Source organism: Drosophila willistoni, chromosome 3R (genome assembly GCF_018902025.1).
Source record: "Drosophila willistoni isolate 14030-0811.24 chromosome 3R, UCI_dwil_1.1, whole genome shotgun sequence".
In the NCBI taxonomy this organism is placed as follows: domain Eukaryota; kingdom Metazoa; phylum Arthropoda; class Insecta; order Diptera; family Drosophilidae; genus Drosophila; species Drosophila willistoni.
The window spans coordinates 31980889-32035641 of NC_061086.1; the positions used below are offsets into that span (position 1 = coordinate 31980889).

Sequence of the window (54753 nt, forward strand, 5' to 3'; positions counted from 1 at the left end):
ATCTGACTGAATGACATGCTGATGCAACAGCAAAGCCAATATGAATTTCTCTCTCACTTTTGGTATGTGCCTATTAGTCAGGCATCGATTCAATTCCTTTTGTCTCTAAATACCCTGTACATATACAAAGGGTATGTTAAGTCCACAAAATTGGAGACAAAAGAAATAAAAGTTGAAAATTCATTTAAACTTTTTCCTATTGATGCTAAGAAAAGTGTAAAGTAAACTTCAATTTTAATTCTTTATACGGTATTTATGAGTTATGTACTTATCTAAACGCCCTCATTTATTCTGTGAAATTTTTTGGTCTATTTTCTGTGTGGGTATAAAGTGAATACTTTGTAATTTATTTCGTGTGGGTTCTCTGGATTATAAGTTAGTTGCCTTTATGTGCACATGAAATTATTCAACTGGCTAATGTCCAAAAACTAACCAAAGGCTTTCCCATCGAGACGAAATTGCCAAAAGAAAAGGCAAGAGAGAACTCAAATAGAAATTAAATTTTGCTGCTTGACAATCTATACAATCTATAGAACTCGTCGTGTGGCACACTTGTTGACCCCAAATTGGTCGGGGGAGGAGTCCGTATATCGGTTACCAGGCAAACTGTACCCAAAGTCTACTTACAACCAACAATGTTACCTTGGCTGACTTGCCAGCCTGTTGACACATTTGGCCACTGCATTTTCAGTGCGATGCTCTTGCGTTTCGGTTTGTTTGCCTGTTTCTAGGTGGGGGCCCAGACCTTTTTGCAATTTTTCGTGAGCCACAAATGGAAATTTTGTGAAATTATTTCAAGTTGAATGGCCATAGACGTTGCCATCGTCATCGCTATTGAGGGTCGCATAATAGATGTTTGCTTAGCTGAAACTTTCTACAGACAGAGAGAGGGGTTGGGGGGGCAGCTCATGCATTTCTATGAGCCTTTTTGTGAGTGTGAAAAGTGTGTGCTTAGGTAAGGTGTAGCACGGGTTCAAGGAGAGAGATTCCTGTTCAACAGAAAATGTGAAACGAAAAATGTGAGAAACCAAAAACGCGTAAATTGAAATTGAAAGAGATTCCATCAAATTCACAGCCGTTCATTGCTTTTGAAATGAGCTACAATGTTCGTTACTTTCGAAATCAAAAAATTCAACCAAGGATTGGCCCAAGGATTCGCACACGATGACGAAAAAACAAACGAAACGAAACGAAACGAAAATGCTGTAGCAAATCTAACGCCTGTAATGTTGATACATGCCATGCCCATAGCCCATGGGTGTGCTGCCCATGGCACGTTCGGTAGCCTTCTCGATGCTCGCATAAACGCACCTGTAACAGCACACGTAGGCCAAACATCACTTGAACAGGATGCGGCGAAAGGCTCGTCGGAAGTCCTTGTTGAAGATGGTATAGATGGCCGGATTGAGGGCCGAATTCATATAGCCCAACCAGAAGGCAATTGCAAATGCCGATTCCGGTATATTGCAATAACTGCTACATGCTGGCACCAGAATATATAGAAAGAAGAATGGCAGCCAACAGGCAATGAAACTGCCCATGATTAGCCCAAGGATTAGGGTGGCTCGTTTCTCCTTTTTGCGGGCTATCCGTCTCTTTTCCTTTTCGGGATCCCGCGGCTTTGGTGTCTTAGGAATGGCTGGTTCGAGTTCAGCTTTAATGGCCTGCTGTTGCTGCTGCTGTTGATGCTGTTGTTGCTGCTGCTGCTGCTGCTGCTGATGATGATTCTTGCCCTTGGCTGCTGCTGCCGCTGTTTTGGATTCGTTGCGCCTCTGTTGGTTCGATTTGCGTCCAAAAATGGGCTGGCAAAGGCGAAATTTGAGCGGCTTCACAGCTACTGCACATCTGCTAACCACGCCCGAGTCCGAGCTGGAGGGATCGAATTCACTCACCATGTCCGTGTCGATGCCCACAGAGAGAGCACGACATCGTTGTCCGGTTGTGGGCGATACACGCAGTTCATTGCCAGATGCTGTTGCCGCCGATGATGATGTTGTTGCTGCTCCTGGTGCAGTCAATGTTGCAGCATTGCCTCCAGGTGCTGTTGTTGTCCCCGTTGTGTCGGTAGTAGTTGTAGTGCCATTGTTGTTGTTCAGCACATTGATGGAATTGTTGCTGCCCATGGACGGCGGCACGGGTACATTGAGACCAACACGTCCTGTTGCTATGGTGCTCACCTGCAAAGTCTCTTTGGGTGAGCTGGGCGAACTGGGACACGGTTGGACTGATGCATTAGCCATGGCATTGGATCCACCATTGGGATTGGAATTGGCATTGGCATTGGCATATGCCAGAACTGTTTGAGCGGCCACCGCTTCCAATTCGCCCGCCTCTGATGTGGATATATCCGAGGCTAGGTCCATGGTCACCGTTGGTATTTGCATGGGGAGCGTGGCACTATTCGGTGGCGTCTCAATTGTGGCTATCTGGCGTTGCTGATGCAATTGCAAGGCAGTTGCACCGCTCGAGGATGGCATCGGTATGGTTCCTTTCTTGTTATTCGCGGTGGTGAAGCTCGTTACCTGCGGGGGTCGACAAAAACAAAAAAAAAGAGTGAGAGAGAGAGTGTGTGAATGTTAACCAAAGGCAGTTGCGATGATTCGCAAATGTTCACGCATTCCAAATGAGTTTCCACCTGGCCGAGGATGGGCAAACATTTGCGACAACAGTTTTCCATTTCGAAAATCGCCCCAAAAAATACCTTCAACTCCCAACTCCCAATCCCCGTTTCCCATTTCCCACACATGCTTAACCCAGTTGGGTGGCAAATGGTCTGGCATGAGCGGCAGAGCGCATGGATTACACAAACATTGCCTGAAATGGCTGGGGAGAGACTGGGACAATTATCAAGGGCAATTAACGGAGAAAAAGGGCACTAAAAACAAAAAACGAAAAATGGAAAACTACATTTACAGATACGAGACCTGCATGTCTGCCACACCCACACCCACACACCCACACACACACAGCACGCCTTTTGCTATGCCTTACACTTTGGTTCGTTAATCGTCAGCCTTTGTTTGCAGAAAATGATGGCCAAGTGTCGTTGATATTGGCAGCACTGGCATTTTGTGTGTGTGTGTGTGTGTTTGGATTTTTTCCGTGTTTCGTCCCTGTTAATTGAAAATGCAAATTGAGAATGTGTTGGCCTTAAGGGGAGGGGGGGGAGGGGAAAATGTGTGTTTGCTAGCGCTTAATTTTTGAGAATTTTCGAGGTAATTGAGGCCACGTTCAAAGCTCATTAGAGATTTTTGGCCACCCCCCCCTTTGAACTCCCGCCAATCAGTTTCGATTAAGTTTGCGCCAATCCATTGAATTGGGGTCTGCATCAGCAGACGTGGCCAGAAATTTGCTGCGTTGCAACGAAAAAGCCAACACGTAGCCTGATGAGAAATTGATCGAATGCATGCCCAGTTTGTTGAAATTGACAGCTCTTTAATCAGGGATTTCCGACTCTTTAAGCCACACACCAGCTCACGTGTTTTGCCGCAGCCTGTCTACATGCCACACACATCAGTAATATGCTCATTCGAATGTAAAAATTTCCATTTACAACCTCATGGACCAACAACATGGGGTCTGTTCTATCTTTCGTTTCAGATTCATCCACATGGGCGTAATTTTGATTCTTTTTTTGCCTTTTTGACTAAGCCCCAATGTGTTGTGTTGGCTGGGAAAGGGGCTAAAGGGATGTCTGCGACATGTAATTGCGGCGCTTTCATCAAAGTTCATTAGGCATCGTTACCTAAAAATAACACTTACCTGTTCGTTGTTTGTTTTGCGCGGATGCTTTTTAATGCCCCGTCTCGCCCGCGCCTTGGCAGCAAAGTAAATTCGTATGTACACAAAGACCATAATGCAGCTGGGTATATAGAAGGATCCCAATGCCGAGTACAGCACGTAGCCAATGTCCTCGCTTAGCTGCAGGAACGTTGGGGAATAGAATGAGAGAGAAAGAGAAATTATTAGTTTGCTTCTCCATGCATCAGTGCAAAATACATATATTTTAGAGATTTTAAGTTGATTTTGCTTTTTAAATTGATTAACTGCCAATACTCATTTATATTTTGTATTTTAAATTTAAATCCTACTATAAGCAAGAGTATTAAAATATTGTTAAAATTTATGAAAATCTTGTACTTATTTGCAACTTGAACAACTTTGGGACCATGATGTATGTACAATGAAACGACCAAATTAGATTATTTTTGTTAAACTTAACTTAGTGGCTGTCCATAAATTACGTAACGCATTCAAGGGGGGGGGAGGGGGTCTCTGTGTGTGTGACAATTTGTGACATTGGGGGGGGGAGGGGATCGGAAAGATTGGGACGTAACATATATTTTTATAACCTTTCAAGACAAAAAAAGTAAATTTTTTAATATTATGCCAGAAAGATTTCTTCCTCCATCTCTTCCATTGAAACAAAGTGAACATGGACTGATTATTTCATTGGGTGTAGAAAATACAGAATCATCTAGGGGTAAATTTGTTTCAGTTTTTGTTTCCGAAAATCTGAAGTTACAAAATAAGTGTTCGAGTACTTTGCCGGAAATTCTGGCGTACGATTATTTTTGTCCATCTGTGCACGAAGACATAAACGAAAAAATTTGTAAGTCATGCCACATCTATTTTGCATCGAAGGTCATGCTTAAAAAGCATCAAATTGTGCACAAAAAATATAAAGACGTCGAAATCTCTGAAAAGAAAGTTCGACCAATACGCATCGCAGCAAAACGACAAAGAGAATTTATGGCAATCTTGAAACATGAACAAGTTGAATGGATAGAGGATTGTTTTCTAGACCTAGACCTTTAATCGAATTTATGGACAGCTCCTTATAGATATTGTTGGATCAGTGTTTAGGTGACAATTAGAAGAAATACTTTCACATTAACAAATTTATTGTACCAGAAAATGGCTTCAACATCCTGGATTTTGGTTCTCTTCTCCTTTTGCAAACAATCTTATCCTTTATGTAAGGCTTGAGGCTTTTTTTGGGTTCTATTAAGTGTACATTAGCTTGATTTAGTATGTAAAATGCATTGAAGATTTTGCTGGTCGGGAAAAATGTTTTTTTTTTAGTTGCTTACAGCTTCGAGATATTTTTTATGGCCAAAAAATGCAAAGTTTAGGGAACAAAACCAACATTTCACAAAGTTGCTTAAATGAAGTAAAAATATTATAGCACACAAAATAGACTGCTCTCTTCCCCGCTCTCTCCCTCTCTTCTACTGTCAGTCTGTACCTGTATAATGGAAATAAAGGTGGAAGTGAAGGTGGAACTAAAGATGCAGGAAGAGCAAAGGGAATGGAACTCAAAGTCTATGGAAAAGTTTGTGCTGAAATATGTGCGCCATATTTTGTGGCAGTTGCATTTCATTTATTTAAAGCTGGCGGAATTAAATTGCCTTTTTTTCTGCTTTGCCGGCTTTTGAGCCATCATACCGCCCTTCCACTCCCACCATTCACCATCCACCGTCAGTCCAGGAGCAGCAGCAGCAACAGCGGCAACAACAAACTCTTCACAAAATTATGCAAATTAAGTGTTTTGATGAAAAGCACACTCAAGACCAAGAGCTGGTGCATTTTTGCCCTTTTTTGGTCATTGTTGTTGGCGGTTATAATGAGAATAATGAAAAGAAAAGGAAAATAAAACCCTTTGTGCATATCTTTTGTTTAAATCACCTCAACGAGCGACTAGACTAGGGAGTGAGTGTATGTATGTATGTATTGTAAATCAGTTGGTCCACAATTTAAGTTCTACTAGTCACACAGTTGCTGGCAAAAGAAATCGGCAAGCACTATACATATATATGACGAAATTTATTTAACTTTTAAGCTGCTTACATGAAATCAGGATGGGCAGACAAATTGAATTTTCAGTAAAGCTACCCACAGTATATAGTAGTAAGACCGCTTAAGTGCAACTCAGTTTATCATAAGCCACAGTGGATTCTTCAAATTGTAGTCAGAGTTCGGAGGGATTGGGGGATGAGTTGATAGAAAACTTTATCGCAACGCCCCAAGTAGAATATAAATTGTAATGCTTCCTCTCCGTTACATGTTGCGGCAACAAAATAAGCATAAACTATTAAGTGTTGAGTGTAATGTTGCCAAAATATATATATATAGAGAGATGCATACATAGATATATTATGTATGTATTTGCAGTATATTGGTAAGTACCTAAGGCAACCAGCAAATGTGGGTCAACAGCCACTGCAACTACTTTGGGAAAATTGTCTGGGATATCCAACTTATTGCTGCTGCATTTTGGTTGCCGTATTATGCATAATCTCATCACTTATGATCCTCCTCTTGGATATAATACATTGGCAGCTATTTCACTTGAATTTCTGACTAGATTTAAAGGGTGCTCTGCCTCTTGTGTTAAAGTTCCTTTGCATAAACTTTTGCTAAAGCCTAAAAGTTACATTCAGGCACGTAAACTGAACACACCTGTGGAAAAACACACTCACACACACACACACATGAGTTGCTATGCCAGATAATGATGAAAATCTAGACTAGCTTTATATATTTTATTAACGCATTTGGACAAAGGTCTTAAACAGACATTTGTGCAAAAGTCGTGACGAGGCGAACCAAGAACAACAGCAACTACCAGAACTAACAATAAATTGTCAACTGTGCGTGCCGACAACTTTTCCAACAAGGATTTAATGTAATTGAAAACTTTATTTTCCTGCTTTATTTTCTCTACTTTCAGCTTGCTTTCGGCTCTGTCTTGCTTGTCCCCTAACGATTTTCTTGCTCTTTTTCCTCATCCTCCTCCTTGCTCCTTGCTCCTTCTTCGGCAGCTGCATTTGTGCTAATTTGCAGATTTTCAAATTGCAGAGGGCGCTTTTGTTTATTGAAAACTTTTTAGTTTTTTTTTTTATTCCTCTCCTGCTGCACGTAAAGAATAAAAAGAGAATCAGGCAGAGAATGGAAAAAAGCGTAAAAGAAAAGAAAAATTATTCTGCAATTTTTAATTAAATGGCAATGGTAATTATTATTGTTGTTGTTGCTGCTATTGTTGCTATATATTGCAGAACTTAAGCTGCTGGAAACGAAAACTCATTAAGCGCAACCAAAATCATTAGCAAAAGTGTTGATAATGACAAGTGCCCAAGACGAAGGGCGAAGAGACGTTGGCAAAGACTGAAAATTGAGAAGAACCTGAAGAAATTTATTGAAATATAAACATGGAAAAGCAAACAGAAACGAAAGTAATTAAAAACGCAACAAAAATAAAGGTAAAAAGAATGAAAACCCCAACAAGAATATACATACATACATATAAGCTTGCTGGGCCACGTGGCGTATGAGTGATGATTAAAGACTTACATCAGTGTAAAGGGAAATTAAATGGCTGCATGCCTCATCTTTTTTTCGATTTTTTTTAGGGTTCTCTTTGTGGGGCAAAGAAAGAGACAGAGAGAGATAGAGAGAGAATGAGATTCTGCAATAGCTGGCAGCAAACAAACATAAAATAAAGAAGAAATTCCGTTGTAAACACAAAAGAATTTCAATCCGAATTGCTGCAAAAAGTTTTCAGCACCAAAACGCAGAACAACAAAAAAAATTGTACGAAAAGAGTGTTGTAAGTTTATGTGTACAGACGTATGTATAATACATACAATATATACGTGTATATATAACTATATATATATAAGTATGTATTGTATAAGGAAAAGAGTGCGTTTTACACTCGAATGTAGCCAGGGTGAGCTGCTCCTGCTGCTGTCATCATCAGCATTGTGTTGTCGTCTTTGTTTTTGGTGCCGCTACTACTGCAACTTTTTTCAACAGCAATAAGCTAAGACTTGATGTTGACTGAGGCAAAGACTGACTGCACAAGGACAACAACAGCAAAAACAACAACAACACATTGAGACAATCAATAAATCTAAAGTGCGACTACCAGCAAAAAAGGAAAAAAAAAGTCCAAAAACGAAAATAAAAAGGGAAAAGAAAATGTTCTGCCTTTGGTCTTTCTCGTTTTCTCATTTTTTTTTCTTCTTCTTATTTTTATTTGTTATTCCTCCTTTCAATACTTGAAAGAGAATGAAGCTCTCGTACCCTTCAGTTGAGTTTAGTTTCTTGTTTGGCGTTGCTTACTGAAGCAGCCATTTTGCAGTTTGCATAGCCAATTTGCCTGGCAGTTTCTTTTCGTTTCCGTTTTGACTTCCACATCTTCTTGGACCTTACATTTCAATTGACTGCACTTTGCATTTTGAGCCATTACGATTCGTTGTTGACGATGTCGCCTGGCTGTTGAGTTGAGTTTCTTTTTCAACAACTTAACGCTTTCTCGCACACGTCATAAATAATTTTTAAGTGGTCTCATAAGAAAAAAAAAAAATAAAAATAACACAAAGAAGTTGAAATCGAATTGGCATTTTTCAATTGTGAAGTCTACCAAAAAATATATATATATTTGCGGTATTATCATTTAATTAAGGCCAAAAAACGAAAACAAAGCCAATGGCATGGTTAATTAAATTGCAATTATTTGCCCATTTTGTTGGCTAAGCCTTAAAAATGCATTGAAATGCCTAGCAGCCCGAAAAAGTAGGCAACGAAAAAAAATCACACACACACAGAAGGGCAGCGAATAAAAAACTGCGGAATTATGCTAGAGGCTCTTTTAATTGTTGCGGCGAGTTTTATGGCTTTATTACTATTTGATTGCGTTACAACAGCAACAACAATAACAATCGGCCTACTCTCCTCCTCCTCCCGCTCTCTACCTTTTCCGGTCTATACTCGCGGCTTGACACTTCCGCTGCGAAACGGCGTTTTTATTATGCGGCCTGATATTTTTAATAGCAAGCACTTTATGCTGATTGCCTGCCCAACATCTAAACCATCTAACCGCCAATTCGCCAGTTCAGCTTAATATTATCGTAAAAATAATAACAACTGTTGCTGTCTTTTTGTTGTTGTTGCCGTATTTGCCTATTGCAGCAGAATAAAAACGAGTGTGAGTTAGATTTTGTTGCTGTTGCTCCGTAGTAAAACGGAAATTGCTTGTTGACACGCAGCATGGTCGAGTCCGTTGTTTTTTTTTTCTTTTTGTGGCTGTTGTACCTGACCTATTCCACAACCAATTTATTTTCTCACATGGGTCAAGCCATAGCCATTTTCCGCTTTCATTTTTATAGAGTATACATATATAGGGTGTCTGTAGTTTTTATATGTCGAATAAGCTTTAAGATCCAAAAGAAATTAGTTCAAAAAGTTGGTCTAAAGTTTGCCTATTGAAGTTTTTTCCCTGGTTATTCCGGCAGGGTATCTTAAAAACTACTTTAGAAAAACTGTAGATGGAAATGTTTGTTTATTTGTGAATATTCGTGATTGATGTTTGGTTTTTGGACGATAGTAATTATGGAAAACATGATTCAAATTACGTTTAGTTTTGATTACGGGTTGTATGGTCCCATGATGGCTCTATTAGAGCGTTCACCAAGCAAATCAGGCATCGGTATAATGTGCTTGCTATTGATTTTATGTCATTTGCTGGTTTTGTTTTCGAAAAATAAATGAGTTATGTAATTAATACGGGTTCTGTTCTGTTCTGTTCTGTTCTCTTCTAATGACAGTCACATAAATAGCACAATAAGCCAATGTATTAGGGGTAAGAGATAGCAAAATACCAGAAAATTAATTTTCATATGGCTTTTCCATTCTGTGTAATATACATATACGTGTGTGTGTGTGTGTGCATGTGTGAGTATGGTACGGGTCATGCCTAAATGTATGCTAATATTATGCTTTTAACCACAATGTCGTCTGCATTGTTAATCATTTGCCGTGGCCATTGCTGCAAATTGTTGCCAAATTGTTGTTTTGGCTTGCCATTTAGTTCCCTTTTCTCTTTTCCCTCTCAACACACACACACACACACACACACACACATACATACCCATATGCTGGCTTCCGGCAATGGCCTCGTTAATTTTAACAGTAAATTAAATACAAGCATCCTCGAATTGAGCCAAAAACAAACCAACTAGCTGAGGCTACCGTACAATTTTAAGGCCTGGCTAGGCAGTTAACCAACCAAAACTGAAAACTATCTGGCCATGCTTTAGCTCTTCTCTCTCTCTCTCTCTCTCTTTATCTCTATGTGTGTGTTAGTTGAGTGAGTGACTCTGGCTAGCCAATTGGAAATTTTAAATGATTTAACAGACGAACTCGGTTTGACACTTCAATAGTGGGAAACACAACCTGCTCAACATTTGCTAACCAAATTTCCAACTTGTCTCCCAAACGGGGCTGACAAGGAGCAGCAGCATAAAATAATTACTCGGCTCTGACTGCCGAACAAATCTTGTTGCTTGACATGACCCATCCATGCAGGCACTCACCAAAAATGCGAACGTGTAGACAGCAACAAGCCAATGCAGAAACAACAACAGTGCCACACAAATTGTAACGCTTAATGGTTATTGGCGAACAAACAAAACCCAACACAGAACCAAACAGCGTGACATTCGTTGCCCCTTTTGCTGGACAAATGAACAACTGCAACTGCAAGAGCAACTGCAATTGCAATTGCATTTGCAAGTGCAAGCCATGGCCAAGTTGCCATAGGGGATTCTGATCGTCGACACGGGCAATGCAACCGCAACCGACAGCCGGACTGAAACAGCAGCAACGACAACAACAACAACAACAACAACAATGACAACTACAAGAACGCATTGCTGTTTGGGGCCACACCCACAGCTTTTAACAAGCAAAACAGTTTTCCACAGCTCACGCAAACCTCGTTATATGTAGTTGTTGTTGTTGTTCTTTTGGTTTTTGCGTGTAGCACAACCCTCACTTACTTTGGTTATTTATGGTTTAAAATACGCTAAGAGAGAACAAAAAAAAAATATTACAACCAACCCACTACACACATATGCCACTACTACATACATACATATATAAAAACACATAGACCCAATCTTTGGTTTAACAGAAGAGAAAAAAATTATGATAAAAACGTATTTTATTTTTTCCTAGCTTCAATTATTTTAAAGAGATTTATCTTTTTATGAGCTGATTGCTACTTCAACATTTACATTTACATTTACAATTACAAATCTGTGTTTTATCATTGAACGCTTAAGGGGAGAAAAAAGAAAGTACGATAAAAACGTTTCCATTTTTTATACCATACACCCATAGGGTGAAATGGTATATTAAAGTCGCCAAAATGTATGTAACAGGCAGAAGGAAGCATCTCCGACTCCACAAAGTATATATATTCTTGATCAGGATCAACAACCGAGTCGATCTAGCCATGTCCGTCTGTCCGTCCGTCTGTCCGTCCGTCCGTCTGTCCGTCTGTCCGTCTGTCCGTATGAACACCTAGATCTCGGAGACTATAAGAGCTAGAGCCACCAAATTTTTTATGTAGACTCGTGTAGTATGTAGAGTGATCAAGTTTATTTCAAATTTTTGCCACGCCCCTTTCCGCCCCCGAAATTTAATAAAAGCGTTTATCTCAAAAACTATTCTAGCTAGAGACACCATATTTGGTATGTATATACGCTTAGTAAATGCACACATTTTGTATGTATAAAAATTTTGCCACGCCCTTTTGCGCCCCCGTAATTTGAAAAACTTGATTATCTCCCGTATTTTTTTACCTCATGCAATCAAATTTGGCACACTTAAATTTAATACTAATATCTATCAAAATACCAAATTTGATCAAAATCGGATAAAAAACAGTCGAGTTATGCATATAAACGTTTTTCTATAAGGCCGGAGTTGGCCGTTGGCTGGTGGGGGCGCTAGGGTGCTCGTATGATTGAGTGAGCGAGATACTCAGATATGCTTGTAAGAAGCATGTGAAAATGCTTGAAATATTTGCTTTACTGGTGTATGGTATACCAAAGTCGGCGAGACGACTTACTTACTTCATTTTTTATAGTCCTCTTAACCTTTTATGTGGCTATTATAATTATCGGAAATAAGTAACGACGACTTATCTTTTTCATGAGCTGATTAACTGTGAATGTAATTTCATAGGATTAACCTATCAAAGATATGAATAGTGAGTACACGGTGCGTAAAAGTTTTGAATGTCAAAAGTAGGTAACTGAAGTATTAATGAAGAAAAACTATGGAGAACTGTATACACTACACTTTTATTTAAGACTTTAGCTATTACTTGAAAATCCCTTTTATTATTATTTTGTTTTAATTGAATTGACAAGAAATTGTTTTCTCAATAAGAGAATTCGAATTGGGCCACTCAAGTCTTTGTCACTAGATTGGCAAACTCGAGCCATTACTTTATTAGCTTCCAGAAATACTCATTAAGGCCTCAATCCATGTCAAAATTTTGCTAAAACGTTAAGGAAAATATCACAGACTTCTGATGGACAGCAATTATAACTCCTGTTCAAACTACTTTAAGAACAAATTCGTATTACCTTAAATGAGAATTCATATTTTTAAGTCCTGTTGTTTGTATTTACAAAAAGTGGCAAAGACCCCCAATTTTCTAATATAAGCTTAAAGGAACTCATATCAACAATAAATTGAATAATAGGAATGGGAAATTAAAGTCAAATTTTTAAATCATGTTATCTTTGTATTGTAAGTTGCGTATCAAAATGATTGGTTTTTCTTGAATATTTTTAAAATTAAGGCACCTACTGGACTAAAAAACTAATGGAAATATTTAATAATGGAACACAAAAGCGTTTTAACACATTTTATTCAAAAATTTTAACAACAAATGGTTTTTTTTCAAAAAAATAGAAAATGCAGTATTTTCAGTTTTATCAAAATTATAAGACACCTTCGGCTGTAGCACTTAAATAAAAAAAAAAAAATTATGAAATTAATAAGAAACGATATTTTATAGATTTATTGTTGATCCTTGGCATCTACCAACTTCAAAAATTCTTTTTTTCATAGAATCTGACAATTTTTGAAGTAACTCTGGCTCTAAAGAACGCAACTCCCTAAAAATCTAAATTTTCAGGTCCTGTATGTTCTCATAGGTCCTGTTGTTGCTATATACACGTCGTGCCATTATACCCCAGATATTTTCTATTGGGTTTAAGTCCGGTGAGCAAGCCGGCCAGTCCAATGAAGCCACCGAACGACGATAGCATCCACTTTAGCTATAATTCTGTTTTTTTGGTCGAATTCTTAATTAGCTTTAATGTTTCGCATAATGTTTAAAAATACGCCAAATAGAGACAATAATCTATATACCTAAATTATATTTTCTATCCTTCAATTATAAATTTAATAAAAGAGATTATTTATGTCGTTTTTTTTTTAAAATAATAATTCACTATTTAAATTAGTATCTTGTCGCTAAATTCAATAAAACTTAATAGGCTTGTTATATAAATAATTATTATTATTTATAACCATTAGCCAAAACTAGGTAATTTCGTTCAAATATTATTTTTGATGCAGGCAATAAAAATGAGAAAAAAAACTGGTTCAATTAGTTTTAGAGCCTAGAGTGTTTTAGTGATTTAAATAAAATAGAAAATATAGAAAAATTAAAGTATACAATATTTAGCCATGCCCATTAAGGGTAAAAAACTGAGGAAATTCATAAAATATGAAACTTTAATGCAAAACATCTGAGTATAATAAGAAGATCAAAATTTATAGGGGAAAACTTATGCATACACAATGAGAAAATTAAAATTTTCATTTGTTTCCTTTTGTTTTAACACAAGTGACCACAGTTTGCAATTGGTAAATGGGTTTAATGCCATTGTGTTTATGTTGGCGTCTGTTGTTGATGAATCGTGAAGGGCATAGTGGTCAATGGTTGCGACCACATCAACCAATAACAATTGCAACAGCAGCAGAGGCAACGGAAAATGCAACAGCAACAACATTGGCAGTTTTCATTACACACAAGTCAACGTCAGTGGCAATATGTCCGCATAATGTATAATGGCTAATTAATAGCAACTTTTATCGTGGTCAACCTTTTTGTGTGTTTGGGCCCCATAAAATGTGCGGAATGCACGCAAAAAAGCTCAAAAAAACCGTCCCGCCCCTCGTTTTGTTATGTAAAAATTCCTGTAATAACTTTATTTTAATTTGTATTAATATTTTAAGCTTCACTCCTTTTCACATTCGCATGTGCACGGCAATAACAAACGATGAACTGGCCTCTGGCTCTGTTCCCGAGTACCACTTAACATTAAACGTTTAAACATGTGTGTGTGTGTGTGTGTGCGAGTCTTATGCGTGTTTTTAAAACGTTAAACATGTGCACACTAAAGGCGAAGGCGAACACTAACTAAAGCAACAGCAACAACAACAACAACAACAACTAATTAGAACGCTAATTAGCGTTATTAAAATACGGCAACGACGTCGTCAGCGGTGACGGTAAACGCAGTTGAAACGACTGTCCTACTGCCATAGTATACCATATTATAGCCATGCTATACAAGGGCGAGTACTATATAGTACATTAAAGGTATAAGAGAGTGGAGGGAGTAGAGGGGAACTGGGCGGACAGAAACATGTGTAAAGTAAGGCAGATGGCTGCCTTGTCTAGCTTGACTGCCATTCTGGGGAAGCTGCTCATTAAAAGCACATTTAAGATGTTTACAAACGTATTCTAAGACACTGCACAAACACACTCACTATATAACACCCACACACACACACACACACCCACCATTACACACTCACACTCATTCGCACTCTTCATTCACGTGTACATTGAAACACGCATTTGCTGTCAGGTTTTGAGCGGGCAAAACTAGAACATCGCGGAAGCAGTAACTGCGCCAGAGCGTAAGCGGATATGTGCCACAACAACAACAACAACACCAAAAAGAGGCGGGACATTGGAATGGATAAAGGGCCATATATGTATGTAAGCGAAATTAGAGACTGAAATGACTACACTTTACAGCCAATATTACCCACAAAAATCTCAACCTCAACTGCTCAGGCGACCTATACACCACGCCTTTGATTGGCCCCAAAACGAGGGCACTGCCAACGACGACGACGTCGACGACGAAGACGATGAGAATGGCGGGCGAAAAACTTTACTTTAATTGACAGCAAAAAGCAATTTGCCTCATTACAAGCAACACGAGCGTAATTAAATGCTGCCCTGGGGCGGTATGGCGTGCCAAATGGGCAGAAGTTGGAACTGCGACCCCAATGGTATCATTCAGAGCGACGCTTTAAATTTCAAATACCACCAAAAAAAACCAAAACCAAAAAAAGAAAGGAAGGAGATAAAAATACAACAACAACAAACGACAGAAAGGGTCCGGCAGCCGTCAGCAGAGAGAAGACAGCAGACGACATGCGATTTAGTTTCTTATTTGACACTTTTCCGCTTAGATTTTTGCTTTCCCTTTTTTTGCCCCACTCACCTCACCCCGACCTCACATACTTTTTATGTATTTCATACAATTTCGGCATCTGCCAAGCCATCCGCTGCAGTACCCCAGTCCTGGTAAATGTCATTTAAAGGACATTAATGACGGTCGTTGTCGTTGTCGCTGCTGCCACCACTAGAGCAAAAACTTTTCTTTTTTTTTCGCTTGCTTTCCACATTTAAAGTCAAGTTAAAGTTCAAGACACTGTGAAAAAATGCGTGTTTCAGCTATATATCGATTTACCCCAAAAAAAAAAATGTGACATAATTATTGCTCTGTTAGTGTCCTTAGTTGAGCAATTGTGTGAATCTGATACTGAAGCATAGACAGACAAGGCAATTTGTTAGATAATTGGTGGCTGTCAGTCAACTAGTTTAACCTCAAATTTAATCATTTCTTGCTCGAATGGCAACAACAACAACAACCCCTTAAGCTGATAATTCTGCTATACGCCTATGTTTCTGTGAGTGTGTGGGTGGCTACCGGACTCGAGGCAAGTGCCTCATCCAAGTCTGGTTTATGGCAGTCGTGTGGCTTTGATTGCCCCCTCTGGGCCCCCATCCAAAGGCCCTGACCACGATTTATGGTACATTGGGAGTCGAAAAGTTTTCATTAATTGTACTCGCATGTCAGCAGTGCGCACAATGAATGAAGGAAAATGAAAAAGAAAATGAACAAAAAATGCCAAGATGGTGGCATCTTTTCATATTTAATTTAACCCAGAAATGAAATTCTCCTTCTGCATACAACTTTAAGACATCTTTAAGCTGGATTTGCCTTGAAACTTTTTCTTCTTGGTGATGTGAGCTGGCAAAGTAAATATTGAAATCTCTAACCTCTGACCCACATAAGAATAACAACAACAACACCAACGACAACAATAAGGATAACAATGCCCCGCATACAACAAAAAAACAACAAAAATTGTGGGCGTTGCTGAAGAGATTTGTAAACAATATTTTGTGGCACACACACACACACACACACACACACACACACAATTTAGGTGGCAGCCGCTTTTGCTGGCAACTTTTACTTTGCCCTGCCTTGTCACATCTCGATTTCGGTTTCGGTTACAGCATAGCAGAAGTTGCTGTCTGCTTTCACAACGTTTGAATTATTCGTTTCAGTTTTTCCTTATTATATAGGTAACTTTTAAGGGGCGTACCGGAGGCTGGTTTTAGATTACCGCATTGTCAGGCTCATGATTTTCTCGGTACAGATTTGTTTAAGGTGCAAATAATTCTACATTTTATTCGCATAAAACAAAATTCTTGAAAATATTCAAGTAAATTACCTTGTTTTTTAGATCTGCCTATAAACTTAGCTAGATTTTGATTATTCGAAACTTTTATTAAACTCTGTGTATTAACTCAGTTGAACTCAGTTTTCCTTTGGTCCAGCTTAGTTAGTCTTTCAAACTCTACTGATAAAACTTGAAGGTTCTTTAAATAGCTCTACAGGAAATCTGTGTAATTATCTTATTTGTAAACCCGCCCAAATTTGGGACTCAAGTTTGATATTTTAATATAATATGTTATATATTTTAGAAGTTATTAACTGATTACATTGAACTCTAAATTCTTTGTTGGCTAAAACCTTTGATTCCAATAAATTGCCTTTGCACCTGACTAAGTTGACCCTCTTCCAATTAAAATCCAGCCCTGTTTGTGACAGAAAAGGTTTAGCCAGATGATTGGGAATAATAATAATAAAGCGTATAATATAAAAATGAACAAATGAGATTAAAAAATCAAAGACTTTGGTCGGCCATGTCACATATGTATGTAAGTATAGATGTCTAATATATAAAGAGGGGACGTGTCTGGCTGGAAATAAATTTATTCGTTCATTAAAAACAAAAAAAAAAAAACAAAAAAAACAACGACAACAAATGTGAATTTTTCCAGACGCCTTGAACCTTGACACTTTAGAGATGCAATCAAGTGAATTCATAAATATTTATGGTTGACATTTTTGGGCTCCAATCAATTTTGCATTAAAAAACATATTCACAGAAACCACAGAAGATACAGTAGAAGATACTCGTCCAATAGCAACAGCAACAACAACAAAAGTAAAAGCAAATGTTTCGGCATAATTTCACAAATATAAAGGCCGGCAACAAAATGAAAAAAAAAGAGAAAAGAAGATAGAACAAAAACAAAAAGACAAAAAAAAAAGCAAAAAGAATTTATTACAACTGTCAAATGTATGGGGATCCGGCAGATACTTTACGGCTGTCGCCAGTCAGCAGGCAGATGGACGACGGACGAAACGGAGGAGGAGCCGCAGCCAGAAGGAGGCCATCGATGGGCTGCGATTGCTCGCTTTTATACAATTTTCCCTCTGAGTGTGTGTGTGTGTGTGTGTGTGTGTGTGTGTGTGTGTGTGTGTGTGTGTGTGTGTGTGTGTGTGTGTGTGTGTGTGCCTGACACAGAGACACCACTCGTGATTGCTTTGCAGTTTTTGAAATGTGTCCCTGCCCCGGCCTGCCCCTTGAATGCTCATCTATTCCTCTATGCGTAGTTATTTCTGATCATAAAATCAATATGCGCATACTACAATTTTATTTCTTTACAATTTGTGTACGAATTTGGTGCGCATTTTCCCATCGAGCTGATTTTTCCACCAAAAAACATTTTTCTGCTGTTGCGATTGTTCGTCTGTTCGTCTGTTTGTTTGTTTGTTTTCAGTTTTTTGTTCGCCTTTGTTGTTTTGTAGTCCATTTAATTCATGGTATTTAAGGAATCCGCTCCATTCTAACCATCCTAACGGGCAGGCGGGAACATGTTTTCTTCATTTCGTCCAAATGGCCAATGCTCGGCTTTGACATATTTTCTTTTCTATTTTTATACTCTTGCAAAAAGGGTATATTAATTTTGGTCAAAAGTGTGCAACGCATAGAATGAAGCATCTCCGACCATATAAAGTATATATATTCTTGATCAGCACGACGAGACGAGTTCAAATAGCCATGTCCGTCCGTCCGTCCGTCCGTCCGTCCGTCCGTCCGTCCGTCCGTCCGTCCGTCTGGATCAACGCAAACTCCTAGACCGTTAAGGCTACAGAGCTGAAATTTTGCATGTAGGCTTGTATATACTGCAGGCGTTGTATATCTCGGATTCAGCCGGATCGGATCACTATATCATATAGCTCCCATACAAATGGCAAAGTCACGAACAGTGACTTTTCTTAATAACTTCGTTATTTTTTGAGCTATTGTCGTGAAATTTAATATTGGTGAGTTAAATTCACATATAAACGACTGTGCCAAATTTGATCAAGATCGGGTGACTATATCATATAGCTCCCATAGGAACGATCTTTCGAAAACAGTGACTTTTGTCAATAACTTCGTTACTTTTGCCGCGATTGCTTACAAATTAAACATTTGTTAGTTTAATATATCTGTTAATGGCTGTGCCAAATTTGATAAGGATCGGGTAACTATATCATATAGCTCCCATAGGAACAATCGGTGGAAAACAGTGACTTTGATCAATATCTTCGTTATTTCCTATGTAGGCCGTTCTTTCGGAAACATTAGCCTTTTTAGCTTAAACGTTTTTCCACTTTGATGGCTATAGGTAAGGAAAGAGTTACCAAAAAAATTGCAAGGGTATACAAACTTTGACTCGGTCGAAGTTAGCCCCGGCCCTCTGGTTTTTGTTCGTCTTTGTGTTGTGTCATATGCTTAATAATTACTTTGCCATTTGCTATGCCTATCGACACGCCAGTTAATGACTTGCGAGTATTTGCCTAGGTGGTCTGCCATTTAATTGTGTTTACACAGCAACAACAACAATAACAACAACAACAACCAACCATAAGAGGAACAAAAACAAGAACTACAAACATCAGGATAAACAGTCATGTAAAGGCCACTCCATTATGCCATTTAAGGTATTCAATACAAATTGGTAATATCTCATTTATTCCCATTTTAGTGGTCGTCTAGTTTGTTGTATGTATGTGTGTGTGTGTCGTGTTCTTATTAAATTGACGCATGTGTTTGTGACACATACGGTACGTGCTATTGACCACACACCCACACGCATACACACTCACAATCTCTAAGAGAGCCAACAGAATAAACAAACAAACTCAAAAGAGTCCTGGAGCAGGGGCATAGTCAATATTCTATTTAGTAGGGGTAAACCTTAGCTCAAATATTAATTTAGCTTTGCTTTGTTTTTACTTTTCTTTTTTCTGCTAATTGGTAGAACTAACTAGACACATTCATTTGTCCAGAGATCAAGTCCCAGATGGTGTTAACCGTGTTACGTACGTAACAATTAGGGAGTGTCCCAACTACCTTTTGCCACCTTGTGACCTTTAGGTTTTTGACACAAAACACAACTAAATTGTTAATACCTGACATTTTGCCGGCAAGTTATGACAAGAAACATGGAAACAACAAAATTGTAGAATACTCAAGAGTCTATAATTACCGAATGTTAAGCAATTTGACATTTCTCTCATATATAAATTATACAAAAATGCATTTAAAAAGTAATCAATAGTAACTAAATACATTCTTTTTAAAACAAATTACACCTAGACCTCGCTTTGCGTTGGGGATACGTTCCAAAAAAACATGACGCAAAGTGAATTAAGATTTTCTATAGGCAACCATGGAAAGATCAAAGATAGGTTCCCGGGCCATGAAAATAATAATTTTTAGAAAGAAAAATTGAACAAAGTAAACATTTAAAAACAAAAATATTATTGCATTCATTCATTAAAAAATAAACTGCTTCCATTAAATCAAAATAACCTATTCAATTATTTTATCTTTAAGAGTTTTTAGTGGCTTCGTTCACCAAAAATTTGTCCAGAGTTTGGTGAATAGCTTTTTTTTGTAAATTTAAATAAATTTCTTGGTATCAGTTGATGTATGCAGCTACCGCCTGGGATACCTTAAAACTTCTGTCATTGTCAGGAAATTTCTCCATTGCTTCGTCAATCAAGGCCATCGCTTTTAAGATTTGTTTGGAGGTTAAACACTGTTCTACGAACATTTCTACTAAACCTTCCCCGAGTTTTGATAGCAAGACGCAATTATAAACAGAAGTAGGTAAGCTAGATGTCAATGTTGAAAAACGTAAAACTGACAAAAATTCAAAGGCAATGTTGGTAAAAGTTGATTTGGCGTTGCCACAATGGCTGATTAAGAAAAAAAATGTTAAACACTCGTACTTAAAACAACTCAACAACGAGAATTTACCGACGCACAGTGAAAATTAGTACTAATAAAGCAGCGACGCAACTTCGAAAAAACGCTAAACGAAACGACGCAAAGCGAGGTCTAGGTGTAATAATGAATTTACAAATATTTAAGATTGTCTACAGTTAATGCTTTGAAGTAAAAATTCAACTACATTAATATGGATATATATTTTTGTCAATTCCTTTTTTAAATTTTAGCAATTCTCTGCTGCCAAATTATGGAAATATTTTGGATTATTTGAACCTAAAATACATTTGGCTGCAAATTCAGCAGTTTATAAATATTAGTTTTATCTGATATTTTGAAAAATTTGGAAAATTTGTTATCCCATTTGTTTGGGTTAAAAGTGTTTGATGTTTCCTAACAAAACTTTCTAAATTATCATAGAATTTCCCTAGAGTTATTCCAAAGTGACTACGCCCTTGCCACTAGAATACGAAGAGGTATGTATGAGCAACAGAGACAAAAGATGGACGTGTGACGAGTGTGAGTGACCAAATGTCAAATATTGTATACAACACAGAGGGAGTGTAGTCTTTTTTGAGATTTCCAGATTTATGGCTGGCAATTGTATTCCGCCAAGCGTTGAGCTTGAGCTGGAATCCCTGCACTTGGCACTCGGAGCTTGTAGCTAGGAGTTTCCAGCTCACAATGACAGCAATTTCCGTTGACAGTCGTTGAAACCAGACGCCAGTGCCGTGTTTTTTTTTGTTACGTTCTCTGCGTTTTGGCCTTCTGTTGCCTCCTTTTTTCTTTATTTTTTGTGTGTGTCTTTGCAGCAGGAAAGACTTCACTTGCACTCGCGTAAAATGTCAGCTGAGTGACTGGAGAAGTGCGGATTGCTGATGCATTTTCCATTTGATTGCTTGCCCCTAGCAGCAGCAGCACCAGCAGCAGCCAGGCAAACGATGCCACAGCCAGGCAAACTCTGGCAAAAATAAGACAATGTAATATGCTTATCTGGTTGGCATGTGACAGAGATCCTTTTGTTGCGCTTTCATCAATTTCAAGACACAATCCATTTATGTGACTTCCAATTACAATGTATGGATGCCACGCACGTATTCTCGTTCGCTGTTTATGTCGGTGTAAAGAGTTTAACATGTGCCACAAGGGCCACATCCCCTCAGTCGCCCCTTCGGCTTCAGCACGTACAAAATTCAGTTATTATAGGTTGCCACAAATAGAATTTATCTGTAAGTTGTGTGGCTGTATTTTGTTATTGAAGAAGCATGGAAATTTCTGTGGTCAGATTATGTAGGTAGTTCAGTAATTATAGACGACATATGTAGGAGATAATGTTAAGTAAGGTGAGGGCTCTAGTCGTTTACTTTGTCTAAGACACTTCTTACCTATGTACATATACATAAATCACTATTTGGGAGTAAAGTTGTCCCTTTTTGAAATGCGTAGCATGCATAATTTAGCTTCTTTAAATCCTAGATCATAAAATGTTTGTTTCTAGTTAAGCAACTCATTTTCCCTTTCATACCTCACACATCTCAGCCTGGTTGGGTATGCTAAGATTGTTAAGCCTTAAGATGAAGAGGAGAACTACATAGAGCAAGAAAATTTAGTCCAGGGTATTCTAATGTCGAGTCAGTGCCCAAAGCTGAGTATAGCAAACGTTTGCTATTAAATGTGTGTGCGTGTGTGGTGGCTTATTTCGGCTTAATTTTCTGGCCAAATGAGCCGCTCTATAGTAGGCTTGATTAAAGTGGTTTTAGTGAACGAAACATAAATAAATAAATTAAACAAAAAGAGCTGGAAAACAAAAATATAGGAAGAAAAATCATTATAAATATAAAAATAAACGAAAGAATGGGGGAAAAAAATAATAATAATAATGCAAAAGTTGGATAGAACTCAAATTGAAACTGGGTTCGTTCTTGCTTGCCAACCAGAAACAGAAATTCGGAGCGATAAATTATGATCACAGCTAAACTTTATGGCATAGTCCGTACACACGCAGTGCCATGTAATGGTGTAAAGGCGGGGGTGGGGGGGGGGGGAGTTGAGGGGATGGAGGACCTGTCAGGGACTGGTACACATGTGGCCAGTTTAATATTTTATGTTAAACCACAAGACCAACTCAACTCAAGTCAACTCAAATCTCTCGAAGTGAGCATAAAACATGCAAATTAAAAGGTCCAAACACTACACCACACACACACACACACACACACAAACAACACACACACACACACACACATACACGCAAAGTGAACTAATTTACACAAAAACAATACAATTTGCGAACCCTTGTTCCATTTACTTTACCCTCCACGCCCCTTCCCCCCCTCTGAAAGTTGGCTCTTGGCCCACTCTCAATAACCCTCTGGTTGTGGCATTGCTTTAACCCTATTTCAGTTTGCTTAGCTTACAGTCAAATGGCGCCACCTAGACATTTATAACCCTCCTGCTTTTTCTGGTCTGTTCCTGGATACGCACACACACACACACACACACAGCTACACACTTCAGGCACACTCACATTCGTGTATGTGGCCACATTGTAAATCTTACTGTCACGACTCCCAGACACTGGGCAAGTGAGAGAGAGAGAGAGCAAAGGAGGCAAATGGGACAGAGAAAAATGTGAAGAGCCTCTCTATGTCTCTACGAGTGTGAATATCCAAGTATTTGGTGTATTTTTCACGCACACACCCACCCACCGACACACACACACACACAATCAATGTTGGAAATTTATGCCAAAAGTCATTCATGTTGGACGAACTGTATGCTTACAGATACCTTTTATTTCTTTAGCTCCTTTTGGCTTTTGCCGCATGTATGTATTAAGTTTTACCATACTAATTTGCCAGATAGTTCTCTATGCATGTGTGTGTGTGTGTGTGTGTGGTGCTCTTAATTACATTGCCTTTTTTGTGTGTCCTTTGGCTGTTAGTCCTTTGCCAAGCTGAGAAATAAAGACGCCAACATTGAAGATGCTGTGGCACAAAAAAGGATGAACAAAGTAAGAAGTTAAGTGGAAATTATTTAATCAAATAAGACAAAAGTTGTATGGCAACCACATCATCTCCCAGTTTTCCCTAGGCCTAGACACGCCCACAGAGTCTGTTAGCTGCTTTACTAACGCCCCTTTCCTTCGTCTTTTCATTTTGGGTATTTGTTTTTGCTGTTTTGACTTTCTTCACTTTTGGCTTCAAAAATTGGAAAACTAATTTATTTGATTCATTTTTATGTAGATTGTTATTTCGCTTTACCCTACACACACACACTTATCTACACATACATGTGTATTATTTATATATATGTAGACATCCTTGTATATGTGAGTTCAAACATTATTTAGTTATTGTCCAGTTTTTAGGTTTCTCCTGACTTTATACATTTTCTCTAAGGACATTAAACAACATTAGGAACCTAAAGTTCCTTGAAGAAAGAGTATGTAGAGTATGGTATTGATGACAGTGAGATAGAAAAGTTCTCAACAAGGATTAGTAATAAACTTCTAAGGGGAACTCCCTTACGTGATACAAAAATATCTGAGCCCATGTTTATAAACAGTTACTGTAAGTCACCTAAAAAACTTTAGGAAGAATACAATAAATAGAATATTTATTTATGTGAAATAGAAATAGAATATTTATTTATTGTATTCTTTCTTTTAATTAGTTTATATACTCTCCGATGTGAGCCTTAAACTCTTAGTTTTTGAGTCTTTAAAAGTGATAAATTTTAAGAGTATATGATAGTTAATTTATGCATTTTCACTTGTGATTTCGTTTCTTTACTTTGTTGGCTTTTCATTTAGTATTTGGTCAAAGGATAAATTGTCTATTTGCCTATGCTTTAATGCATAAATCTCGGTTATTAGCAAATTTATTTATGTTTCTGTGATATTTATATGCATTATGTGCAAATTCATTTCGGTTTGTTTAATGAAGAGCATTTGCTTAGTTTATTTGGTTTATTTTTAAACATTGGGGAGAGAGGTTTGAATGTGTATGGTATACACTTCTTCAAATTCCATAGACTGTAATGACTGCCTTAATGACTGGGCGGGGCTTTCAGCATTCATCGAAGCAGCCAGGCATCAAAAATGGTTCACGTTCACTTCAAAAATCCTTTGAGAATGGCTCTCAAAAATGAAATTAATGACTTAAAAGCTTTTTTGCGGTACCCGTCACTCAAAACACAATCAATGTGCGTAACGACAGCGAACAATAAAAACAACAACAACAACAACAACGGCAACAAGAGCATCATCAAGAGCAACAAAATGAGGCAACATCAGGTTGAAAAGAGGAAAAAAAAAATTACTGCTCTGTAATACTCGGGCATCAGTTAAAGTAATTTTCAAAAAGTTTTCAACGATCAAAATGTTTTTTTCTTCTTCTTGTTTTTTGTCACCTGGCAAGTGGCACGCCTTTCCAGCACTTACCTGCAACGAAAGAGAGAGAGAGAGAGAGAGAGAAAGGGAAATGAAAAGAAGTCAATATGGCGACAGAGTTAAAAGGTGAGCAATTATTATTGTTGTTTTGTGGCAAGTTCATGCAAAAGAATTAAGTAACTGTAAACGCAATAAACGGCTAGCCTCAGACCCGCAACCGGAGTTGGCCAATGCCAATGGCAAGAGTCCTTGCTGGCTGCCTCACTCACTCTCTCTCGTTCAATAAGGAAGTTTTTTATGGGTTGACAGTCAAACGCGCAGACGCCCAGCAATAAATTCTGAAGTGAACGCTTAACGTGCAACATATTCCCGTAGTTAACACACACCCTCCCCCTCCTCCTCATCATCATCCCAAACGGGCATTTGAGACGCACTCGCTCTACTGTATTCTTCTTCCTTTACAAAATAAATGAGCATTTTGCACTGTGGGGTTTTGTGGCATCATTTCTTTTCGAACGTGGTGAGGTAAGAGCTTGAATAACAATAGCAAATTGTGGCTAGGAATCGCAACAAATCGAACAACTGGCGAAATACTAGAACTCTCCACCCAAAGAGGACAGAGTCCGGAATCCGCACGCATGGCACCCATCCAAAGTCTTTGGCTGTAGGCGACATTAAATCAACTCCGATGCGATGCGATTTCTTTCTCCTACTAACTGGGCTATGTCTCTCTCACACACACACAGAGTGTAGGTAGGTCTCTGTCTTTCACTGGGTGAGTGATAAAGTGCTAGCTGTCAGTTGACGGAGCGTGTCCTGTCCGGAAATTGTGTGGAACAGCAACACGTAGAACTTGAATTCCATTTTGCCTTCAAGACATTGGCGTGCATTCAGCGTATAAATCATCTGCTATAAATATAATAACTTGTACCTCCGACCACAATCTAAGTACATACTACATAAGCAGAACTATTTTATTCAGACAAAAACTTGTGTGCCCCCCACTCCCACCCCCACCTCCCCAAACACTTGCTCCACTATCTAACGCAGCTAAACAATTTCAAGCATCAAAAAAGTTGGCATCGTAAAAATACAAAAAAAAAAAGTAAAAAGAAGAAAAAGAAAAGTTTGCCATATTTCGTATAAATTAAATTAAACACAAATAAAAGTCAACCACCATTACCACCTCCACGGGGGATGCGGCAGCCACCATGAGGAAGCAATTAATTTAATAAATCAACATAAAAGTTTTGCTGCCTCACTCACCCCTCACCCCTCACCACTCAGCTCCAGCCTCAGACCCCATATCGTCTCACTCATCACTCGACTGGTAATGTTGTTGGCCATTTTTTTCTTCTATTTGGCCCAGGCTGTGTCAACTTGGATGGCCATTAAGCGTGAGCTTAACCCATCAATGCCAAAGTTAAAGGGATATCGATTATTCCGACTGGGGGGATCGGCAAATGGCTTTTTTGTTTATAAAGGTTTTTCTCTCTCCTTCTTTGTGCCCAATGGCACAATTCTTTAAGTTTAATTACAACATTCGCTGGCTCAGGGAACCTAAAAAACAACAAGGAGAAGGCACTGAGTCAGAGTAATGGAGAAAGTATGTAGGACTCTCTGTGCTAGAAAAAGTGCTGCCACTTTGGCCCCCTCCAGCAACATTGCGTGATAAGTGGAGAAATGGAGGCCGCTGAATGGACCAGACAGGACTGGATTAAGACAGAGTAGATAATAAATATAATTCTAATGGTCATATTAGTTGACAGTGATGGAGAACCAGACAAATTTTGTAATTTTTTAATTATCTCTCTCTCTACTTCTCTCTCTCTCTCTCCAATTTAGGAGATTCATTAAAAAGATGAGAAATTATGGCTACAGCTAAAAAACAGAGAATTAATCTGTTAGATTAGAAATCTAGTAGGAAAATATGCTTTCATATCCTTTATATACATTGATTACACAGGCCGACATTTTCGAGGTCATGAAAAAGTGTTCTAAGTTCAACAGGTCTTTTATAGTAATTTGGGGGTGCTGATCACGGCCCTGTATTCAGTTTTTGCCCATCACGACAGGATTTCGAAAAAAATGCATTGGAATTATTCAAAATGGCCCCATTTTCACTATTTTCTAGTATAATACAAACAAGTTATTATACTCAAAACGTTATTATTTTAACCTATTAATATATTAGGTATGATTTAAACGCAATTTACACAAAATCAATAAAGGCATTTCATTGTTATGATGCATATTATCATACACGTGGATATGGTTCCAAAATGAGTAAAATTCGAACCAAAAAGTATGCTATAGGGATTCAAAGAATTTGCAACTTGTTAATTTGAAGAATTATTGTAATTTTATGCATCTAACAAATTGTTTATAGCTATTTTTCTTAAACAAGAAATTCTACAATTCGTTAAAAATGTAGAAAAACAATTTTTAACTTTATATAGTATACTTTTGGGTGCCTATTTTCCAACCCTAGATCCCCTAATTTCACAAAATCTGGACGTGATGAACAAAAACTGAGTATGCAGTCAGAATCAGCGTACCCGAATTAGTTAAAAACATTTCTCAGGTTAACGTCACCAAAAATCATGTCGGCCTGTGTTATTAGATATCGGCTATGGCCCTACTCTTCTCAATGATAGTCCGCACCTGTATGGGGACTGGGCTTTGTCTGGCAGGCAGACAAGATTTTCAGTTTAATTTGAACAGGAGCTGGTGATGATAATGATGATGATGACGACGTAGCCTAGTTTCTTCGTCATCTACTGCTTCTCCAGTTAGTTGTTGTTATTGTTGTTTTACTTATTCTTGTTTTTTTTTTTGTTATTTTTGTTGTTATTTGTCTTCTACTGTTGGTTTCGAGGCAACAATAACAATGGAAAATAACATGCAGCCTGCGTGTGGCGCTTGCCAACTTGCACTCAAAGTTGCTGCAGGCACAACTGGAATCTTTTCATCCATTGCATGCCCCAAAAAAAAAAAGACGAGAAGACAACTGCTGAATACAACTGCCTTCCGCCTTTTTCTCTCAGTTATTCTCTGGCCATTCCCTATGTTGTTGTTGTTGTCGTTGTTGCTTCTTTAATGACGCTAAACGTTCATCAACACACAAAATGGCAGAAACGGAAGGCAAAGCCAAAGCGAACAACAAATGCAATAATCTGCTCAGTTTCCTTAGTTTTTCTCCATCTCCCCCCCCCCCCCCAAACGACCATACGCTTTTTGTTTTGCAACTTTTTGCCTTTTCCGCTGTTGCTGGATGCTGCGTTTAATTGGCGGAAGCGTTGACAATCAGACCAGGGCAAAGTAAAACAAAAATGTTGCAGTTTTCCCTTTTATATTTTGGAATCGTATTACGTATACGCCCAGTAGGCAAAAGCGAGTACATAGATTGTAGCTAACTGATGGATTTTAATGGACTTTAAAATGAAGTCGCAACAAATAAATAAAACATGTTCTTTTGGTTTATTGCTCGTTTTATGCCTGCAAGTGACCAAAGTTTTTACTTAGCCAAATCCAATAGGGCCATTAAAATGGAAAAATGGCGGACAACTGACAAGGATTTCTTTAGTTGTGTTAGTTATTGTCTGCACACAGAGAACTGTGTGTGTGTGTATATGTGCTTTTGTTGTTGCCGTTGTCTTTATCACATATTTGTTTTGGGCTTTTGTTTGTGTCACTTTTATGGCGGTGTTTATGAGCAATATGTGCGGTTATGGCAGCAGCAGCAGCTTGTTTATCTATATATGTATATGTACTTAGTTATATGTATCTTTGTGCCACATTCAGCAGGAACCAAAGCAACACTAGCTCAGACTGCCACTGAGGTAGCAGCTTGTCCCTGTCACTATACAACTTGCACGCTAACGCAGCCATTTATGGTCGTGGCGGTGGGTCGTGGGTTCCTCCTGTCTACGATAATGGTCGTCCGCCTCTCAACGCCAGCCTCAAGTGTTAAAACCAACCAACAAACCACCCGACCGACAGACCGGCAGAGCGACCGAGCAGGCAAACCACTAATACCCCCAACATGGTTACATGGTGGCATATTCTTGACTTAACCCTCTTGCTCTTACTCTTACTTTTGCGAATTTCCGCATCCTAATGAATTTGATTGCTCGGGCCCTTGCAGAGTGAATTGCCGGTACATTAGGCAGGCAAGCGAGGCCCCTTAAGTGAACTTTTTACCCGGTCAAGTCCACCAACACTTGACACTCATCCGTGTCGCTTCGCTTATGAGCTGTGGCTGCCCATCCAGCTGACCATTAGCTATGTGAGCCAACTTTGTCAAAGCTCTGAAATTCCATTTTGGGGGCATTAAGCTAATGAAAGACATTCCGTATAAAAGACGAAAGTTTAGCCCGCCCGACTAAAATGCTAAAAAACTTTTCCTTCTCCTCCTCCTCCTCCTCACTCAAACAACGCCGCATAGCTGACAGAACAGCCATGGACATTTGCATGCTTTTGTGCGAAACAATGCATTTCACTTAAATTTCTCCTCTATTCTCTCTCTTATTTTTTATTTTTTTTTTTGTTGCTTTCCTTTGCTTTGGGGAATTCCACTTGATAGTCACATAGAAAATTCTTTACCCAACTGACAGCTTCAGTTATTTGACGGCTCTGCCAGTGAAATATGCCAGTTAATATTTTCGCCAGTCAAATGACGACAACGACGACGACGACGCGGACGCTGACGATGACAAGGATAAAGCCCATGGTAGGTGGCAGGTAGTTTAGTTGCTGTAGTTCCCTTTGCTAGTTGCAATGCAACGTGGAACTAAAATCCAGGAACTGTATTGTAGACATTTTGCCGCCAAGTGCCATAGAAAATGTTAATAAAACGCAAATATTTGCCAAGCGATGCGCATCGACATTTAGTTGGACAGAGAGTCATTTCCAGAACTTAAATTGAGATGGAGCGCAAGCAAATTGAATGTAAACAGTGAAACTAAAGTGAAAAGAAGAATGACAAAAAAAAAATACTATCTACATATGTACATATGTATGTGTATGTAAGATATCTAACAATAAGTATTACTTTAATACATTTAACGTGATTTTTGGCAAAAAATATATTAATGTTTTTGTGAATTATTAAGAAATTATCATGTAATTTTTAGTGATTCCATTAATGCATTTTCATGAGTTCTTAATTGATTTAAAAAATGTATATTTTAGATTATACGCAATATGGCATATTTGATTTGAATTGACATTAAGGCTTGAGAATCGATAAATAATAGGTTTCGACTCGAATTTTCTTTAAATTTATAATGGACAAGTTGACTTAAACATTTTACAGCTTCGCCCCAATTTTAGCACTGCAAATTTCGACATTAAAAGAATAAAATAATAAACTTAAAACCAAGTTAACTAAACTGATTACATCTAAGCTACTGCATTTGTTTCCTAATAGTTAGTAGGCCTTGGAAATTACCCAACTTGTCTCTCAAATTCTCGTTAGAAATGTGTTCATATTTTTCACACTCGAGCCCCTTGACACATGGCAAACATAAAGTGTTTCATAATATAAATTATTTTTCCTAAAAAACATGGATTTTTTATACGAGTCAATAGGACTTGGAGTAGATTTAGTGATCTTGGGATTATGTCTGCGGCAATATGTTAATTACAATCATAGTGGAAGAATGCTAAAATCGGCAGCCCAAGTGCCCATTGACGGCGATTTGAGGAGCGCTTTGGAAAAGCAACAGGACAAGAAGATACCCTTTGCGGTGATACGGGGCACAGTGACGCCTATAGGGCCGCCCATACGGAGCACCCTTGTGCCCGGTGTGAGTGGAGTATTGCAAATTATGAAGCTGACGGAGCATCGAGTCACACGGGGATTTGCTGGATTTTGGACGGACAATCTGAAAGTGCTGCATGAGTCGGCCAATTTGGTGCCTTTTGAGTTGCGCAATCAGGGACATGGGGTTGAGATAATAGATGCACTTCGTGCTGGGGTATTGGATGTGGATGTGGTCTATGATAATTACGAACCAGCTACCATGACACTGTGGGATCATATTTTTGGTTTTATCTCTGGCATCAGGCAACGTGGTTTGCAGACCTCAGAGGCAGTGCTGCGCGAGGGAAGTGTTCTGACAGCCATTGGGGAATTGGAATTGGATGGCAAAGTGTTGCGTATGCAGCCCTCCGAAGATGGATCTTTGATTCTGACTACGGCTACGAAGGCCACATTGATACAACGATTGGAAGAAGGTAAATCAGCTCTAATATTTCGAATGGCTTTCTATGGTTCGATATCCGTTCTCCTGTTGGGGCTTATCGCAAGAAAACTTTATCTCAAACGGAAGCAGCAACGTGCCGAAGACGAGATCCGTAATCGACTGGAGGAAGAGCGCCGCGAGAGACGTGCTCTGATGCGTCCACAGAATCTCACCGACGATCAACGTTGTGTGGTCTGCTCGTCAAATCCTAAAGAGATAATTATCCTACCCTGTGGCCATGTCTGTTTGTGCGAGGACTGCTCGCAACATATCTCAAATATTTGTCCCGTTTGTCGTGGTAAAATTGACTCCAAAACAGCTGCTTTTATTGTCTAATTGTCTTCAAATTCATGGATAGAATAACCTAGATTTTTGGCTTTATTTCTTGAACTTTATACATTTAATTGGATATGGAAAAAGCGTTGCTTTTTTAAATTGCAACTCTGAGCCACAGGAATATTTATCTATAATAAATTGCATCACAAACTTGTTTGGATTTTAGATATGCAAATTTGGTGTCCTTTAGTCTAACTCGAAAACGACAAGATAAACTCTCTCTCTCCCTCTCTGGAAGCTAATCAAAAGCATTTGCAATATGTGGAAGTTAGTTGCTTGAAGTAAATTTTATCCTTTCATTTTCATTCATGTTTTTTTATTCATTTTAATTTTACAAGCTGCTGCAAACGAAACGAAACTTGCCACAAATCTTGAATTAAATATTAAAATCGAGAAAATCCACTTGGTTTTTATGAGCATTTTTTCTTTTGAAATCCCAAAAAAAAAGGAAAATCTCTGGAAAAGAAAAAAAAAAAATCAAATGGAAGCCAAAGTGAAAGAAGCTGCAAGCGAAAAATTTGAAATCATGGAATTTAAATTGAAATCGCAGTCGAAATAAAGTGAAATGAAGCGTTTAAATTATCCCTGTATTAGTATGGGTGTACTTTTATGTGTGTGTGTGTATATGTGAGCGTACAATAAAGTAAGTGAAAGTTAATGTAAAGGCGCGCGCGCTTGTTTATTCTGCGGCTTCTGTGAGGCAAATGCTGAAAATATTTGCCGTGCAACTGAGGCGAAAACATTACCGCAGAGACTTTGGCAGGGAAAAATGGAGACAAATGTGAAGTAGAAGGAGCAGATGAAAACGCAATGAAACGTAAACAAAGCGAAAAACGTGTGGGAAACATTTGGAATTGGCAAAAGCCATGTGAGAGAGTAAACGGAGGAAACATTTATCTTTACCTTTCGCGTCTAGCCGAAATGAGAATAAAAAAACTTGCTACCCACAACATTATGTGGCAAAAGGAATTCACTGTGGATTGTCAAAACAAAAGGAGAAAGAGAGGGAGAGAGAGTGAGACTCAAATAGGGCATAGAGAATTGAAGCAGGCTTATCTCACAGCTGTTTTCAGAGAGGGAGAGGAAGAGGGAGATTTAGGCCTCAATCACTTCGACAAATTTTTGCTTTAAATAAACACATGGAAATTATATTTCACTTGAGGATTTACTTGTAAATCGAAAATAAATCAACACACAGCACATGCAGCATCATTATTCCCCCCCCCCCCCTCCTCCCCCAAAGAAATCGACGTTTATATACCCCGTTGTTGGCTTATAGCATATACTAGTTGGGCTTAAGACAGTGTTTTGTTTCAATTTCTTCATTCGTATTCGCATTCGTTTGTGGCAGAGTAAATCCGAATCTCAGTCAGGGATTTAATGTAAAACAACTCGTAATAAACTTAAATGCGGCATCTCACGCCAAAAGCAAACGGAGACGTTATTTATGCTTGCCTGGTGACATTCGCGGTGGCAACATTGGCTTCTCTTTAAGCGCCAATTGAGTCTCACGTCCTGGTGACAAATCGATTTCTTATCACTCTCTGTTGTGGGTGTGGCTGATGTTGGGGAGGCGTGGTGTGCGTGCACCCGGCGATAAGGTTATAGGTGACTCTCGAGGCCCTTCTTCTCTCGCCCAGTCTTTAAGTAAATAAATTCTTAATTTAATTTTTAAGCGCTGACAACGATTTCGCGTAATTCAATCGAAATGAAACTGGAAAAAGAACGACATGGCCTTCAGTGAGTTGGCTCTTATCAGTGCTGGGCCAGGAAAAGTTGTTGACTTTTATGGCAAATGACTAGGAAGAAGAGTCAACATTACTTGCCTCCTGACTGCCGCCTGTTGACTGGCTCGCATTTCATATTTTTGTTTTAATTTCCTTGTCATTTCCCTGCCTACATTTGACAGTCAAATGGGCAAGGATGTATCCTCGTTGCAGCATCCTTTTGCAGAAAGTTTTGTCGTTATTTTTTATTAGTGTTTATTACAGTTTACTGACGCCTTCGGACGGATGTTTAGTTACTTGAAACTTCCGTTCCGAGCTCTGTAAATTCAGTTTTCGCTGCTCATGTCAAACAATTTGCCCTGCCTACTACTTTTACTCAGAGTCAAAGTTATCAACATTTTCAGAGAGAGAACCATTAAAAATTTTATTGACTGCACATGTTTAAGAACCGAAAAAGAAGCAATTTATGACCTTTCATTTTATTTTCCAAGTACTTTCATTACAAATGGCAATTTCGGAAAGGAAATCGTTTTGGGTTAAGTAGCAGCAGCAACAGCCGCTGTTTTTTTTAATAGAGTATTGAAGTCCCTTTGCCACTCACAAGTGGCAAACACGTGACCCATCTGAGGATTGTCGCTCAGATTGTCTCCTTGGTAATGGCATTTTATCGCCAATTATAAAACCTGTCATTTTTGGCATTTTTATCAGGGAACAATGCCAACAAGCAAAAAAAAAAAGGAAAACGAAAGGAAAATGGGAAAAATGGCGTTGCTTAAAAAATGCCAATCATGGTGCCAGAGTCACTACTTATGTAGGTAGGTTAAAGGGGGGTGGCAGGACATGGCTGTCATGTGTGTGTGTGAGAGAAAACAGCGCGTAACTGCGCGTTATGAAAGGTAAGTGCAGCTGCGTCTGGCACTGGCCCACTGGAAGGTCCTGGTGAACGATTTAAGGGTAAACACAAGGCAACTGAAATATATACAGTCAAAGGGATATGCGTATACACACAGATATCATTTTATTTTGTGCTGTAGTGTTGAGTCTGTGTGTGTGTGTAAATAAAGCCTGTTAAAATATGATAGTGTTGGCCTATTAGCACAATAGAGGCACGAACACACACCCACACACCCACACTCACGCCCGCGGCCATTGTGATACAGGCCCAAGAAGGCTTCTCCTACGCCCAGATTCTTGGCATGGTTACAAGACGAACCGACGGCAAACTCGATGGAGTCAAGAGTAATGTAAAGCGCACAAGGAAGACTGCCAAGGGCGAGCTGCTTCTAGAACTCAAGCGAGACGGCGCTCCTGACTGCCAAAAACTAAGAAACGAGCTTAGCCAAGTTCTAGGCCAGCAAGCGTCGGTAAGAGCAGTAGGAACCGAAGCTTGGATTGAGATACGCAATCTCGACACCTTGGTATCAGCAGACCACATTAAAGAAGCAATAACGGAAATTATTGGCGATGCCACCGCAAACGTGCGTGTCCGAAGCTTGCGCCACACTTTTGGTGATACACAGCTGGCTGTCTTATCAATGCCGCGCTCGACTGCTGACTCCTTACTCAAGATGGGAAAAATAGCAATAGGATGGACGCTCTGCCCGATTCGGGAACGGCAATCAAAGCAAAGATGCTACAAATGCTTAAACTTCGGCCACACGGCGGCAAAGTGCAATAGCTCAATAGATCGCACCAATTGGTGCCTCAAATGTGGGGCGACAGATCACAAGGCAGCCTCATGCAGCAACTTTCCAGTCTGCTTCAACTGCTTAGACGCCAAACGACAACAGGTGGGGCATTACACTGGCAGCCGACGTTGCCCAATGGCGAGTGCAGGAGCGAAGCAGCAGCAAACGCTATGAAGTTTCTACAATTAAATTTGAATCACTGTGCGGCGGCGCATGATTTACTAGCGCAATCAGTAAGGGAGCAAAATATAGACGTGGCGATTCTGAGCGAGCCATATAGAATTCGGCCTGGCAGCTCATGGGCAACAGACTCTTCAGGGAAAGCTGCAATCTGGTTGTGCGGCAATCGTACTCCGCCTTTGCAGCACATCTACGCAAATAGAGGATTTGTCAGAGCATACATAGGCGACATATGGGTGTACAGCTGCTACTTGGCACCAAGTCTTACTCTCCAAGAATTCGAGTCGACACTGGACCAGCTGGCTCTGGATGCAAGAGGAAAGGGCAAAACAATCGTTGCAGGCGACTTCAACTCGTGGTCCACTGAATGGGGTAGTGACCGAACAAACTCCAGGGGCCGCACAACTCTTGAGAGCCTCGCCTCACTCGAACTTGTTGTGATAAACACGGGCAACAAACACACGTTCTGCAGAGCTGGCTACGGATCAGTGATTGACGTCACATTTGCAAGCCGGCAGATAGCAGCACAGACCAACTGGCAATTGAGCAGCCACTATACGGCTAGCGACCATCAAGCCATTTTGTTCACTATCGGCAGCGGTCCCGCAGAAAACGTAACCACAGACCAAAACGCTAAAATGTTTAGAGTGGATACTCTAAATATTACAACATTCGAGGAATCCTTCAGAATCCCAGAATTCACTGGCGACGCAAATAAGTTCGCTAAAACGCTAGTAGACGCCGTACTAGCAGCCTGTGATGCCAGTATGGCTGCCCGTAGATGCCACAGCAAGCAAAAGGCTCCTGTCTACTGGTGGAACGCATCTATAAGCGAGGCGAGGAGGAGGTGCCTTCAATGCAGACGACAATACCAGAGAGCGCGTGGAATGCCAGAGTTCTCTAGCCTCCAGGCCCAATACAAGCTTAGGCGAAGAGAACTAAAACTCGCGATTAAGGAGAGTAAACGCATCTGCTTCTTAGAAATGTGCAACGCCGCCGAGAACGATATTTGGGGGGCTGCTTATAAAGTGGCCATGAAGAAGCTCAACGCAAACAAGCCCGTGACTCCAAACGAATCCCAAATGAAGCTCATCGTGGAGACACTGTTCCCGAACTGCTCAGCTATATCGCCAAGACCCACTCGGATCGCTACCACACGGGACGTATGCGACATTAGCCCCGATGAAATTCTGGCAGTCGCCGCAAAGTTACAGGATCGAAAGGCTCCAGGCCCCGACGCGATACCAAACAAGGCGCTAAAACTGGCCGCACGCCTCCAGCCCGGAAAATTTGCAGAAGTTTTCAACAAATGCATGCACGATGGCATTTTTCCAGACATTTGGAAATTGCAAAATCTGGTGCTTCTACCAAAGCCGAACAAGCCAGCCGAGGACCCATCAGCATACAGGCCAATCTGCCTTTTAGACTCGATCTCTAAACTGTTTGAGAAACTGCTGGTGCAGAGAGTTGAGTCCGCCATCAAGCACTCTGGCGACCTCTCACCGATGCAGTTTGGGTTTAGACGCGCAAAGTCCACAATCGACGCGCTACAAACGGTAGTTGGCATAGCCAGCAATGCCATCGAGGGCCAGCGATGGAAGGGTGGCAAGAAAGAATACTGCTTGGTCACCACTCTAGATGTGAGAAACGCGTTCAACACTAGAGCTGGGAAAACCATCGATGGCACCATCGATATTATCGATGGAACCGATGGAGTGCGATAAATCGATGGAAATTTTTCGATGTCGATATATCGAATTTCTTTTTGGGTCCAACATGGGTGTAAGTAAATTGCAATGTATTGTTTTTTCTGCCTTTCTTTACATACAGGTCTACGTACTTTAATTCTATCAAAGTACCTATTTAACCCTGGCAGTTCCTCTTGTAAAATGGACAAGTTTTTGTAAGGTTTTTTTTTTTTTTTTTTTTTTTTTTTAAATAAGAACCTCTTATTAGCAGTAAGTTTGGAAATCGCCCATTGTTTTGTTGTGCTTAAAGAGTTTTTAGTTTTCGTTTTTTGGACTTAGGACGTCACTCTTTTGTTTTTATCTTGAAACTATACATTTTGTTTTTTTATTTAAGAATATTTCAGAAATTACAAGCTTAAGTCTTTTTAATATATTTTTGGTTGAATTAATTTATAAAGGGCTAACTTATAGTTAAATTATACGCTAGATAATTCGTATAGATGATTATAGACATATGAATATTTGAAACTGTGTAATATTGAAAAACGACACCAAAATATATATGTTGAATAACTCGTTTAAATATTCGATGGTACCATCGATAGTATCGATGGTTTTTTCCATCGATGGAAAAAATATCGAGTGGAGCAACCATCGATGGATTCCCAGCTCTATTCAACACCGCAAACTGGAGTCGGATCCTAAGCTCCCTTCGGGAGTTTCGGGTACCAGAGTACCTAGTCCTCATGGTGGAAGACTATTTCCGAAATCGAATCTTGCGATACAATACCCAAAGTGGCTGGCGCACCCATGTCGTCAAAGGAGGTGTCCCACAAGGCTCCGTTCTGGGTCCAATCCTATGGAACGTGATGTATGATGGCGTGCTTAGGCTTTCTCTACCATCTGGAACCCATATCGTCGGCTTTGCAGATGACGTGGCGATAGTGGTGGTAGCGAAGCACCTACATGAGACGGAGGACAAAACGGCCGTGGCAGTCGACATAGTCAAAGGATGGCTAAACAATGTTGGCTTGCAGCTTGCAGTCCAAAAAACCGAAGCTGTCTTGATCAGCAGTCGCAAAGTCGTGGAGGTAGCCGAAATTTCTCTGGATACGTGCAAAATAAAGTCATCCAGGGCAATACGCTATCTAGGCATTTTAATAGACACCCGCCTTAGTTTCAAGGAACACTTGGAGCACGCAAATATAAAAGCTGCAGAAATAGGCCGCTGCATTACGCGGTTCTTGCTCAACTCCAGAGGCCCAAGCCAACGGCAACGGGTACTACTGGTAAACGTCGTGAGATCAATAATGCTCTACGGAGCTCCTATTTGGGCAAAGGCTTTGCGGCAGAAATCATATCGCCAAGGGCTCGAGGCAACGTATAGATTGGGAGCCATACGAGTGTGTCGAGGCTTCCGAACAATGTCAGACGAGGCTGCGCTAGTAATAGCTGGACTGACACCTATCGATCTTCTGGCGAAGGAGTCCCAGTTCATCTACAATAGACGGCAAACTAGCGAATGGACGCCACTGGCAAAACAAGAGGCCAAAAGAGCAGCCAGAAGAGCGAGCTTAGAAGAATGGCAAGCAAGATGGTCATCCTCAACCAAAGGCAGATGGACGTTTCGGCTGATCCCGAACCTGGAGCTCTGGCTCTCGAGAAGTCACGGCGAAGTCACGTTCGAGTTAACCCAACTGCTAAGTGGGCATGGATGTTTCAGCTCATATCTACACCGATTTGGGCACGAAAGCAGCCCAGTATGCGTTCTATGCCAAAACGGCGTAGTAGAGGATGCCGAGCACGTGCTTTTCTGCTGCCCAAGATTCCAGAGTGAACGCCATGAGCTCGAAGAAACCTTTGGGGAACTACCTACGGTCGAGAACACTGTCATCAAAATGTGTGCTAGCCAAGAAAAGTGGTCTGCGGCCTGCTCATTTGCTAAAAAAGTTATGGACACTCTTCGCCGCCTGGAGAGGCAGCGAAACGCTTGAGGGGCATGAGGCCCGCCTTTTAAGCCTGCGAAGCAATACCCCCCGGCAGTCCCGCAGGTTAAATTGGCACCCAACACTTCTTCTTTTCCACTTCTACCTTCTCCACACTATACCCTTTCATCTTAATCTAACTTTGTTATATTATTGTTAAATAAATGAATTAAAAAAAAAAAAAAACACCCACACTCACAGACACTTTTGCACCGACAGGGCAAAAAGTTGAAAGAAAAAAGGACAGGCACAGCACGCAAAGTACAAACACACACACACACACACACACTGAGACAAACATATATTCATTCATACTTATATGTAACCACAAAACCGACAACGGCAACGACAACTACTACATATGCACATACATATTGTATATAACAACAGAAATAAGAGAAAAGAAACACAAGGCCATATAGAGTGGGGCTGGGATGGGTACACAGACACACACACACACACACAGTCAGTCAGTCAGTGAGACAGACAGACAAACGACAGAGGAGAGACATAGAGTCAGCCAGGAAGGCGCTACAAATGATTTGTTGGTGATGAGAGCAAAAAGTATACCAAGTTTCATTCAAAACGAAGCCTTCATTCCCTATGAATGTTATATTCGACTACCTCAGCATTTCTATGCAGAAAAGCTTATCAAAATTTTGGATTCAAAATTATTCTTTTATTTTATTTTACATAGAAAACATAAATGAGCATTAAAATTCAGTTTAAAGTTACTTTTTATTTTGAGTTGAATTAAGGCAAAGATAAAAACAAAACAAGAATAAAAATTATACGAATTTTAATCATACTTAAAATAACTTTTATGGTATGCTTTTTTATCTATTTTGTTAGTTCATATAAAATAATGAAAAAAAAAGTTTTGTAGAACACAAAAAAATAATGGGTAATTAAAAATAAAAACGCACAACAAATATAAAGTTAGGTTTAAGTTGGGGCACTAAGATAATCTTAATTTAATTTTTATATTTTATTAAACATTATGAAACTAAATGCATATATAAATAAATATACAAAAAGCAATTGAAAAATTGTATAATATATGACTATTTTTGGCAAATTATAGATGATCTTTTATTTTTTAATGTGGCTTAAAGCAGATTTAAGTTTTTAAAATAACCAAAACAAATATACATATATATTTTAGACTCTAAAATTTAGAGTCAATATCTTTAAACGACACCAACTAGCAATTAGTTGCAATAAATAACTTTGCCAATAATTGGTATCTGTTTTTTAATTAAATCAAATTTTTAATCAATTTTTAATGTGCAAAAAATTGTGATAACATTTGCAAACACAATAAACTGGCACTTAAAATTATATAGAAATGAATTATTTTCGTTGATTAACTGGTTTCTGTTTCTCCTATTTAACTAAAAACGATTTGGCAGAAATATATTTTGTTATTCCCTCTTGGTGGAAGAGTATAAAAAAGTGGGAAACGACAGAGGAAGGGCAAGTGTAGTTCAAATTGGATTGAGTTGGCTTTTTTCCTCGCTGCTGCTACCTTATTTATTTGCCTGTGTTGGCCTGTATTAGTGACTAGGTGTGTGTGTGTGTGTGTGTGAAAGTGTGTTGCAAGTTTTATGATCAACAACTGAACTTGATGTGCAGCATACGCCACCGACAGGAGCACTACCAGACGATTTCCCAGCACTCCCTACCAAGTTGCCGAGGCTCTGTCTGTGCGGTCACAATCACAGCAAACATGGAAATGAAAGTGGGCAAAGGCAGTGAAAGTGATTTAGAGTTCATTCATTTTTCCTTGCCAGCTACCCAACCCACTAGGTAGGATGTCGGCAATGTATATAGTATAAATATATATGTAGGTACATGGTAAGTACATTCTTGAGTCTGTTCTCTGCCTTGCAAGTGACTGATTTTATTTGCACAGTGAATTTCCTGAGGCTTTTACGCTTGCCCTGTCGACTTCAAGTTGCCTAGGTGTCATTTCCTTTCGTCAATTGTTGTCACTCCATTAAGAGGGACAATGGGAATAGAGCAATTGCAAGTGAAATAATATCTGCATCGATTTTAACTATTATTTTCGAATATAACAAATAATCTTTCATGTTGCTCTCTCTATGTGTCAATCTTATCCCATCTAATCCCATGAAATTCCACTAATTTGATCAAACAAAATGAGATTCCCTTGGAAAAACAAAAAAAGGACATTGCTTGAGTGAAATGGATTTATCTTCAAAGAGACAACAACGACTGCACATGAATTTCTTGTCAGTTCTTTTTTTTTTTGGAAAGCCCGCGGCCTTTAATGCAGTTTCAAGCGTCGCTGAGCATTGTGGGTCTGATAAGAAGATATCATTAGGTCTGTGGAATGAGTGTGCCACTTCCTGGGTGGGGCGGGGCAACGGAACAGAAAGGAAAAATATAAAACAACAGAGACAATGAGGATGGAACAATAACTCAATAAAGCTTTGGCGCCGCCAGCAAGTATACATACAGAGAGAGACAGACAATTGAAGACAAAGGCGAATGCAAGGCGTTGCCATCTTATTCTGCTCCTCCTTCTGTTCCTCCTCCTTCGCCTCCTCCTCATCCTAATCATCGGCTGTTTCATACCATTTTTAGTCCTACTGCCATTTCTCCTGAACAACTGTCACTTGTGCTAATGAAAGACAAACCCAGTGAGCGAGCTGCTTGACTCTTGCCTCTTTGACAAAACATTAAAGCGAACTGGAAAATGTGCGCTTCATTTGTGGAAATGAGCTGGGGCTCTGCATGAGCCGTATATGTATGTACATATGTATGTAGGTGCTTATATATAAGCATAAGTATGAATGTACATATATACGACAAAGTCTTGCTGAATTATGGTGATTGATGATTCTGGAACGCATACAGGAGGTGTGGGTTGAGGAGCACTCGACTTTGACTCTTGACTTTGGCATGCAAAATAAGGAAGGAATTTGGCAAATGAATTGTTAAGTATGCGCCAGAAGCATCAGAAGGTAAGTCAAAGGCTTATCTAAAGGAAAAGTATGCCAATGGAATTTGAAAAATAATAAAAAACAACAAGAACAAGAATATGCCAACAAAATGGTGAACGAGTAAAATTAATATTTATAACATGACCCGAACCGCTCTCGAATGTCAATGTGCAAATTTTGAATTATGCACAAAAGTCGAAAAGAAAAAGTACCGAAAAAAAAATGAAGAAAAAAAAACACAAAAATTAAATAGATGTAAAAGTATGCACCTTGTTGACTAGGTTGTACCCTTTATATTTAAGGCAAATTAAAAGTACCCAAAAAAGTATGCTATGAAATTTGGTAAACTGAATTCTATTTGTTTCTAGTTCTTCAATTGCCATTAGTTGTCATAAAAAGACAAAGAAATATGTTTTATTTTTTCAACTACATTTCTATTAATTCCCATGAAGCTTAGACAAATGTTAAATGATTTTATTTGTTTGGATCTTTGAATAAAATCAAAAGACAAATACCTTTTAGGGACTTTTTTTCTTTTTGGTCTTTTGTTACTTGAAGATTTTGTTATTTAACACTTTGATAAATGTAATAAACCCTCTTAACTTGTAGGACAAAAAAAAAAGAAAACATGTAAAGAGTACCAAAAAGAAGTGTCGAGTGGAAAACCGAAATCCCATTTCTTTTTCTGCTTTGTGAACGAAAACTCTTACTGTGTCCCCTCTCTGCCACCCTTGCTTTTATTCTCCATCTCTTTCTACCTCTCTCTCTCTCTCAATTATGCTTTGGCAATTTTCACTTCGTTGCCGCTGTCAAATTTTACACGCCCTGCTTTACGGGTTTTTATTTTTAATTTAAAATTTCGTTTTTTTTTCCTTTTTTCCCCCATTTTTGTGTTTTGTTATTTCTCTTGTACTTTGTGTGTGTGTGTGTGTGAGAGTGTGCGTGTGAGTGGGGTGCATGTATTTTTGTTTTTGTTGTATTTTTTCCATTTACGTTAAAAGGCTCCAAATGAGCGTAATTAAAATTGACCCAAGGGAGCAACCTTGGCAATAATAAAAAATAAAGGAAAAAAAAAATTCCTACTAGCCCAGCTGAGTAAAACTTTTGCATAACTAATTAGATGGAAGGGAGCCAGAGCCGGACCAGAGTCCAAAGAGATGGACTTGTGGGCTTGTGTTGTGCTCTGCAGCTACATGAATCATCTCCGGATTTATGAATGTAAAAGTTAAACTCATATGCCAAATTAAATTTGCTGCCACAGCCAAGAGCTACAGCCAATTTTTTTTTTTTTTTTTTTTTTTGGTAGGGTGGCCAGAACACGCAACGGAGTTCTGTCAATCTGAATCTGGCCTTTCATTCGCTCCCTGCCCTCTTTTGCTTTTCATTTGATTTTCAACTTTTTTTGATTTCTCTTGTGGCCGGAAAACGTTGTGAGCAATCCCCAAAAGCTCACTGTGGGGACACACATACACATATATGGTGGGTAAGGGAAAGAGAAAGGGGGAAAAAGCAAATTGCATGATTTGAAAGTTTACTATCCTCAGCTCAGCAGCAAATTATAAACTACAAATTTATTTAAGCAATGCAATTCGAGCAGGAAATTCAATTAGCCAGCACATACGAAACTTTTTCGGGGCTAATTATGTTTGCATTCAGTGGGCCAAAAAATTTTCCTTATGGTTAGATGCAAATGAAAAGTTCTCTTACCATTATTTTTAGATTGTTAACTAAAATTTCAAATTAAATGCAATTTTTGCCCTTCTCTTGGATCTAAGTACATTTCAAGCACTCTTTTTTTCTCTCTCTCTCTTTATCCCTCTCTCTCTTGCCATCTCTCCTTATCGTTGTCATATTAAATGCCATAAAACGGCCCACAAAACGGGCCCGACGACACTTTGTGTAATTTATTTGGCCTACGGGTGCGGCAAGTCTTTTGCCTTCCTTTCGCTTATTTTGGTCGTGGATTTTTTTTTTTTCACTCTCTTTTTTGCCTCGACGATGAGGCGGCAAATACTTTAAGACGATTTTATGTAAATGTTTTTCATGCTCATGTTTGTGCCATTGCCACCGTTCGACAACAACAACAACAGCCTAAAAAAAAGGCAAATAGCGGCCGACGCCAGGACAAAGGATGCGGCAGGTTTTTCGGTTGCCTCTGCCTTGTTTTGCCGTGTCTGTTCACTTGGAATTTTATTTAAAATGGAAAATGGATTATGCTTATGCTGGCAGTGTCATTTTTTCTGTCCTTTTTTTTGCCTCTTGCTTTCTCGCTTGCTTCTTTGTTTTGGCTCTGAATCTTTAAATGTTTATGTTTAGGCGACAAAGTGGCAAAAAAAAAAGAGAAAGAAAGAAGGAAAAAGGAAACTCCAAGCCCAATTCCGTTGCTGTTGCGCTGGCTAATGCCTGATAATGCCCGTGAATCTTAAAGTGCGACACAAAAGTTGAATTTAATGAAAGGCGAAATTGTTATTTGATTCCGTTGTAGCAGCAGCCATAAATCTTCATATGGCGACGGGTCTCATGTGTATGCTGGCTGTTGGCTGCTGGCAATTATCTCTCACACTCTGTCCGGATGGTATCCTGTTTGGCCAAGGAGTAAATCAATATGCCTTGCACGGTAAAATTTACGACAAATAACGCATTAAATTGAATTGCTAAATTTCATTTTATTGTCGAATCGTGTGAGCTACGCCAATGGCTATTGAATTTTTTGCCGACTGCATAACTCTTTCGTTTATGAACCATTTCCTGCGTGTCACCGTCCACCAAAACCCATTGTTCACCTCACCCTTCTCTCTCACTATTCCCTTTCTGCCTGTGTGTGTGTGTGTGTGAGCTTATATCGAACCAACAAAGGCGCCAGAGAGTAAAAGTATGGCGGCAAATCGGTGACAACGCCAGCTGGCGTGATAAGCCATTCATTACGATTATTATGGTTGAGTGGGGGGGAGGCGGGGCGAAGAATACACACATGTGTAAGTATGTGTGTGTGTGAGTTGTGCCATCAGCAAATCTTGACTTGACTTTGCCTGGCAAATACTTACACATACGCACACATATTGCTGATGGGAGTAAAAGCAAAACAAAATTTTCATACTCATTTATTTTTATTTACTGCGCGCAATTTGCACATAAAAGCCAAAAAAAAAAAAATGAAACGAAAAAATAAGAAAAAAAAGGGTTCTCGAAAATCTCTGTCTTTGACACTAGTGAAAATATCGAAAAAAATTATGCGTGGTCATAAAAGAGAAGCACGGCAATGGCAACGGCAACGGCGATAGCAACAACGATGGCGATGACGATGCCATCGATGGCACTGTCAATATTTAAGTTTTGACATTGACAACAATTGCTTTGTTGTTGCATGGGAAGTTAATTTATGGTGTTCATGTGTGTGTGTCTCTGTGTGTGCGTGTGTGTGTGTGTGTCGGGGAGCGTGTGTGCAAATGTTGTCATAAATGTCAAACAATTTTGTTGTTCCTTTTTTTTATTTGGGCCATATTTTGTTTTCGCTCTCAAGAATTATGGCCATATCGAATTTCGATTGGTGTCGAGTCAGGCGTATGAAATTAATTGTAACTAGCAAAATATCGGAAATGCCCTACAATGGCATTTAATTGACCTTGAGATAACCTAAATGACTTTTTTATCTCATTGTAATAGAGTACAGATTTAAGTCCTCAGTCTTTGGCCAATGGGCCTCGTCTAATTATTGTCACTGAGATTTACAAAAGCTTTGTCTCTACTTTACATTTATCCTGTGTTGATTACAGGGTATAAATATAGTGTCAGATATGTCAAAGCAAATGGCAACTGGGAACTGGCAACTGGCCAAGATGGCCAAGCTGGCGCCCTGACTTGGTTAAAAGTGAAATCTTTCATTTTATTTAATCACAGGGCCGAATGAAGAGGCAGAGGCAGAGGCAGAGACAGAGGCAAAGTAACCAAAGCGGCTGCGGGGCGTATGCGCAATTTGTTTTATTTGTCTTTACCCAAAAGGACCAACAACAACTACAACATCATCAGTAAAAACACGCAGACGGACTAGCCTCTTGGGTTTTTGCTCTGAATCTCGGTTGACTATTGGGATGGGTGCTAGTGTCAGCGTTCCCTTTTGGAACGTGCGATTTCGCTTTAATTTGCGATTTTCCGCTTGTTTTGCCAATTAGGCGCCATTTGACTTTACGATTGCTGTGCGACAATGGCCAATGGGAACCCAAGAAGTTCACTCATTTCATTTGAAGAATTTGCCATAAATTAACTATGCAGTACCCCCTTAGCCAACCCCCCCCAAACATTTCGCCCTTCTCCAACTTCTCAACCGTTCATGAACATATTCAGTTCGTTTGGCTGGCCATCGGCAATTGTTGTCATCATCTTAATTGGGTTTTGTGGGCGGCCAGTGACAGGGGTGACCGGGTGACGGGGTGACTGGGTTACTTCTGAGTTAAAAGCGGGTCTCAGCACTTTGGGCCAAAAAACAAACAGAGGAAAAACTTTTCAGATGGACTTTAATTCAATTAGCCTTGATAAAGTCAATTGTAAAAAGAGTTTTCTTCTTTGTTTTTGTTCAATTTACTTTTCCCAGTTTTTGCAGGAGGTGAAGTTAGGCAGATTAGGCTTATAAGTCGCTATATACTTATAGTATATCAAATCTGTTTCAATTTTCATTGGGCCTGGTTGCTTCTTTTGTTGTTGTTGTCGCTGTTGTCGTTGCCTTAAGCTTATTTATGTTGCCACGCGGCAACTGAAAGTTAATACGCGTGCGAAATTTTTGGGCTACTTTTCTCTTAGATATGGGGAAAAATAATGTTCAACTTTTGCCAAGGAATTATATTTTATATGAGATGACATCAGCGAGCATACAAAGTTGCATTTGTGTATGTGTGTGTGTAGATTTTTGCGTGTATTCGAAGTAAACTTTTTTCTCTTTTTAGAGTAGGGGGTCAAAGTACTTTATGCGATAAGAAAGGCCAAACAACAACAACAACAACAAAAATCAAGAAATATGAGGCACAGAGACTTTGTCTGCCAAATATGTAGCTTAAGGGCAGTGGCAGGGGCAGGGGATGGGGCAAGAGCTAGGAAGGTAGCTTCGCATTTTCTGGCTGCAACAATTTTTATGGAATGCAATAAAAAACTTTTCAGACTTTTCAGACAGCCTCAAAGTAAGTATGTAATGCAAATTCTATAAACAATAGATGTGAACAAAAAGATTTTACTCCGCTTTAAACAGAGACAAAGATAGAAATACACAGAGAGAGAGAGAGAGAAATGCTTCAGTTATGAAAAGATGTTGAATATATGTAGAAATGTATATATATATATATATATATGTATATGTAGTAATAAAAACGCAAAACTCTCTAAGCTAAGAAGCCAAACAATCGACTCGCAGCGCGGGGGCAGCCACCCAACAAATTCTGACACTAATCCGAGCTTAGAAACTTTGCTTTATTTTAATCAAATCGACAGAGCCAAGCCAAGCCAACAGACCTCCCCACAAAGAAGGACACAGAGGCAAATGGAAAGAAGCCATTGGCACGACACAACCCAAATGGCAGAGATAAAGAGAGATGGTGGGAGATGAGGATGGCGGATGGCGGAAGGCTAATGTCTGTGTGTGTGGCTGCCATTTTTTTTGTTTGGGTGGGGGGATGAGACTTCAAATGAACTTCAAGTTGCTACAACTTAAAGTTTTAGCTGCGGTATCTTGACAAATGGCAAAGCATGGGGTTTCTGCATATGGCGCGGCAAAAAAAACAAGGCCACCACAAATGGTACACACAAAAATGTCTGAATGTACGTGCAGCACTCACAATAACTGGCGGAACCCCCCGCTTCGCCCTCTGCCATCCAAAAGGCAGCCGGAAAGAATTGCTCCGTAATTTAATTTAACCATGAGGCGACTCACTGAATGGTTGCCAGAGGAGTAAGAGTTAGAGTTTGAGCTGAAGTGGAGTAAGGAGTGGTGGTGGTGGTGGTTGTAGGCAGTTGGCGCCAGTTAGTGGTGCGTGCGGCATAAGCTAAAATGTCAATATTTGCCTATGCCACGCATAAAATGCCATAGCATATGCCGAGCGGACATTGAAAGAAATGTGGCGTTTCGTTACGGTTTTTTTCTCTTCTTCTTTCCCGTTGCTGTTTTCTTTATTCATTCATTCATTGCCTGGGAGTTGTTTGCCGCAGCCCCGCTTAAATAACATCCTATTTGTATCCTATCTGGCAGCGACAAGTGCGCGGCAAGCGGAAATTAGCAAACGATTTCAACAAAAAAAGAAAAAAAAAACAAGATATAACGGGGCGTATGCTTGATATTTGATTTTCTGTTGATTTTCACGCTGCCTATGGTAAATGTGTACATGTATATTTTCTTTAATAATTTCCTCTTATAAACAAATCAAGGATGTAATAACGCAGTTCAATGCGTAAATGTATCTTACCCAACGGCTTGCCGTTTGCTCTTAAAAAAAAAAAAAAGTGCTTCAAAATAAATGCCACTGATTATGATCTTAAAAGTCGTCAAAAGGCATAATGGTCGGAGCCAAGAGACAGCCAAAAATACATATATACACATATAGACATACATATATATCCTTTAGCATATACACACACACGCACACTTATGCAGAAATAGAAGCACACATTTGCATGGACTAAGCACATTAGCTCACTGTTGTAGAACCTTTTTCATCCTCTTTTCGGGCAACGTCTTTTCCATGAAAATGCTACGAAAAATGTAAAATGCTTTAGTTAACGTAAAAGGATATATATATATAAAGCTACACACACACACACACACACACACAGCCAAGTCTAAGCGAAGCACAAGCAAAGCAAGTCAACTGTATGAAATCTAACAAAGACCTAAAGAGAATTACAGCCACACACACAGTCACATACACTGCAAAATAATGAGAAAATATCAAAAGTGCCGGGTCCGGGGCTCGGTCCATGGACTCTATGCCAGTAGCTCAATGTCAACTTAAAGCCCATGCAGCCGCTGCTTAGCCGCTGGCCATGACATTGAGAATGCCGAATAAGGATCAAAATATAAGTATGATGGTTTTGTTTTCACATTTCTTTAGACATTTTCATTTTCTTTTTCTTTATTTTTTTTTTTGGTGCTCTTTAAAGTGCCTGGCAAAACTGACGCTAATGAGCTACTTAAGTCATTATTGTGTGGGCGTTGTCACATCATGACATTACACATACGCACCGTTGTCCGTTGGCGTAAAAATTCCTTTTCTTATATAGCAATTGTGCGTGTTGTTGACGACAAAACATAACGACAAGACCTTTCAATACGTATTTTCTCCTTTTCTGCTGGGTTTTTGTTTTAACTACTTTTACCAAAATGGTTTTGGGTCATTGCCATTGTGATTGTTGAACAAAATGGCATATAATATTCGATTAATATTTCAATAAACCTTGTTTGCCCCTTTACGGATTATAATAATAAGGTCTTTTGTGTGTGCATTTCTCTTTGTGCGTTGTGTGTGTGTGTGTGCGTAAACCTTTTGACCACCAATGAACATAAATACACAAAAGATTGTGCCCCAACCACTTGAGCTCGAGTCAGAGTTGGTGGTTCCTTCTTCTTCTTACTTGTTTGTTGGCATTGTTGGGGCTGTTGGGATCCCAAAAAAAAAAAGAAAATAATGCACTGAATAATGTAGTTACCAAGGAATTAAAGACATCGTTTGCTTGGCTGGAAGTCTTTGTGCTTTGTGCACGCGTTTTCTGTAGCAAATTGTGCCACTTGCTGATTAAAATTGAACTCATTACGAACAATGACAGCTGATTTACATCGAGCTCAGCAGATACCAGCTCAGCGACCGCCCCCCCTCGAGGGCTGCTATTATAAGTACAATATCCCCAAAAATAACACACACGCATTATATCCTTTGTCTACCCTTTCCATTACCACTTAGCCGTAATTACCAACACCTCATTAGGCATGGCATTAATCAACATTTTTGGGGGGAAGGTTTAGCGTAAATGTGAAAACAAAAGGAAATTTCTTACCCACCCATACCACTTAGCAGCCCTCTCTTTCTCTCTCTCTCTCTCTGTGGCAGTGATTAGGCCACAGAAAATAGTTCGAAGGCTAGACAATGCTGACAGTTTGGGTTCTCAGGATGATGAGATTCTGGGTGTGTGTGAGTGTGTGGGCGAATCTCTTTATTCTGATGCTTCCAAGTGCGAAAATCAACGTCATTTATTTTCTAAAATGTTATTTTATTAATTAAATCGAGCAGGCAAGTGTCAAATCGGCGCCTGGGCGTGGCATCATCCAGTTGGTGGATTCTATCTTGTATTTTTTGCCTCTGTTGTTGTTGTTGTTGTGTGGCTTGTATTGTGGTTCAATGTGCCGCGAATGTCAACATCAACATCAGCACTGACTGGCGAGCCAGAAGCAACAACAGCAACACCACTGACACCGTACAACAATTTTAAACATGTCGACATGGTGTCATAATTAAAATGTTCACCATTTTCCCTCCCAACGCCCTCTCCCTCTCTGAATCTCCCTCTCGCCATTTGATACAGTTGCAAATTGGAGGTTTCATGTTGACTGGCCCTGAACAAGGCCAATGCCAACAGCATTTCCTTTGTAAACTCAGTTGCCTTTTGTTTGCCTTTTCCCTCTTTTTTTTTAGTACGACATTCTTGATGATGGGCAACAGAATGTGGAATTGCGTACAGTTTTGCATTGACTAACTAGCTGATGGGTTTGCGGTTGCTAACAATTCGACTGAGCTAATTGCATGTAGGAAAACTTAACAAATTTCCCATATGTCACTAATTGCATCGATCGACTCCAATTGGTTTTTGACTAATGCGCCATTGTTTATAAATAGTTTTTGCCAAATATTCATCAATTGCTTTGTAAAGACATCGCTTTAAAAATAATAAAAATAATTTCTAAACACAAATTTTTGCTTTTATTGATTTGGAACTATTCCAATTTGGCAACAGTGTGAAAAATAAATCGTGTAAATTGTTTTGATTTCTGATTCGCTATGAAACTCGTTACGAGTAATTAAATTGTCCAAGTGTGTTCTCGCAAGAAGTGAATCCACATATCATAGGCAAAACATGCTAATATAGACTAAATACATTTCCCATCAGTTTGCCATAAAAATTGAAATCTGAACTAAAATTTACTCCTTAATGGGCTAGAGTAATTATAGTCAACAATTTATAAAGGTATTCGAAAACAAAAATGTTGTTCGAAATCGATTTTAGGGAATTTTTCAGGTAAAGCGATGTTTAAAATGGGAATTAGATGAAATACCTTTAAAGACTTGGTTACAAAAATTTAAGAAATCTTTGATGTTACTTTAAAAAAACAGAATTTTTTTTAAGGATTATTACATTTAATGTGCCACGAAAGGTGATCCAAGTTCCTATTAGTTAGGTATTCTCAGGAATTAGATAATTTCCATTGCGAGTATTTATTTTATAGACACGTTTAGTAAAGGCAATCAAATGTAATAACATAATAATCTTAGACTAGTTATTTAAAATCGTTTTTCAGAGCAGATATATCTTAATAAAAATAGGGAAAAAAGGAAATCGCACCGACTAATATATATATAATTCATGTCTCTTGTTGTTGATGCTGAATCAAAAATATATATATTTATTGTATATGCTTCCCTCTCTTTGTTAGATAGATTATGTCAACTTTAATATAACATTTTCTCCTTTAATTGCATGTAATTATTAGCAAAAAACAAAGTATACGAATTTAAATTAGAAAAACTTCTAGTCAATCAATAAAAGTTAAGGAAATTTTATACTTTGCGAAAGCCAAAACTCCGAAACAAAATATCGCATTTAGCAATTAGAAAAATTAATCCAGGACCTCAAGTTTAGCCTCAGTGAAACTTTTTGTTGAGATAATAAAGTGAATTAAATTTGGTTGTAATTAAAATTATGTTAAGAATCTCTTATATGCATTTATTTAACTAAATTTCCTATGCCTAAAATTAAAAAATAAAAATATATACACCAAGCAAGAACATCTAAATAAAAAGTTAAATAACCAGTCCTTCCGTTTCTTGAGATTATTATCCTGGCCACTTTGGCTTGATTAATGGGTTTACCTCCTGCTCTTGGTCTCTACAGGAATATGCTTTGTTTTATTGTTTCAAGGTTAATTTAAATGCCAAACATTATGTAAAAACTCTCTTATATATATACGCAAAATGTTTTTTTTTTTCTTCTTTTTGTTTTTGCCCCTGCTGCTCTTCATCACTTTATTGTAATTTCTCTGTCTTCCATTTTACGCATGTTCGTAAAGTATAAAAAGAAAAATAATCAAAATTCTGGAGACAAACGAAACGATACAGATAGACAGACAGACAGACAATAAGGAGAAGAAAGTGCCCAAAGATATTTGCATTTTCCATTTTGTTGGCTCACGCCCCCCCACGCCGAGGACATTTATCTTTCGATGCAATAAATAATATCGTGGGTTAGCTGACCAACAAAAGAAACTTTAAGTTTGCGGCTTTAAGCAAAAAACGAATTCCTTTGGGGCAGTAAAATGTCGCTTTTGGTGGTCATTCACTGTGATTGACTATGTCACTCCCTTTTTTTTCCTTTTTGTGATGCACAATTCTGTCTGCTGACTGACAGCTGACTGACTGACTGACTGACTGACGAAGAGGCATTTCAATCGATCCGAATCATGTGAAGGACGCTCTACATTTGTGGTAAAATTTAAAGAATTTTTTTTTTGTGGCGGGGCAAACTCTGTTCAATAGCTGGAAGCATTTGCCTTCTTTTGCCTGCTTTTCATGTGGCAGTTTGTGGCAGCTTCAGTCGAGGAATCTTTCTCTTTTGAATTTTCCAGCTAGTTTGCCACACATACCCACACACACACACCCACAGAACAAAGAAAAATAAATCGAGAATTGTACATATGCACGCCTTCAGTCAACAACTGACTCACTGGCTGACTAGATGGTTGGTTAGCTGGCGGGCTGGCTGGCTGGCTGGCTGGCTGACTGTCAGAAACATTAAGGACCCGCATGATAACACGCATATTTCCATGGGATAATAGCCTACATTTTGGGGCTGACTTTATTATTTGGGTGTAGAATTAGATACACTGTAACCCTCCCTTTTAACTCATATGCATAAATATTTCTGCGTTTATTTCGCTGCGTGACTATGCCACAACGATCCGACCAAATTTTCATGGAAAGAGAAGCCCACTTGCCGCGTTGACGCAATTTCCAAGCGTTTTGCATATTTTCGCATTTGAGTTATGCGCTTTATTGTTGTGCGAATACAAGAGCCACGGCAATTGCCGTCAATTGGCATCAATTTCAACAACAACAATATGGACTTACCTCGCATTTGGGCAACGGCCCCTCGGGCATCTTCACCTTCCAGCCGAGCAGCGGGGGTATGCAAATGAGTGCCGACATAATCCACACCGCAGTGATCATTACGGCGGCACGTGCTGGCGTTCGACTCTTCAGATAATCGACGGCTTTCGTGATACTCCAATATCGATCAAGCGATATGAGACATAGATTCATGATCGAAGCGGTGCACAGGAGCACATCCATGGCCGAGTGAATGTCACACCACCAGCTGCCGAATATCCAATAGCCCATCAGCTCATTGGCCAACGAGAAGGGCATTATGATGAGGCCCAGAAAGAAATCGGCCACCGCCAGGGAGGCAATGAACCAATTCTGTATATTCTTCAGTGACTTCTCCGTGGCAATGGCAATGATCACCAGCATATTGCCCACCACGATAATGATCATCAGTATGGTGACAATTATCGAAGCAATCACAATATGGGTGAGCGTGTAGCCACTTGGATATCTCCCATCCCAATGCAGTTCGGTGGCATTGCTGGCATTGGTCAGCAATCCCAGGCCATTGCTCAAATTGCCAGACGCTCCACTTTGATTATAGTATGTATTGGTCAATTGCAGGGTATTGTTGTATAAGCTACCATTCAGAAAATAGATTGTGTCATTCACATTTATGTAGCCACTCGACGACGACGACGATGTTCCCGACGATGGGGGCAAATCAAACAGGTTTGGCAATGTGAGCAACGGCCCCTCAACCGTAAGCAGTGGGGGATTGAGATTAAGTGTACCATTGTCCGCGGATCGGATGCCAGTTGGCGAGTTGGTGGGCAGCTGTTGTTGCTGTTGTGATGGCACACGACCCGCTGCCGGTGACGCTGACGAGACGGAGGTCGAGTGGCCAGTTGTGAACACGGCCAGAAAGTCATCGGTGCTGATGTTGCCCGTATTGATGTTGGCATTCAATTTGGTGTAGTCCATTGCGATCTTCTCTCCCTTCCTCTCCCTTGATTCCTGTTTGCTTTGCTTTCGTTTCAACTCTATCTTTATAGTCTATCTATTGGTCCCATGCTGCCGAATGTTGCGGCCGCTTTTTGTATTTATAATTAAATTGAATTACGCAAAGGAAATTTTAATTGGAATGCGGCCACAGAGAATTTTGCTTGCTTTCAATTATATTCAAATTTGTATTTGTATTCCAACACCCTATTAAATCTATTAATTTATCTAATGCTTAGCATAGTTTTTGGTTTTCTTTCTGTATATATATATTTCTTTCTTTCTTCGTTTATATATATATTTTCTTTTATTTATATTTATGCAATATTTCGATTTATTTTGTATTACCCGTTTTTGCACCGAAACTTGTGTTTTAGCGTGTTCAACTCTCCTCGGAGTGCAAAACGCGCTCGTTTTCTTTTATTTAATTTATTTATTTTGTTAAATTACAGTCTAAATACACACAACACGAATAGAAATATAAATACAGACACATATGTAGATATAAGCTTGTTTACTTTTTGGGTATGTTGAAGGGAGTAGAGAAGAAAAAAGCTGCAGCTAATATAATATTCATGTATTTGCTATATA

At 39.2% G+C, this 54753-nt stretch overlaps 2 protein-coding genes across 2 annotated transcripts; one reads left to right on the forward strand and one right to left on the reverse strand.

Moving 5' to 3' along the window:
- Positions 1-253: 253 nt before the first annotated feature.
- Positions 254-54376, reverse strand: LOC26529292 (alpha-2 adrenergic receptor). The gene is made up of 3 exons (XM_023179746.2): positions 53185-54376; positions 3763-3921; positions 254-2522 (listed from the first exon to the last, which is right to left on the reverse strand). Exons 1-3 carry the CDS (start codon positions 54142-54144, stop codon positions 1338-1340), a joined length of 2304 nt encoding a protein of 767 aa, XP_023035514.1. The 5' UTR covers positions 54145-54376; the 3' UTR covers positions 254-1337.
- On the forward strand, positions 30471-32160 carry LOC26528991 (mitochondrial E3 ubiquitin protein ligase 1). Its single transcript, XM_015177091.3, has 2 exons — positions 30471-31845; positions 31917-32160. The coding sequence occupies exon 1, from the start codon at positions 30562-30564 to the stop codon at positions 31576-31578; it is 1017 nt and encodes a 338-aa protein (XP_015032577.1). The 5' UTR covers positions 30471-30561; the 3' UTR covers positions 31579-31845; positions 31917-32160.
- Positions 54377-54753: the final 377 nt, after the last annotated feature.

Excerpts from the sequence above, each read along its gene's own strand:
- LOC26528991 (XM_015177091.3), top strand. The coding sequence starts at position 30,562 with ATGGATTTTTTATACGAGTCAATAGGACTTGGAGTAGATTTAGTGATC.
- LOC26529292 (XM_023179746.2), bottom strand. The coding sequence starts at position 54,144 with ATGGACTACACCAAATTGAATGCCAACATCAATACGGGCAACATCAGC. Across the intron at positions 3,922-53,184 it reads GGCCGTTGCCCAAATGCGAG|CTAAGCGAGGACATTGGCTA; the intron begins GTAAGTCCATAT and ends ACGTTCCTGCAG. Across the intron at positions 2,523-3,762 it reads GCAAAACAAACAACGAACAG|GTAACGAGCTTCACCACCGC; the intron begins GTAAGTGTTATT and ends CGACCCCCGCAG.